Raw genomic sequence first — 72089 nt, forward strand, 5'->3', positions numbered from 1 at the left:
TTTCGTTTTTTCCGATTTAATTTCTGGAGGGTATCATACGGAAGTGTTCCACGTACTATATTGAGGTAAACTCCTCTTATTAATTTATTTTTTTATTTATATTTGTTTGGTTTGAAACGTAATAATATTTTGTTCATTATTTTTTTTCCTTAAATTGTTAATTATGCTAGTCCCTTGGGAACGGTTTTTTTTATGCTAGTTCCTTAGGAGGCAGGATTCGCTGTTCTCCAGTTTATTAGAGACGGGATTTTGAAATGCTTATATTAGCAGTTTGGGCTTCCTGGGAACGGGAACTGCTGGAATCTACCGTACATTGCATATCGTAATTGGCTTGTTTCTAATTTTTCAGTTTCATTTTCTGCCTACACCAAAGCTCGCAACAATTGTAAATCAGTTATTAATCAGTCCAAACTAGAGTTTGAACAGGCTAAGAGTAGAAAACTTGCTTCTTGCCCTAATGGTAGCCAAGCATTCTGGTCTCTTGCCAAAGCTATTGGCCGCAACTTTTACCCATCTCTGCTCCCACCTCTGTCCAAACCAGATGGTTCTGTTGTCACTTCAGCCAAGGATAAAGCTGACCTGCTAGCATCCCATATTTCTTCCAGATCATGTATTAACGATCTTGGTAAAACACCTCCCACTATTTCCAACACGCTCCATTCAATACCTCCTGGGGTCTTCCGTCAAAAGGATGTCAGAAGGATTTTGATAAGTTTTGATGCTAAGAAAGCTCCAGGTCCTCATGGTATTTCTCCACTCGTTCTCTAAACCTGTGCTACTGAACTAACTCCTGTTCTTTGCCGTCTTTTTTCACTTTCTTATTCCAAAGGTGTTTTTCCTTCTGCTTGGAAATTTGCTCGTATCCAGCCAGTTCCTAAAAAGGGTGACAAATCCCTTCCATCCAATTATTGTCCCATTGCAATGGAAGAAGGCTATTGTTACCCATTTATGGACTAATTCAATGGAAAGGTTCGGTGAATCACAAGCAGTTGCTCTTGACATCTCAAAGGCTTTTGATCGTGTTTGGCATAAAGGTCTTCTAAACAAGCTTCCATCTTATGTTTTGCCAACTGTTTTTTGTATTTGATTGTCCAGTTTTGTCTCTGATCGCTCACTAAGGGTAATGGCTCTCTGTCTTCTAACTTCTGCGCTAATGCTGGTGTTCACCAAGGTTCAGTTCTTTCTCCCACTCTTTTCCTCTTGTATATTAATAACTTTCTTCCATTGACTGAAACGTTATCTATATTTTTGCTGATGATAGCACATTGCATTCCACTTTCCATTTTGAGAAACCTTGTCCTGCTCAATCAGCTTCAACTTCTCGAAAATCTGCTACCAATTTCTTAAATGCCGATTTTCAGGTAATTCTCCAGTGGAGCAAAGCCAACTTAGTTGATTTCAATCCTTCTAAAACTCACTCTTGTCTTATATCTCGCAAAAAGGATTCTTCTGCTCCTATGCTTATGTTTGGTGACACTTCGATTTCTAGGCCAGTTGATATATCCCTTTTGGGGATTACCATTACTTCTAATCTCTCTTGGCACAAGCACATTAGAAATATTTCTTTCTCTGCATCTAAAAAACTTGGTTTTCTCTTTCGGTCTCAGCGTTACTGTTATTCCAAACAGCTGCTCACTCTGTATAAATCGCAAATCCGCCCTACCATGGAACATTGTTTCCACATCTGGGTTGGTGCCCCCAAAACCTCTCTCAGGCGTCTTGATTTCATTCAGAAGAGGGCAGTTAGGTTAATTAATGATTCATCTCTAAGAGAGACTCTCCACTTGCTCTCTCATAGACGTACTGTTTCTGCTGCACGCCTCTTCTACAGATACTTCCATGGGCACTGTTCTTCTGAATTGGCTTTTATAATTCCCGCTATCTCTTTCAAAACAGTTCGAACACGTCCAGCCAACATCCATTTAATGTCCAACTTCAAACCCACAGAACCAACTTTTCATCTTCCTCGTTCATTCATTCAACTGCCGTTTTCTGGAACAACCTTCCTTCATACGTATTCATTCATTATTTCTCCAACTGTCTTTGTAAATGAACCACCCGGTTCATTTACAAAGACAGTTGGAGAAATAATGAGTTTGATGAGACAAACGGTATGAGATGCAGCAGTAGGAAATACTCAGTAGGTGTCTTGTGGCCACGTGTGACGTTTTTTTTTTTTTTTTTTCAATTCGGCATATCATGCGCGCGCGACTTTTATACATTTCATATGTGCTGTTTCCCTCTTGCCAAATAAAACAAACATTTAATTGTATGATAATACTTTTATTATTGTTAACGTAATTTTTTTCTATTTGTTATCTTCAGTTGAAGAATATTCCTTCTCATCGGACTCGTTCCACTCCTCACTTTAAGGATTCTTTGGACTACTTCTGCGGATCTTAGCAGGCTTTCCATGGCGTTAGGTCGAGAGGTTGTATTTTGTCGCAATCGACCAATTTCCTGCAAAACAACAACAAAAAAATCACAATACATGAAAGAAGCGAAGGAAAAGAGCATCTGTGGGTCATTAAGTAGAAAAATCTTTGGCAGAAATAAACACTTAAACAAAGAAGCGCAGTGAATGAGAAAATATCGAATTTAAATTTATGGAGAGAATGTCATTTAGGTTCATATTGAAGAAAAATTGTGTCGCCTCTGATTTTCTTACTACGTGTCAAGTGATTGAAAAGCGCAAGGTGGGGGGTGTTTTGACTACACCAAAAAATGCTTTGGATTTCCACGTTAATCACTTAAGCCTGTGTGAGTTTCAAAAGCCTTCAATATTTCATTGGTGGATCATTTTTTGCCGTTGATTTGGCAATGCTGCTATGAACGTATATATATATATATATATATATTTTTTTTTTTTTTTTTTTGTATTCAATAAAGACTTCTGGGAAAGTTAACGGGGAATTTTGGTGACAACAGTAAAATGAATTGTCTGATTTGACTTTAAGATACAACCAATCGGAGTTAAACTCATTGCTGATTCTTGGATTTCAGTTGAAAACTTTGATAATTATGTTTTGTAGCGCGTTTATGGAGGTGACTTCAATACTAAAATTATTTCTCCACTTCCCATTGAAACCGAAGAACACTGAGTGGACAGAAATCATGGGATACCTACTTAATAACGGGATAACAGCAGTCACACGGCGAGGCATGGAGTCCGCTAGTTCAAGAAAGCGTCCCGCAGGTATTTCCATCCATGCTTGCTGCACCGCTGTCCATAATGACGTTGCATTCCTGGGTGGAGGATACAAAGCTCGAACAGACCTTTCCACAGCATCCCTAAGATGCTCCACAGGGTTCATGTCCGGTGAACGGGGAGGCTATGGTAAAATCTGCGGAGTGCTCTTCGAACCATGTTCTAGTCACCACTGCTCTGTGGGGAGGCGCATTGTCCTGCTGGAAGAGTCCATTGTCCTGTGGGTGCACGATGACCAATGAAGGGATGCAGATGGTGTGCAAGGATGGACACGTAACCCGAACCGTTCAGAGATGCATCTATACGTACCAGAGGTCCCAACGTGTGCCAGTTTAACACGCCCCAGACCGTTACCGACCGTCTGCCTGCCTGAAGAATTCCTTGTTTTGACATGACGGGTGCATAGCTTCGTGCGGTTTCCGTCAGATACGCACTCTCCCGTCCGCTAAAAATAACTGAAAATGGGACTCATCGGGCCCGTCTCTAATCATCCAAGGTCCAGTGCTGATGTTCTTTCGCCCAGTTGAGGCGTAGAGTCATGTGAGGTAGTGTTAGCAATGGGACTCTGGTGGGTCGGCAGCTCCTATTGAGGCTATTGCGGCTCCTACGGTATGTATAATGCATTTTGGAAGGATAGAGAAGATAGAAGGGATGGTGGGGTCATGCTTCTTATCAAAAGCAGCCTGAGCGCGACGAAAGCTTTCCCGGATTCAGATGTTTCGCATGCTAGTATAGAATCTGTATGGTGAGATAGTTGGAAACAAAGGTTGCGAAGATTATGATGAGAGCCTTTACATGCAAATGAATAGGCGAAATCACCCATAATAAGCATCAATGTCTTATTATGGGTGATTTTAATTTGCCTCTAATTGATTGGAGGAAATGGGAAGTAAACTCCACGTGGGGGACAATTTTTAAATCAACTAGATGATTGCCATTTTATGAGACATGTCAGGGAAAGTACTAGGGAAAATAATAGTCTAGACTGCATCATCCCCCATGAACCAGATGATATAATAGGGCTGACAGTACAGGAACCAATAGCAGGAATTCATCATGGAGTTCTACGGTGGACGATGAAGAGAGAGAAAGAGAGAGAGAGAGAGAGAGAGAGAGAGAGAGAGAGAGAGAGAGAGAGAGAGCAGTAGTTAAAGGCAAAGGAATGGGTTTTAATTTCAGAAAAGGAAATTACGATGCCTTAAGGTACTACATGGCCCCTATTAACTGGGTAGATATCTCACAGAGAGCGAATACAATTGAACTGTGGTACGCTTTTAAAACATTAATCGCAGATGCCTTGAATGCGTATATACCATTAAAAAAATACTTCATGAGGAGGGTTCCAAGTTGGATGAATAGTGAAGTTGCCACATTACTTGAGCAGAAAAAGGTGGCATGGAAAGGTTACAGAGCAATAAGAAGTACTGAAGCGTAGAACAGATACAAATTGATCTGAAATAATGGAGCCACAGAAAAGGTCAGGCTGGCAAAGGCAGATAATCAGAAATCGCTGGCAAAGAGATCAAAGAAGGGGATAAAGAATTCTTCACATATATACAAATGCAAAGAAGAGAACAAACCAAATCGGACCCTTATGTAATGGACTTGGGATAGAATTAGATATCCCAGCTGAAGTTGCAGATGAACTGAAGTTACTTTACATCGATATTTGCGGAATAAAAAACCTTTATATCAATGGGAAATTGTGGGAGTGAAGTTGAAAAAAAAATGTAATTAATGATGTTGAAATTTCACATGTTTGTTTAATGAAAAAACTTTCGAGAGTACAGACCAGTAAGGCTCCTGGAGTTGATGGAATATACCCTATAATCTTAAGGGAGGCAGCAAGTGAATGCATTGAACCATTGAGGCTAATTATGAGAGCATCACTGAAATCAGGAGTGAAACCGTTTGATTGGAAAAGTGCCAATGTGTCTCCAATTTCAAGAAAAGTGATTTCCTTTGGTTTTTTCCTGGTTCGTATGGATCTTATTTACTAACTGGACATGGGATCTTGAATAGGAAACTAGGATTGTCTGCTAATTGTATGTATTTGTGGGCTCGAGGAAGAAGTTGATCAGATTCTTGAGGATTGCCACCTATACAGCGATTTTAGAAATTAACTGCAGTTAACCACAGATGTCTTTTCTAATGATAATAAGGCACTGTTGATTTGAACCTTAGATGCTTTTAAGGCATTCAACTTATTCGCTATACGTACCTTCCAGAGAAGAATTGAACTGAGACCGTCTCTTACGGCTAATTAGCTAGTGATTGACACGTTGGATTCTGTCACTTAGAAGTGATTGATGGTTAGACGGAAATTTACTCGTTGTTATGCCACAGATCTCTGTTATGTCGTATCGTTAGGTAAACTTTATTTCTTGACGTTTTAAAATTTCACCCAAACTAAAAACTTGTTTGGATAAACTTTGTTGATTGACTTCTATTTTTGAATATAAACTGTATATAAGGTATTCATTTCTTTTTTTTTTTTTTTTTTTTTTTTATGTGAATCCCAAACACGAGAGATATTAGAACCTATAGTACCGTGCTTGGGTTGGAGATGAGAAAACGAAAGAAGATATTTGTTGACATTGGACTTGAACTTCTGTAGACTGTAATTTTCAGGAAATACGAATAAAGGAAGGTTATTCCAGAAAACGGCATTTGAATGAATAAATGAGGAAGATGAAAAGTTGGTTCGGCGAGTTTGAGGTTGGGCAGTTAAGGGATGTTGACTGGTACGTATTCGGACTGTTTTGGAAGAGAGGACGGAAAGTATAGAAGACAATTCAGAAGAAGAGTGCCCATGGAAGTATCTGTAGAAGAGGCATGCACCAGAAACAGTACGTCTATGAGAGAGCGAGTGGAGGGACTCAGTTAGAGATGAGTCATTAATTAACCTAATTGCCCTCTTCTGAATGGAATCAAGAAGCCTGAGAGAGGTTTTGGGGGCACCACCCCAGATGTGGGAACAATGTTCCATGGCAGGGCGGATTTGCGATTTATACAGAGTGAGCAGCTGTTTGGAAGAAAAGTAAAAGAGAGAAAACCAAGTTTTTTAGATGCAGAGGAAGCAATATTTGTAATGTGCTTGTGCCAAGAGGGATTAGAAGTCAGGGTAATCCCCAAAAGAGATATATCATTTTGCCTAGAAATCGGAGTGTCACTAAAGATAAGCATAGGAGCAGAGGAATCTTTTTTTGCGAGATATAAGACAAGACAGAGTTTTAGAAGGGTTGAAATCAACTAAGTTGTCTTTGCCCCATTGAAGAATTACCTGAAGATCGGCATTTAAGGAATGTAGCATACTTTCGAAAAATTGAAGCTGATTGAGCAGGACAAGGTTTCTCAAAATGGAAAGTGGAATGCAATGTGCTATCATCGGCAAAACTATGGATAGGATTTCCAGTCAATGGAAGAAGGTCATTGATATACAAGAGGAAAAGAGTGGGGGAAAGAACTGAACCTTGGGGGACACCGGCATTAGTGGAGAAGTTAGAAGACAGAGAGCCATCTACCATCACCCTCAGTGAGCAATCAGAGAGAAAACTGGATAACCAATTACTAAAAACAGTCGGCAAACCATAAGATGGAAGCTTGTTTAGAAGACCTTTATGCCAAACACGATCAAAAGCCTTTGAGATGTCAAGAGCAACTACTTGTGTTTCACTGAACCTTTCCACTGAATTAGTCCATAAATGGGTAATATAAGCCACAATATCACCAGTGGATCGACACTGACGGAATCCATACTGGCGGTCGATGATCAGACGGAAGGTTTCTAGGTAGTTTAACAGTTGGCGGTTAATTGATTTCTCCATTACTTTAGAAAGAGTAGAAGTAATTGCAATGGGACGATAATTGGATGGGAGGGATATGTCACCCTTTTTAGGAACTGGCTGGATATGAGCAAATTTCCAAGCAGAAGGAAAAACACCTTTGGAATAAGAAAGTGAAAAAAGGTGGCAAAGAATAGGAGTAAGTTCAGGAGCACAGGCTTTGAGAACAAGTGGAGAAATACCATCAGGACCTGGAGCTTTCTTAGTATCAAGATTCATCAAAATCCTTCTGATATCCTTTTGACGGAAGACCACAGGAGGCATTGAATGGAGTGTGTTGGGAATGGTGGGAGGTGTTTTGCCAAGATCATTAATGCATGAGCTGGAAGAAAAATGGGATGCTAACAGGTCACCTTTATCCTTGGCTGAAGTGACAACAGAACAATCTGGTTTGGACAGAGGTGTGAGCAGAGATGGACAAAAGTTGCGGCCAATAGCTTTGGCAAGAGGCCAGAATGCTCGGCTACCATTAAGGCAAGGAGCCTTTTCTACTCTTAGCCTGGTCAAATTCTAGTTTGGACTGATTAATAACTGCTTTATAATTGTTGCAAGCTTTGGTGTAAGCAGAAAATGAAACTGAAGGATTAGAAACAAGCCAATTACAATATGCAACATTCTTCTCTTGAATAGCCTTAGCAAATTTATTGGAAAACCAAGGTTTAGATAAAGGACGAGATTTTAAAGTGGAGTGTGGGTTAAAGGATTCCATTCCTGCAAGAATAATTTCACTGACACGATCTGAGCAAATGTTGACATCGGAAGTTTTGAAACAGTAATCCGACCATGGAAAAGAAGAAAAGAAGTCTCGCAGGTCATCCCATTTTGCATTCTTGTAATGCCAAACAACACGAGATTGGGAATAGCCATGAGATAAAGGTTCCATTGGAGAAGAGACAATCACCAAGTTGTGATCTGAAGTGCCTAAAGGACCTCTCACTTCAACCTTGTACTTAGAAGGGTTGTTTGTGAGAAAAAGATCAAGCGTATTGGCTGTATGATTAGGATTGTCCGGTATTCTTGTAGGTAAATGAACAATCTGTGCTAGGCCATTAGTAATTGCACAAGCCCCAGCATCACGACCTGCTGGGTCGGTGTGACTAGAAAACGGAAGCCAGCTGGAGTTGTGAACATTAAAATCACCAATGAAAATTACCTCACTGTTAGGAAAGTTGGACTGGAGAAAGTCAAGTTGCAAAGAGAGGAAGTCAAAGAGCTCCAAGTGATTAGTGGAGTTGGGAGAACGGTAGAGACAACAGGTGAATTTGACACAATGAGGCAGAGAGATTTTAAGCCAGAGGAGATCAAAGAGAGAAGATTCCAAATTGCCAAGTCTCTGACACGGAATATCAGAACGGACATGTGCACAAGTACCACCTTTGAGGCGAAAGAAATCATACAGCGAATAATTTGGGCATCTTATATGAGCAGTAGTTGAATCAACCGATAACTGAGATTCAGTCAGAAAAAGTACATGGGGTTTGGCAGATTGCAAGTGGAAATGGACATCGTTGAGTTTAGAATTGAGACCACGTATATTTGTGAAATGAATTAGGAAGTGATTGGATTAGAGTTAGGAATGAATTAGGAAAAATGAATTAGAAAATGAATTAGGAAGTGCCCTTGGATGTGAAGTTCCTAACTGTTGTCATCCTGGGATTTTATTGGTGAAGTAGCTCACTGGATGAAATCTGATGAACTGAATAACAAGTTTAATCTTGACGTTTGTGCGACACATCTTAAACTCAGTGCTGTGTCATTGTTGAACCTGCGACTGATGGATTCAGGACTAAACTCTACTCCGTATCATTGTTGGTTTCTTGAAGACCATCAACTTCCCACATGTATGAGTATATATGTGCTTTCTAATTACTTTGTATCAATGCACATGTATACCTTGGTGTATTGTCTGCCTCAGAACTATGTACATACTCATATTTGGATATTAATTGATCCACATATTTGGATCCATACATTTGGACATTAATTGATCCATAATATGTTTTAATACCACGTTTTAATTTATTTTAATGCATGGTTTAATTCTCATTTATTTGTAATACCTGTTTTTATATAACCCGATAACCTTGTCAAGCTCCTGACCGTGGCGGGCATATATTGTATCTTTACTGTACAATAAAGATTTCTTCTTCCTTTTGTATTTCTTCAAAAGTATGGACCAGGAAGAGGAAATTACCTTGCTAACTCTGGTCTCATGTGCTACATCAACCTTCTTCTTCATTCCCTCAAGAGGATGGAACCATGGAGATAACTTTAAGTTGCTGATCCTGACTGGAAGTGGTTGTGGGATGATTTTTTTCCACGATTGCGGCTTGCTGAAAAAGATTTTCGAATGCTGCTGTTCCTATGTCGGGATGGGATTTCTCAAGAAAAATTTCTCCTGAAAGATGTGTATTTTTCCTCCTATGTCTTCGATCTTTGTTCTTCCATAACTTCCGTTTCTTTGGCGGATCCATCTGTTGGATCCTCCATGTTAATACATGTTAATACCTGCTACATGTTAATACCTAACATGTTACTTTTGTTATATAATAAGTGCCTAGAGGAAGGACTGTTTCCATTGAAATGGAAGATTGCTTTATTGAGGCTAATTAGGAAGCCTGGGAAACCTTTAATTGAGCCTAAGTCGTACCGTCCAATTGCTTTGTTGGCTAATCTGGGGAAAGTGTTAGAGAGGTTAATGGCAATACGTTTACAAGAATTGTTAGAACGCCATGACATGATTACACCTAATCAGTATGGTTTTACACCGGGGAAATCGTGCGAGGATGCTCTTCTGGACTTTCATACATACATTTCAAACTCTGATTCAAAATATGAACTTGCTATATATATAGATTTTGAAGGTGCGTTTGACTCAGTATGGTGGGAGGCAGCTCTTTCTCAACTGTGTCGTGCTGAGTGTTCTAAGCAGTTATACAGTCTGTTCAGGAGTTATTTTTCTGAGAGATATGTGACTGTAAGGTCTAAACATTTTCTCCTTCAAAGACAAATCACGCGAGGTTGCCCTCAGGGCTCTGTATTAGGTCCTTCTATTTGGAATTTAGTGTTACAGAACTGGCTGGTTCGACCACAAGTAAATTGTCACGTGATAGCTTTTGCTGATGATGTCACATTAATTGTGGCAGGTCGATCACGACACGATTTGGAGCAAAATGCAAACCGTGTAATAAATGATATTAATACCTGGGCACAAGGATTTAAGCTTACCATTAGCCCCCAAAAGACCAAAATGATGCTTTTTAAAACCAAACTTGATTTGGGACGACCGCCGCAAATAAAATTAAATGGGAGACAGTTGACTATGGTTTCTGAAACTAAATACTTGGGGCTCATTATTGATCACAAGTTGTCTTATTATGCGCATATAACACATCTACATAGCAAGATTAGGAAATTTGCCGGCTATATTATAAGAGTATCAAGAGGAGATTGGGGTGTGTCCAATAAAACTTTATTTTTATATTATAAGGTGGTGTTTCTGCCTATGGTTACATATGCAGCGGGAGTTTGGTCTCACAGAGTGGCTCTTGTTAGATTTCAGGCTAAATTAAACTCACTACAAAGAACGATGCTTCTCAGTATATTAAGGGTATGTAGAACTGTAGCTACGACTGCACTTCAAGTGATGGCTGGGGCAGTCCCTTTGGATTTGTTCGTGGCTTATCGAGGGCTGTGCTATGGCATTAAGAAGAAAATATCTACTAGACTTGTTGGCATAGAAGTTGACATAAATTCTGACATTAAGAGGAAGAAGAGAAGATGTTTAAACGAGATTGTTAACTTGTGGCAAACAAGATGGGACACTGTATCTACTGGTCGAGTGACAAAGAAATTTATTCCGGATGTTACCTTTTTAAGTGACAGAACAGTTCGAAGTTGGTTTACGCCAAGTTTACAAACATCATTTTTACTAACAGGTCACGGCTCGATGAAAGCGAAATTATTTCAGTTGGGTCTTTCGGATACAGATCTCTGTTTTTGTGGTGAGAGTGAAAGTTGGCACCATATATTATATGTGTGTACAATTTACGATAATGTCAGGGAAATAATCAGGGAAATCATTGCTGAAAATGAGTTAGGTCGGGAAGAGGTGTTTGTATCTAATAGGAGTGTATTTCAATTATTCCAGGATTTTGCAAAGGGAGCCTTTGAACTGAGGAAACGCCTGTTAAACAGTTGAACCAGAATAGTGTGTTGAAAAGAATACTGAAGTGGGTCCAGAATGCCCAAGAGACTATTGGTGATGATGAGGAGGATTTTATTTATTTATTATTATTATTATTTTTTTTTTATTATTTTTTTAATTTATTTATTTATTTATTTATTTTTTTTTTTTTTTATTTATTTTTTATTTATTTTTTTATTATTATTTATTATTATTTTTTTTTTATTTTATTTATTTATTTTTTATTATTATTTTATATATATATATATATATATATACACGTGTGTTATTTATTATTATTATTATTATTTTTTTTTTTTTTTTTTTTTTTTTTAAGCTCTGGATTGGGCCCCCAGAGGGTTTTTTTTTTTTTTTTTTTGTTGTCTCATAACCTGAGACCTTATGCGTCCCATCTACTGGAACTGGCCCACCTTCCCGTGGTGTGGACGAGTATCTAGAAGCAGCCTTCCTGGTGATAGCTGCTTCTCGGTAGCTAAGAGGTCAGCATAACACAACAACATAACATGCATTAAACTACACGAACATTGCACTACTACACGCTGGCCTGTTTTGCAGAGTCTGTTCAACGTACAAAGAAACGAGGTGGATTTGAACGGACGTTCTAGGAGCCACCCTACCTATACACACACATGTCCACATGTCCACATGTGCTTTCTAATTACTTTGTATCAATGCACATGTATACCTTGGTGTATTGTCTGCCTCAGAACTATGTACATACTCATATTTGGATATTAATTGATCCACATATTTGGATCCATACATTTGGACATTAATTGATCCATAATATGTTTTAATACCACGTTTTAATTTATTTTAATGCATGGTTTAATTCTCATTTATTTGTAATACCTGTTTTTATATAACCCGATAACCTTGTCAAGCTCCTGACCGTGGCGGGCATATATTGTATCTTTACTGTACAATAAAGATTTCTTCTTCCTTTTGTATTTCTTCAAAAGTATGGACCAGGAAGAGGAAATTACCTTGCTAACTCTGGTCTCATGTGCTACATCAACCTTCTTCTTCATTCCCTCAAGAGGATGGAACCATGGAGATAACTTTAAGTTGCTGATCCTGACTGGAAGTGGTTGTGGGATGATTTTTTTCCACGATTGCGGCTTGCTGAAAAAGATTTTCGAATGCTGCTGTTCCTATGTCGGGATGGGATTTCTCAAGAAAAATTTCTCCTGAAAGATGTGTATTTTTCCTCCTATGTCTTCGATCTTTGTTCTTCCATAACTTCCGTTTCTTTGGCGGATCCATCTGTTGGATCCTCCGCTTTTCTATACTTTCCTTCCCCTACCATCCTATACTATTCCCACTGTATCCAATTTTCCTTCATTCAATAAATTTGATTTATGCTGGGGTTTTACCCTGGTATGGATCAGCAAGATGATAGTAGATCCTGGCCTCCTCCAAGTGGTGGGAATGGGGCTGGGACGTGGTGATTAGGTGTTGCCACTTTCCACCTGCTAAGAGCCAGGTACCAGCCGACAACATAACACATCATAACATTTACACACCCACACACTACATATAAATGGCCGGTTTTGGCGCAAGCTTCAACACAAGAAGTACAATAACGGCTAATGGGGGGAAACCCTGGTGTTCGCACAACAACACATGAATAATAACAATAACTACAATACATAAGGGAGGTTCTAAGAGTGAGGTGGGAATTTACCGGCTGGTTAGTCTAACTTCAGTAGTAGGGAAAATCATGGAAACAATGATCAAAGTTGGAATTCAGGATCATTTAGATAGAAATGGAATTCTAAAGAATACTCAGCATGGTTTTGTAAAGGGAAAATCATGTTTAACTAATCTGGTTAGCTATTTTGACAGGGTCACTCAAGGTCTGGACTTTAGAATAATTTCGACATTGTTTATTTGGTTACTTTATAAGTTAGAACAGGTTGGAATCACAGGGAAAATCCTCAGATGGATAGCAGGATGGCTTCAGGGCAGGAGGCAGAGGGTTGTGATAATTGGTTATTCCTTAGATGGGGTTAATGTAAGAAGCTAGGTTCCCCAATGATTATTAGGACCACTGTTATTTTTGATTTTCATAAATGACATCGATGAAGGGATAGAGGGCGTGATGTCTAAATTTGCAGATGATATAAAGATTGGTAGAGTACTTAATGATCACCGCCAAGGAGACCTTCTTCATTGTAACCTAAGTATACTTCAGGGATGGTCAGAAAATAGCAGCTATGCTTTAATCCAGCAAAGTGTAAAGTATTGTACCTGGAGAACAGTAACCCCAAAGTAACTTATACATTTGGAGGAGTTGAACTAAAGCCGGTAGTGGAGGAAAGGGACTTGGTTGTTACGATACGGTCAGATATGAAGTTCTCCCAGCATTGTTGCAAGGAGGGCCCATCTTGTCCTATCGATGATTTATCGAAAACAATCGCTAGTAGAGAACAATCGGTAATAGCCTTATATAATCCCATTATATAAGGCTATTGTTAGACCACACTTGGAATACTGTGTTCAAGTATGGAGACTGCACCTAAACAAAGACCTTGTTCTTCTTGAAAGGATCCAAAGACGGGTAACTCGCCTGGTGAGATAGGAAAAATTTCGTCCATATGACTTCAAATATTTGGGTTACACTGCTTGAAACAAGGTACCTTTTAAGGCTCTAAAGTATAAGGTATGTTCGTGTCAGACGGCACCTGGGATTTCTCCCATTTCCGCGTGTGTTTCGCTGTATCGAGGACAGTACACTGTCAAGCCAGGGACTTGAAAGTGTGTGGGTCGTGTCTGTGCAGTGTGATGTGTTGTGCCCATTGTTTGTCCGGCTTATTGGCCTCCAGGCCCCTAGTGGGGCCCGACGTTGCCCATACCTTGCCACGTGGAGGCTAGCCAGGTGTATCCAGTATCACAACAAATTGCTCTGGCAGGTCCTGCCACCTAGTTTCCTGGGATTTCAGTGGCTAGGACAAAAAAAAAATTTTTTTTTTTTGCGTTTGACATTAATGCTTAATGGGATTGCTGTTAGGAAATCTCTGGTTGGGGTTGAACGCTAAAGAGATGTGTTAAAGGCCTAATAGGTCGGGCAAAGGCTCTGAGAGGCATAAAGCATATGGAGGAAATTTTCACTGTTATAAATGATTCTAGAACTAGGGGCCATAATTTCAAGTTACGCCGGGGGAAATGTTTAGATTGGACTGCAGGAAGTTTTATTTTAGCCAGCCGGTTATAAATTATTGGAATAAGTTATCTACATGGGTGTTAGAGGCTGACAGTTTGGGGAAATTCAAAGGTCATCTGGATAGTACCTTCGGGTCAGGGATGATAGGTTTAATTTCCTTTTCTTTTATTAATCATTATTATTTATTTATTTATTATATTTTTTTATCATAGTTTTATTCGTTTTTTTTTTCTTTTTTTTTTTTTTTTTTGGCTGGTGCAGCATAAGCCATAGGCTTTCTTGCACCATGCGGCCATTACTAATACTAATAATAAGACATTCAAATAAGTTTCATTACTTAGGAATACAATATTTTTATTCTTCTCTATCGTTTTAATCTAAATATTATTCGCAATTCGGACGATTAATGTGATTTATGCCATATATTTTTGTAAGATCATTTATTTCATTTTAAGAAAAATAATTTGATGATTGCGCGTTATAGTTCAGTAAATAAAACCAGAACAGCGACATAGCGACTTTTACAATTCTGTAGTTTCTTTTGAGTAATCATTACTTGGGTTTAATGGGGGGGGGGTAAATAAATGATACTTACGAGTTTATTTTAAAGGGATTTTCGGGGACCTTCTTCAGTTCTGAAGTCCTGCAGATCATACCTGCTAACCCTCCAGAATTACGAATTGCGCTCCATTGTTCTGAAAGAGAAATCAAAAAAGACAATTAAAAAAAATTAATTTCTCGAATACCAAAAAGGATGTTTTATTTGGATGAACGAATGAGGAAAGCTGATGTTGGTGAAATTCTGGATTTCACTCCTGCATACAAAGAGCCTTTTTTTAAAATTTTGGCTTTGAACAGGCTTTGTGAAGTCCAGTAAAAATAACAAAATATTTCAAAATTAAGCGACCATCTTTAAAGATACAGCACCCAATGGGATCTTGCACATATGCTACGTGATTTGAAAAATTGAACTCAGGACGTGGCTAATTAGTCACAGACAAAATTCGGAAAATCCACATCAGTTGCAACCGGAACATGATTTTGGGGAACAGTCTGGGTCCTATTGGTTCATTGATGACTGGGAAATCAGGCACTGTCTTGGGACTCGGACAAAGAAAAGAAAATTTAAAGTAACTACACATGGTCAAAGACATTTTTAAAGAAACAAATTTCATTTGCTAAAATAGCTGGTGACCCTCGCAATCAAGGGAGCTGATGATTGGGCAACTCACCCTTAGGATAGCTGCCATCCTCGTGAGTGGGGAAGTGGCGATCGCAATCCTTCTTCCTCTTGAACTCCATAGCAGTGTAGTGAGCACATGTGGGACCCATGATGGACGGAGGTTCGCGTTCTTCGCAAAAGGTTCCGGTGAACGGGTCGATGTCTGATTCGCTCTTGCTAAAAGAAGAAGAAAGAGAAAGAGAATAAATCTTGCTTTTTTCTTAGAAACAGCGGCTTCAGACATTTAATTTGTGTCTAGAATAGTAATAATTCCTTTACTTCCTGCCTTTTCGGTGTCGGTCGAGGGTTGCATAGTTTTATCCCGCAAATAAGACAAACCTATCGGAGAATGTACGAAATTCGAGCAAACTATTGGATAGATAGAGAGCCTTAGTTGTTTTGACGCTTAACCAAACAAACAAGCAACCTTCCATCGAAGTTTTTCTTCAATGGCAACTGTTCCATCCCGTATTTTGTGCCGTTTATTCGAAAATTATGCGTTTAACCCCCTTCTTAAATCTAGTGAATGGGGATTTCGCTCTCGAATTTCGGGTCTCAGTCTGTAAAATATTTCATAAAAGAGTCCACATCTGGTGTCATTTGAGGTAGCGCACAAGCAGTCGTAAAACGAGCTTCAATACATTTTTTTGTAGAAAGAGAAGTTTACACATCCTGAATTAATAATAACGGGATCCAAGATATCAGTAGGGCCAAAAGTAAAATAAGTCAAGCCTAACCATAGAACAGTCCTCAGAAAAGTAGGGGACTAGTTTTCGTTCTCTCTGTCTGTGCTAGAAGATTTTTTGACTTAAGTCTAGTAGCAAGGAGTTCTGCAGATTCGTTCGGAAAATTTAAATCTCTTACCAGATCATTGAGTTCATGCTGTGAAAACAGTTGAAGGCTAGACTTAATGTTTCCAGGCATGTAGAGCCTTATTTTTCCCTTTTTCCAAATCTCAGTGCTTCAACACAAGTTCGCCAAACTTTATGTGGAGCCCATTGTTTATTTTGGTCACTGAGTTTCACTTCAGAATAAGCACATTTTTTACAAATTCTGTAATATGTTGAGGACTACATAACTTCCCAAAAATACAACAAAATGAGTTGGGACACTTGCGTGAAGATATTTTATTCACTTTTTAGCACAAGCGTGACACGATAATCTCAAAAGTAAACTGAGCTCGCACTGATAAACACTGCGGATCTCTCAACGTCAAGAAAAGGCAGTGTTGCCAAAATATGGATTTCGTTTACAAATTCCCAGCATTTACTCCAAACTTAATACATTCAATAATACCAACTTAGTGATTATGAAAAAACGAACAGAATTTTCCTAAATTGGCGTAAAAACTGAGTTAAAAACAGCTAGTTTACAAACATCGAAAGCCATGCAGAATGGTTTTATTGATAACAAGAAAATAAAACGAGGCAATCCAGGATCGAGATCGATCCATTCCATTACGTTGAAAAAAAAAAAAAAAAAAAAAAACTGCAAATTTCACTTTAAAGTCTTCCCCTTTCGCTGCTTTTCCCTTCCCCACGAAAATACCTCGAGATATACTTACTATATTTCCTTCAGCTTCTTAACGCAGCTGTTTCTTAACTTTGGCTTTTCCACAAAGAGGGGATTGATTTTTTGCAGTTGGTCCTTGAAACTGTGATAGGCCGGTACCCCGTGGTCTCGCGCCCTCTGAATGTTGAGGGCTGGAAGATCGAATCCACAAGACTGGTTCTGCATCACGAACAGAAGATTCTGCACTTCGGGCGTAATCTTCTCGTCGAACTTTTCGGCGTGTTTCTCGGAACATCCCAACGTCAACGCGTCTGCCCGGCATTCACGTATCGGTGTGGAGTCGAAGAAGAGCGGGTGCAGGAACTCCGAAGTCTGCGTCTTCCCAGACACAAAGAAAAGCTTTTGTGGGATTAGAGTGTGCAGTCGATAGCAGACAGTGCTGAACTCCGTGGAGCTGCGACCATCGCACGATGCGTTGTATTGCGACGACTGTTCCAGACCAAGGCCGTATTTCTCGATCAAGTCTTTGCCCAGCAATATCTCCATGAACGGGCCATAGACGATATTAATCCATAATCCGATGAGGATTTTCCTGCAAAACACAATTAACGCGATCAGTAATACAGAAGGACAAATGATACTGAAACTGAAGAATAGCGATGGTGTACTTATAAACAGCAGAGAAGGCATAATTCAAATAGCAGAAGACTACTATAGAGAATTATACAAGGAGCGAGGGAATGATACCAGCAGTGGGGAAGATGGATTGCAAAGTAGCAACACATACGACATACCCAATATTCTTCCTGATGAGGTAGAACATGCATTGAAGAAAATGAAGAATCGGAAAGCCCCGGGGGAAGATGAAGTTACTGTACAGTTGTTAAAATTGGGAGGAAGAGACATAACACAAAAACTGGCAAGGCTCTTCACAAAGTGCATTAGAAAAGGTGTGATGCCTAAGCAGTGGAGTAATGCAATCATAGTTTTGCTGCATAAGAAAGGAGATAAATCAGAAATTGGAAATTATAGACCAATTAGCTTGTTATCCCACATCTACAAGTTGTTCACAAGGGTCATTACTAACAGATTAGAAAGAATACTTGATGAGAATCAACCGAAAGAGCAAGCTGGCTTTAGGACAGGATTCTCAACTATGGATCACCTTCACGTAATATCACAGCTAAAAAGAGAGAAAGCAAATGAATATAAAACACCATTATGCCTGGCATTTGTGGATTTTGAAAAGGCATTTGACTCCATACAGCATAAGGCAATGTTTCGGGTACTGAAAAGACAAGGCATAGATACTCCATATATTATGATTTTGAAGAAAATATATGAGAGTGCTACATCCTTTATTAGACTAGACAAAGACAGTAGCAAATTTAAAATCGAGAAAGGAGTTCGACAAGGAGACACAATATCTCCGAAGCTGTTTACTGCTGCCCTTGAGGAAGCTTTCAGAAGATTAGACTGGTCGCAGAAAGGAGTCAATGTGAACGGAGAGTACCTAAACCATTTACGATTTGCAGATGACATTGTGGTCATAAGCCACGATCCCAAAGAATTAGAGGAAAATCTTAATCATTTATGCACAGTTAGTAAGGATTTTGGACTAAAGATGAATATGGCTAAAACAAAAGTAATGATGAACAAGTATGCCACGGAAAGGGAAATAATGATTGAAGGAGAAGTAATTGAAAAGGCGGAGTCATATACTTATCTGGGACAAGTTATTAGCTGTAATAATGATAAATGGCTGGAAGTCAAGAGAAGAATAAATTTTGGATGGATAGCATTCAGGAAATATAGTCACATACTGAAGAGCAATATCCCAGTTTGTCTGAAACGTAAAATAATGAATCAATGTATACTCCCCACCATGACTTATGGAAGTGAAACTTGGGCACTCACCAAAAGAATGGAAGAGAAGCTAAGAACTACACAGCGAAGAATGGAACGAATTATATTGGGAATCAGACTGTTAGATAAGAAGAGAAACACATGGATTAGGCAGCAAACTCAAGTAAAGGACATTCTTATCAAAACTAAAGAACTAAAATGGTCTTGGGCAGGACACATAGCTCGAAGACATGATGACAGATGGACTAAGAAAATAACAGAATGGTACCCAAGAGGAGCTAGAAGAAAACCTGGAAGACAAAGGCGGAGATGGATAGATGGAATTCATGAGTTTTTGAGTAGTAAATGGATGGCCAGTGCTCAAAACAGAAGGAACTGGAAAGTTGCTGGAGAGGCCTTCATCCTGCAGTGGATTGAAAATGGCTGATGATGATGATGATGATTAGTATTAGTATTAGTATTAGTAACGGCCGCATGGTGCAAGAAAGCCTATGGCTTATGCTGCACCAGCCAAAAAAAAAAAAAAAATGATGATGATGATGAGTTCGGAATTGTATCTCAAATCGGAATAAATTTGCGCAACTTTGTAAATGTACAGTCCCAATGGCGCTTCGTTCAGAATAAGAGAAGGAAGACGATTTTAAAATAAGTGGCGCTGATATTAAAAGGGTTCGGAGACACGAAATTGCCAAATACAAACAGAATGTTTTGTTAAAATTCCCGAATTGAATTGTTATGATCAATTTGTTTTACATATTGTACGGAGGGATTTCACTAACTAACTAACTCGGCTACGGCTTAAGAATTCTCAAAGAAGATAGATCCGTTTAAAAGAAAAAAGTTTTAATTTTCAGAAGGTCCTTACCTTGACTCAAAGAACACACAGTCCGCTGACCAGCAAGGGTTTAGTTTCTTCAAATGCCTAGCAAGCGTGTTGTGTTGTCTGAGAAACATGTTGTGTACTATGGTGAGAGAAGGCTGTTCGCTAACCCTTGGATCGCCTGAAAACAGAAAACGCAAACTCAGTTACTTTAATACATCATTCCAGGTATTAAAATCCGACCAAAGCAACGAACAGAGATGTACCAAAGTGGTCTCTTTTTACCATTCTCCAAAGGTGAAATTACCAAGAGTAGAGGGAGCGAATTTTTGTCAGTCTACAAAGCACACTTTCCAAAGCTATGACGAACCAGATCTATAAAGCTGTCGTTAATATAATTTGGGCACATGAGAAGCCACGAACAGACCGTTCGTTTCATCCTGCTGTGCTGGGTGCTGATCAGAAGGGTTTCTTTCCCGATTACTGATTATCCCTCTAAACTTAGCATTTATTTTTGGCCATAGCCAAAAGTAAATGCTAATAATTTCATGTTCAACGATTCCGTGAGAGAAAGAGAGACTTGGGTGCATCTTCCGAACTAATAGATACCATTACCAACCACACGACTGTAATCTGATTCCTCGCCACCGTATAATTCGAGCCTGCGTGCTACTCTCGTTGATAACGATGTCACTCTTACTGCTAAATGTGAAGATTTCCTTTTGGTTAAATAGATTTTATTTATTTGTGAAACAAAACGGAGTTGAACTAACGCTCTACGAGCCGCCCTGTCCTAAAATATACTTACTCCTCCCTGCCAAGGGAAGGGGAACCAGTCAAGAGAGTCCGGTTCAGATTGCCAATAGTGGCGTTGGGCAGCGTAGCTGCACTATCATTCATGGTCCAGTCCGGTATTTTGTCACGCTTGAGATGCAGGTCTACGTTTGGGATGTTGTCTTCTAGTCCAGTTCTTGTTCGTGACGTAGGTTTCTTCTTTTTAGTTCCTTTTATAGTCATTGGTGTGTGTGGTCATGTATGATGTTTTTGGTTCTGCGAGTTGGTGTTCGAAATTCACTAGTGGGTAACCAGTGGTTTGTTTTGTGTCTGTTTGCTTTTTTTCAGGGTTAAACAGTAGGCTCTACGGTGGTCACGGTAGGGTCCTTAGTCTGGTAAAGATCTATGGGGAAATTGTGAGAGAGCCCGGGTAATGGTCCTCCTCCAACAGTATGAGTTGCTCCCGATCCTTTGGGTTGAAGTGGATATTTGCGATGAGATGGCAACGGAGGTCTTCGTAGAGGGGGCAATTGTGCATTAAATGCTTCCACGTTTGCTCCTCACCGCATTGGCATAGTGGTGATTCTACAATACCAAAGGCAGCCAATTTTGCATTGAAAGATCCGTGCCTTGTGAGAACAAAAGTGGTGTAGAGGCCAGGTGAGAACCAAGGCGGTTGGCGTGGGTAGACTTCCATGATAATTTTATGGTCACGCTGCCCTTTGTTGAGTCCGCCCATCTGGACTGCCAGTTTTGTCCAAGGAAGGTTGTAAGGCGTTTCTTCTCTGTTACCTTATTATTTTTTTTAACAATGTTACTAATTCGAATCTTCTTTCGATTTTTAGACTACAAAAAACCAGATTTTTCAACTCTCGCCGCAGAATATTTTTGTTGTAAATGGGTCTTTCTTTAACTGAATTTTTCAGTCATTTGCTGCCCACTGGATCTTCTATTCTGACACACAATTCGCTTTAAATTCACTCACCTTCTTAGACGCTTTATCGAATTTATTCTTTTTAGAGCTGCATTCCCCTTTCGTTTTCCACTACTCATTGCATACTTTGAGATGGTTGCTTTCGATACACCAGCGATTTCTTTCGTTTTTTAAAAATAACTGGAATAACGAGCGTTTGCCCTTCTTCCCGTTCGAAATATATAGTCTTGTTATCACGGATGCTCTGTAACAAAGAAAACTTTGGTTTCTTTGGAGAATATCAAGAGGATTCACAAACGACAACTTTCTTCATAGCGTGTTGGATCTACAGGATGGTTTGTGTTCAGGCATGCCGCCTATTAAAGGCTTCACGAAAGGGTTTATTCTGCATGAGACCAGCTGCCTGTGTTCCCTTATCAAGACTCCCAAAAGGAGTTCTTGTAGGCAGGAGTCGGGATAAAGGAAACCCCTAACCTATCTCGTATAATTTGGATTCAGAGTCTGCAGTGTGCTTCTAGAGAGCTGAGTAGTGGAAGAATTCAGGATATTGCTTTCAGAATCGAAGTGTTCTTCCTTCACAGCTTGGAAAGGTAGAAATTTTCATCCACGTAGCTTGAAGTTCTGTCGAACCACAAGTTTAAATTCAACTCGGTATCCATTAAAATCATTACTTAGAATCGATGTCGACTCTGGTTTTATATCTGCTACCACTTCTCAACCCTTCTAGAAATCGTTATTAGTTTGATGCACACTGTGCTGCTACTTTAATAGGTACACCTATCTAGTAACGCGTGGAGCCTACTTTTAACAGCCTGAATTCCTATAGGCGTGGATTGAACAAGATGCTGAAAACCTTATGCAGGAATGGAGTACCATGGAGACATGAGTGTGTCACGCAGTTCCTTGAGATTCGACGGAGGTGTAGGCCTGCAGCGAACAGCCCTTTCAGCTCATCCCAAAGATGTTCAATAGGATTGAGTGGGCCACTGCAGCAAAGAAAAGTCATTGTCATGTTAATGGAACCATTCCATAGTGACTCGGGCTTTGTGCACCAGCGCATTATCCTGCTGGAAGTAACCAGCTGATTGAGGATAAACTGTCAACATGAACGGATGCACTTGGTCAGCAACGATGTTCATTTTTCTATGTGGCATTCAGACGTGAATCTATGGGTATCAATGGACCAAACGTGTGCGAAGAAAACATTCCCCACACCATAACACTTCCCCCACCACCTTGCACAGTAGTCGTGAGACATGACAGATCCACGGATTCATGTTGTTTTCGCCATATTCTGAGGCTTCCATCAACATGATGGAACACATCACAAGGAACTTCGACTCGTCAGACCAAGCAACTGTTTTCCAATCCTCGATAGTCCAGTGCTGGTGCTGATGTGCCCACAACAGGCGCTCTCTTATTCTTCATTGATAACAAAGGTACGCGATGTGGCCGTCGGCTGTTGTAGCCAATTCGCGACAAAGTGCGACTAGTGGTCCGTTGCAATATTTTGTTCTGCGCACCAAGGTTGTATTCTGACGTGATGTGCGACATTGTGGCTCATCTGTTTGCTTGCACAATTCTAGCCATCCTCCTCTGACCTCTCTCATCAACAAGTGATTTTCTTTCACAGGAGTGCCGTTGAAAGGATGTTTTCTGTTCGTTGCACCATTCTCGATACACCCTTGAAACTGTGGTGCGTGAAAAGTTCAGGAGAACTGACGTTTCAGAGATGCTTTGTCCAGCACGTCTTGCACCTCCTACCATGCCACGTTCGAAGTCCGTTAGATGAATCCTTTTCCCCATTATGGCTACGGTTTGTACGCTTAACTGATACTAGAAAGGTTGTTCTGCTGAATTTATATCCACAATTGTGGTCATGTGACTTGCAACGTTGTGGGACAAATCATTTGTGTGCACAGCAGGGGTGTGCATAATAAAGTGTCAGCACAATTTATCAACAAAAAATTACGAAAAAAAAACACTTGTAGTGAATTCGTTTGTGATTTCTCGTTGCTACGTAAAATCGTTCCTGTTTTCCGGTTACAGGAATCAGAAATGTAGTTTAATGCAGTCTGTTAATCAAGGCAGAATCTTTTTTTTCTTCTTTTTTTTGCTTTCGTGAGGATTTTCTTACTCGCAATGAACGTTCAAGTGGTCTTACCTGCTTTGAAGCACACTTCTCCTTTGTCCTGACACGGGTCGTTTGCTAAGTCGGTGTTGTCCGGGAGGATTTCACCACACTTGGTTTGGCTTGATCTCAGCGTACCTTTAAAATAAAGAAAGTGAACAAGATCTTAGATTTAGCCTCTTACTTAATAACTCTCACAGATACTTGATGATCTATTTTGTGCGTTGGAAAAAGCGAACTCACCATCCTCCTTATTCCGCAAGCTGTCGCTCTCTTCCGGGGAAACGCCGTACACTTGCGAAAGGTCTATAGGACTGCTCTGAATGTTTGGCTGAATGCGGCTACCTGGGGATGGGCATAAAAACATAGTTGCATTAGTAAAGAAATAAACGGCACATACATTTTTAAATGGCAAAATATCACCAAAAATATCGACTTGTTGAGAATGAAAAACTGATAAAACATTATTCTCAAAAATTAGTAGAGAATATTTATTAGAATTCAGTTTTGTACGAGCGGTTACTGCCTAAATTGGAACACACTCGGATCACAGGCACGATTCTATAATGGTAAGGAACCGAGGTATCCTATCAGAAATTTATCGAATATGTTCTGTGGAGATAAGGGTGTGATAATCCCCTGTACAAGACAATTGTGAGACCACACTTTGAAACTATGTCCAAGTATGGAGACTGCACATAAAAATAAGAAAGAAAAGGAGATAAAATAACAGAAATTATGCGTTTCCCTCCTCAGGTACTTAACTATCCAGTTCACCTTTCTTCAAACTGTCAGCCACAACTACCTGAGAAGGCAACCTGTTCCAGTAATCAACAACTCACTGGCAAAAAGAAAACGTCTTGCAATCTAGTCTAAACCTCTTCTCCTATGATTATAACGAATGACCCCTAGTTCTAGAATTCTTCGTGACAGTGAAAATTCCGCCTTCACTCATTTTACCAACTCCTCTCAGAGCCTCATAAACCTCAATCAGATCACCTCTGAGGTGCCTAGTCCACATAATCGAAATCTTTCCTCTTTTCTTTCACTCTTCTGCCGAACTCACCTTGCGAATTGCTCCTCTGTGGACTCATTCAAGAAGTCTCACTGTTTTTATGGATGAGGTCTCCATACTGGGACACAGTATTCCAAATGCGATCTTTAAATTGCCTTATACGGTGGGATTGCGACCTCCTTATGTCTACAGAACAACTTTCGACAAATCACTGATAGCACACCTTGGGCTTCGCTTTCCTGGCCGCCTGTTTACACTGCTCAGAAAACTTCATATCTTCCCGTATCGTAACTCTCACATCCCTTTCTTTCTCTACCGTTTTTAATTCAACCCCGCCAAGTGTATAATTAATTTATTTTCGGGTTGCCATTCCCCAATTTTAAGACCTTGCATTTTGCTGAATTCAAAGCTAGCTGCCACTTCTCTGACCATCTTGAAACGTGTTGAAGTCATTCTGAAGGAGTGTTGCTTGGCGCTAATCATTAACGACTCTCCCACTCTGTACGTCGTCTGCAGATTTTTACGTCACGCGCTTTGTACCTTCGTCGATGTCGTTTACGAAAATCAGAAACAAAAGTGGTCCAAGAACCGATCCTAGGAGGGACCTACTTCTGACGTAACACTAATCTGAAGAATATCTATAATCATAATATCTAATATGAAGAATATCTATTAATCACATCTTGCGATCCATCTTAAAATCTTTCCAGTAACCGAACGTATTTCAGCTTGTAGGGGAACCTCTCCTGAGGGACTGAGTCAAATGTCTAATATCCAAATAAAATCTATCGAAATTGTTCCCTACATCCAACTCACGAGTAAATTGTGTCAAAATTTCTAGTCAGGTTGAGTAAAACCTGATTTTCCCTTAATAAAAATTACTTAGTGGCCTTCAGGATTCCATTTCTATCTAAATGTCCCTGGACTGCACTCTTGATCACTGCCGCGAAGGTTTTTTCCTACTATTGAAGTCAGATTACCCGGTCTGTAGTCACCGACTCCACTCTTAGATCCACCTTTTTGTATTTGCACGTTGGCATTTCTCCAATGCAAAGATTTTTTTCTGGGTCCAATGGTGCCCTCATAATTAGCCTCAATGGTTTAACACTGTCTGGCGGCTTCGACAAATTACTCCAGGAGCCTTACTTGCCTTTAGACTTGAAAGTTTTTCTAATAAACAGTCACCTGTAATTTCGAAATCGCTAATTTCATATGGCCCAAGCTCACTTGTACTCCTCTTCTCAGCATGAAGGTTCAGTAAGACAGTTCTTTCGTCAGTAAAAGACCAATGCAAAGATCCTCTTGAAATACCTGCAGAGTACCAAAGTTACCTGGAAGAATTTAACTTCGCAGAAATACTTTAGGAATTTAAGGACTGTATTTTATAAAAATATTGTGTCGATTCATTTCTCAAAATTACCGAAATATGACTTAAAATTGCAGAAATTAAATTTAACCAATAATTTTGTGTATCAGAGGCTTGATTTTAATCCCTTCGGTTAATCTGCTGGAGCCAACTTTGCTCTCTTCGACTGCCCACAGCGGGATAGCGAGTGCTGTCAACAACGCGGCCGCGCTCAGATTTAGACAGAGAGCCCAATCCAGATCAAGTGAAGAGGTCTGAACACCCGTGATCATAGAATTTATTCGAGAACGATATGAGCTCTGTGGCTTAAGTTCAATCTGACACTCGTTGTATTTGCTGGGATTGGACCAGGAAGGGTCCGATATATGAATGAAACACGCAGTCTGTGGAGGATGTGGCTGAGGAGAGAGCACTTACCGATGTCGCAGGTGGGGCACGCAGCGGAGCGGACGAAATTAATGCAGGAGATGCCGCACTTCTCGAAAAAGAAATCGTCTTTGGACACCGGGATGGGGAAACACTGGTCCTTGTCTTTGTTGATTTCGGCGCAGCAGTTGAACGTCTTTCCATCTGCAAGCATAAACAAAGAGCACGTGGATTATTGCACTCAATTTGTATGTATGTATTTATGGTCGCCGGTGGCCCCTAGACCCTCGTCCAAATCCACCTTATTTGTTATCCATTCTACGTGGATAGGGACCAGCCAACACTCTGGCAACCGCTACCCAGCGCCCGACCCCTGGCACGCCGAGCCAGACCCGGGTTCACCAAACTGTGTGTGTGTGTGGTACTGCACCCTCCGGTAGAACTGCTAGAGCAGAGGGTGCCAGCAATCCCGCTCCCAAGTTGCTCGGGCCTGGGAGCCAACAAATAAAAACAACAAAAACAAAAATATAATAAAAAATAATTAATAAATAAAAAAATAACAAAAAAACCACAAAACACACCGCCCACCAGATAGTGGAAACCCAACAAATGGAGAGAGAAAAAAAAAAAAAAAAACTCCCAGTCAAGCCCGCAGGTGTATTTATCCCGTATTTGTCCTATTTTGCAGTGCCTAAAAAAAAAGAAAAATAATAAATAAAAAATAAATAATAAATAATAATAAAATATATCAAAAATATAACATAAAAAAGGTAATACTCCAGAGACCGGTACCGCTTACAAAATGGCGTTGAAAAGAAGAGGGGGGGGGGAGCAGTGACGTACGGTTGGTAACTCCGCCTACTCACTGCATTCCCCCTCTTCTTCTCGACGACTCCACGTGGCGGATGTGACGGCATGACAGCGTGTCAGAGCTGAAAAACGACAAAATTAGCAAAACTGTAATTTTTTCTGAGCAGCGAGTAACAGAAATGCAATTTATTCGGAGAACAGAAAATGTCACGCAACGTAACAACATCTCAGAGTTAAAACGAATCAAAATTAACACGAAACCAATTATTTTTTCGAAACAAGAAACAAACAGTAAAAGCACGTCCGGCCAACGACCGGTTTTTGCTCGAATCCCTCCCGAAGTCTTTTTCACTAAACACAATACGCCAGTAGAATTCTTTTTAAAGAACGTAGCAACTGACACAATACTAGGACACGAGGAGATGGGAAAAGAAAACTCACGAGCGGCTTCGTGGGTAAATTGTGAGGTAGCGGGTCGGGCCAAAAATGCATTGTTAGTTGCATTCCTTACCTGGTCCCACGATATTAGGGGTGAGGCTGATGTCGTGATCCAAAAACTGCCCGATCGCCATGGTCATGATGGTATGCTGATGATCCTTAATCGGCTCCTTCTCGCCGTGAATTATTCGGGAGACGTCTCTGGGACTGGGAAGGGGCCCTCCGTCTGCTCCTTTGATCCTCGGCTTGGTAATTCCTGCAAAAATTGAAAGCATTTCTTGTCAAAAGAATTCTGGACTCCCGCTTAACTTGGCCAATTTTAATTAAGGAGGTGAATCCAGTCACAACAAAAGAAAATGGGCGCACGACGGATTTATTTAACATTGTTTTTTACGCTATTAATAATACAATTTGCCTATTTAATAAAAAAAATCAATAGTATATTTTCTGGATGAAAAAATGAGTTTCTAGGGAGAAACCTTATCGTCGCCTGAGCCCCACTAACTCAGCAACGTTGTGAAAAAGTCATAAAAATTCCTAACGTTATCGACGGCATTCAAACTCATCTCTTCTCTAGCAGTGTAAAGAAGTGGGTCGTAGTAAGAGAGATTACTGCAATAAGGAACACAGAAAATGTTACACACACGAGGAGAAAAGTGAGGTGGTCGTTGTAGGGTTTTAGGAGCATCGGCGACTAAGCCATGTTGTTCCAGTATATTGCCTGTAATTTGCGTGTGTTCGGAGGTCGGTTTGGGGAGTACAATGTGTATAGAAAGAATAGACAGGACAGGACAGGAAGGGAGGAGGGGTTATGCTATTAGTTAAGAAACATAAAATCCAAGGAAGTGCGTCCAGTTGATTTTGGTGGACAATGCAATATTGAGTCAGTTTGGTGTGACATAAGCAATGGGAGATCAAAATTGAGAGTAGGAGTGTGCTATAGGCCTAATGACTCTGATAAGTATAATAAGGAACTGTACAGGGAAATACAGTGGGCCAGTAAATCAGAGAGTCTTATAATGGGGGATTTTAATTTCCCAGATATTGACTGGAATTTGGGGGCTGGTTACTCGCACACTGGCAGGGCTTTTGTGGATTTATTGGATGATTGTTTTCTACATCAGCATGTTCGAGAGGCAACTAGAGGGAGTAATACTCTTGATTTGATTATCAGCAGTGATTCTTCATGCATTAAGAATCTGCAGATAAATGAACCACTAGGTGGCAGTGATCACAGTGTGCTGAAGTGGGATTTACTCAAAGAGGTAACTACCATTAGGGGTAAAGGGAAGGGTTATTGCTTCCGTAAAGGCGACTACGATGGACTGAGACAGTATTTAAATTCTATACAGTGGGACCAACTGATGATGTTACCAACAGCAAATTCAAAATGGGAAGCATTCAAAGAACGTATCTTGGAAGCTACTAGGCTTTACATACCAACTAAGAAATATTGTTCAAGGTTTAGGCCTAAATGGATGTCAGATGAACTAATGAGACTGGTGACATTACAGAAGTCGATAGTAAATGCTCGAAAATATGTTCACATAACATCAATACGGCATGTGATCTTTCCAACGGCTAAACAAGAATAAAAGCGGTGGACCATGCTCGATATACGGTGTTTATAAGATTCTGTGGTAACAAATCCCATTCTTCCACCAGCGCAGTGCTTAGCTCACCATGCAATGCGACACCCAAGGGAGTCCGAATAACTATACTTGCACATATCCGATCGAATTTAAGCCTGGGGATCGTGCTGGCCACGGCAGTCGCTGGATATCTTCAGTTTCAAGATATTCCACCACTTCAGCTCTGTGTGCAGTGGCGTTGTGGTGCATGAATAGAAAATCTGGGATCTGTTCGAGGATCTGTTCTCGGTATCTCTGCACAGTTACACTACCTCTGTCAAAAACACGAGTAGGAGTGCGGCCGTTCATCATTATTCTGGCCCACACGAAAACACTGCCTCCATCGTGTTTCCTTCTCTGATGTTCGAGCAATGGTGTCGCATTCCTCGTTGTCTGTAATTCAGCCCAGACACCGTAGGATGGAGTTTTGTCAATCAGTTCTACCATGGAGAGACTGTCCAAGGCTCATCGGTAGAATTTTTTACAAGGACGGGATACACATCATACACTTAAACAGAAGGGATGCAAGAATATTTACTGTCCAGGCAGGGTTAAGTGGTTCGGAAGATTGTTAACCTGCGTAGGGGGAACACAGATTAATAGATTAACAGGGGCTACAGGCAGAAGTGAGAGTGATTCTTGCACTGCTTCTATTGGAACAAGCAGCAGCAGCAGCCTGGAAAGCAAGGTGCAGGTGATTTCAAGGACTGGTGGAATTCATCGTGGTACAAGTAATACATGGCATGTGTTCGGGTAACTAAGAGTAGAAACAGGTGCGTGTTTACTTGCAAGTACACCAATGTTAGGAGTATATTAAATAAATTTGAATTTGAAGTGCTGGTCAAGACATCAAAGGTGGATATTTTTCGGATATCAGAGACTAAATGTTTGTTCATCAAAACAAATGGTATGTGGAATTTGAATGTGGGGAGTACAAAGTTTTAGGTAAGGATAGGAATGGAGAGAGTTATGCTCCTTGTTAACAAGCACGCACGATGCACTCTAAGGCGGTTCACCCAATTATAGATGGCCAGTGCAAGCTGAGTCAGTTTGGTGTGATATAACCAAAAAAAAATGTGCTCATTTCACACAGGGAAAACAAAAATGACAGCTGGAGTGCGTTACACCCTAAATGATTGCGATGACCATAACTAATAACTATACTTGCACAACTTTAACTTTCCAGATATTCAATGGAACCTATGGGTGGGTCACTCAAACAATATCACGTTAAAGAGTAAACAAGGAACCATCAAAAAAAAAAAAAAAAGGAAAGCAATAGAGTTCTCTCCCGCCATTCACTTAGCCCTTCTTGGTTAGAGCGCTCTGTATTATTTGATACTCTCCTACAGTTGCCCTGTGTTTCCCAGACACACTGGAAAGAGTTATTCATTTGTAGGCGTCTCTCAGGCGTATTTAGCAAGGTTTTTCCTGTTTTTTTTGTCCAGCAAAACAGGCAAATTAACCAGAGAACACATCGTAATTTGTCTACACAAATACAGATTTATGTAATAGTAGTAGAAATGGAGGCATGAGATGCAAGAAAGTAAGCATATGCGCTTATGTGGCAACAGTTAAAAAAAAAAAAATTCACACATCCATTACCACTAAATGTTTGTTCAGTTCCTCCTTGAATTTATTTAAACTATCAACTTCCACAATAACAGATGGAAGTTTGTTCCAGCAATCAACTACCCACTGGCTACAGGCAAACTTCCGCACATCTAATCTACAGCTGTCTTTTCTTAATTTCCATTTATGCCCCTCAGGTTCTTAATCTCAGCAAGTGGAAGTATCTCGTCAGCATTGAGCCTGCTCAACCCATTCAAGGCCTTATACACCCACCTCAATCAGATCATCTCGCAGGTGTCTGGTTTCCAGCCACTGCAATTTGCAGAACTTAAGCCTCTCTCGGTAAGAGGATCCCTTCATTCCCCTCACCAATCTTGTTACTCCTCTCTGTACACGCTCAAACAAATCTGCATCCTTCCTAAAATGAGGCCTCCAGACCTGTACGCAGTACTCAAGGCGTGGCCCGACCATTGCCTTATACAAGGGGATAATCACCTCCGCTTTCCTGTAACAAAATTCCTGTATATCAAACAATACTCCATGACTTGCTCTGGCAGCCTGCCAGCATTGCTCATTAAACTTCAGATCTGACTGCACAATTGCCCCAGGTACATAATATTAAAATTATTTTCTGCATCCAGTTCCTTTGTGACTTACATCATAATATCTAATCAAATTGGTCAGAAAAGCCTCCCTTTAACAAACCCATGCTGTTTCTGAATTATTGCTGCAGTCTTGTCTAGATGATCCTGCAATGCATCCTTAACCAGTGACTCCATTAATTTCCACGGAGCAGCAGTTGAACTAACTGGTCTGTAATTATTCGTGTTGCCCTTTGATCCCCCTTTGTGTATCGGGGATACAGCTGTGGACATGTGTTTTTGTAAGGGCCGGCTCCTAGAACGTCTGTTCTCTCAGCCTGGTATCTCTGTGAAGAACAGTATCACTACAAATGGGCCAGTTATGTGTGTGTGACTGAGGTTTGTGTGTATTCTGTTGTTGTTGTTGTTGTGTTCTGGCCACTTGGCTGCCTAGAAGCATCAGTCACCTGGACCGATGATTCTGGGTACTTGTCCACACACCACAGGAAAGTGGGCCAGATTCCTCCGGTTGCCCATTCCAGAGGGGAAAGAAGTGAGAAAAAAATATAAATAAATAAATAAAAATAAACAAATAATAAAATAAATAAACAAACAAATAATAATAATAATAATAATAAATAACCTCTAAATTAATCCCTGGCTTGTAGCCGTAAAGGGTATTGGGTACAACATGTTCATTTTGTATGCAATAAAAAGTTCTTCGTCTTCTATAATTTAAAAAATAATAATAAATAAATAAAATATCCCGTGGTGTAATAAAAAAAAAAGAGAAAACAGCTACACTAGTGCAGAGAGGGAAAAAAAAGTACGCGAGTGCAGAGCGCGAAGAAAAAAAAAAAGAGAAAGAAGAAAGATAAATAAATAATGAAAAGTTTTAAAATTAAAATTTAAGCTGCTGTTTGGGGATCCCCATTCTTAGCCTGTGTTATTCTGTAGGAGGTTTTCCTGAGCGTGAATACTTGCGTTGAGAAGTTCCAGCAAGTTCTCTGGTGTCTGTAGCAGAATGTCCAGTTAGTTTTCAGTGACAGGGATGGTATTAGCTAGCTTGTTGTTGTTGATATGGGGGTTTCATGGCGCATAGACTACTTTGGCTATAATGGATTAGCTAGGTCTTGCCTCAGGTCCTCGTAGAGAGCGCACTCGAAGAGAATGTGAAACCAATTCTCCTTGGCACCGTAGTAGCAAACATCTATGGGTATCAGGCCTAGTTGGAAGAGTTTCTCGTTCAATGAGCCATGCCCGGTGACTAGGAATGATGTTTCAAGAGATAGAGAGAGGCACTTCTGTCGGAGATACATTTGCACATTTCCAGTCCATGGGGACCTACCCTGAGTCCAAGGATGCTCTCATAGTTATGACTAAGGGTCTGCTTAGTTCCTTTGCCACCTCCTTTAATATAACTGGATGTATCCAATCCACCCCAGGTGAATTTCTTATATTTAATTTGAACAATTTCACCTCCTCTTTGCTCTCCGTTAGTACAAAATCGTTTAGCTCCCTGTTAGAGTTTAGTAAACTTCTGTCCTCCCCTTCCTTACAGAATTCCTCATGTGTGAATGTAGATGCAAAATACGCATTGCTTGTCACCTATTTAAGCAGGATCATCAACAGTCGAACCATCGATATCAAGTGGACCAATTTGATTCATCCCCTTTCTTCTACAGTTTATATAAGAAGTCCTTGCTGTTTTTTATAGCATCCTTTGCCAAAGATTTCTCGTAATCTGCCTTAGCTTGCCTAACCTTGCCTTGATTGCAGACAAGCTTATGTCTGTCTGCCATATGCTTCTGTGTCTCCTGATAATTTATATGCATCCCATGCATTTTTCTTCTCTGCCACGTGTCTCATTAATTCCTTATTTAGGCCTAAACCTTGAACAGTATTTCTTAATTGGAATAAAAAGCCTAGTAGCTTCCAAGTTTAATTCTTTGAATGCTTCCCACTTAGAATTTTCTGTTGGTAACATCATCAGTTGGTCCCACTGTATAGAATTTAAAATATGTCTGAGACCACTATAGTCACCTTTACTGAAGCAAAAACCCCTTTCTTTACCCCTGATGGTAATTATATATTTAAATAAATCCCATATCAATACACTGTGATCACTGCCACCTAGTGGTTCCTTTATCTGTAAATTCTTAATACACGAATTATCACTGCTGATAACCAGATCAAGAGTATTACCCTCTCTGGTTGTCTTTCGAACATGCTGCTGCAGAAAACAATCATCCAATAACTCCACAAATGTATTGCTAGTGTGCGAGTGACCAACCCACAAGTTCCAGTCAATAATTGGAAAGTTAAAATTCCCCATTACAAGACATTCTGATTTAATGGCCCACTCTATTTCTCTGATCAGTTGTTCGCTGCGCTGTACTCATCAGAGTCATTAGGCCTATAACAAACTCCTACCCTCATTTTTGTTTTTTTAGTGCTTAATCTCACACCAAACTGCTCAACATTGCACTGTCCACCCGTGTTAACTGGATATATTTCCTTAGATTTCATGCTTTTCTTAATTAATAGCATAACCCCTCCTCCCTTTCTATCCTGTCTATCCTTCCTGTACACGTTGTACTCCCCAAATTCCAGTTCTGCACTGTTTATATCTGTGTGACACCACGCCTCTGATCTCCCAACAATATCCGCCTTTGATGTCTTGACCAACACTTCAAATTCATCGGATTTATTTACCAAACTCCAAGCATTGGCGTACATGCAAGTATACACGCACCTATTCTTATTCTTAGTTACCCTAACACAGCCCATATATTTATTTCTTTAATGATGACTCCCTCCATTCCCTGAAACCCTCAGCACCCCGCCCTCCAGGCCGCTGCTGATTCCAATAGAAGCAGCGCAAGAATCACTTTCACCTCTGCCAGTGGCTACTGTTAATCTATTAGTCCTTGTATCCCCCCCCCCAAGCTAGCAGTTTTCTGACCCACCTAACAGTGCCTAGATAGCATCAGCAAATATTCTTGCACCCTTTCTATTTAAGTGTATCCCATCCCTGTAGAAGCAGTTTCTCCTGTCAACAAGCACAGACCAGGCTGAAGAAAATTCTACCCCTTGAGCCTTGCACAATCTTTCCAGGGCGGAATTTATTGACAAGGATCTCATCATATACTCCATCCTATTAAAGAATTACGGGTGACCCTAATGCAATGATAATAAAGATAAATTAGTAGACGTGTAGGTGCCTAAAAGGACCCCTTGAGGCAAGAGCTGGCATTTGCAGTGTTTGCTTCAATGGGAGGTTCTTTGATTTAAATTGACTTTTAACCGATACATTACCGAACTAGGAATAATACAAAGCATTTGCAATTAGGACCAGAAGAAATTTTGAAAGCTGCTTCCTCCATATTAAGATAAATAATTTACATATTTGCGTTAATGTTTTGCAGCTGTTTTTGTATTGGCCCAAATTTCCCATGTCAACAGATGCAAAACGCTATGCTCGATCAGTGTTGAGGGCGAAAGGTAGGTGAAGGTGGTCACTTGCACCATTTCTCGCGTATTGCAAAATTATTAGCCTTCTCCATTGTCCGTCGTAGTGGTGTAATGGGAAAGCGAGTACCCACTCGAGGATTCTCATTAACTGAAGTATACTAAAGTGTTGTTTTCAAAACTTGATTGATTTCAGTTAAATCTTTTCAACTACTCTTAAAAAGTGGCCTCAGAGTGATTCAAGTGAAACAATCAGATTCTGGTGATCCGATAGCGATAATGTGATATTCGAATCTGATAATAACGCGAAGAAGGAGCAAAGCGATTGGAAAAACCATTCGTTGGACATTGGAAGAAGACGGAAAATTAGCGTTGTAAAAAATAATTCACATTAGTTCATTGTGGACTACCTCTCAATGTCCTTCTCTTAATACACTCTGGTAATATTATTAGAAAACGAAACGGATTAAATATGAAAGTAATGTTATCCTACCATCGTCGTAGGCATTGGAAATGAGCCTTAGAAAGCAGGTGTTGGCTGCTCCCAGAGCAGGTTTCGCCTTGTTGTTACCACTTCCATCGAAAGATCGATATTCCTTGGTACAATTGCCACAATTTATGGTATTTTCTGAATCTGACACATTTGCGAACTTCTGGCAGGCCTCTTTATCTGCTTGCAGCTCGTTGCAATCTTCGCTGAGCTTACTGCAGCAGTCTTGGAATTCTTTTGTCGACGGGTCTTGTCTGCAATAGAAAAGAAGAAACAATTGGTGAGTTGCCACAGCTTAAGTAAAATAAATGCTTGAACTTCAGAAGGATTTGTCTCAGCTAAGAATTTTTTTTGAAGACTACGTTTTTCTGTGTGATCGTCCGCGTTAAGCGCCAAAGAAACTAATGAGGAGGCAGTATTTGGCCTGTAAATTGCGTGTATTCTGGGATTTGCCTGCTTGCTAGAAAATAAACCGGAGATACAAGGAGATAAAACTATGCAGTCCTAGCCTGAGACAGAACTAACTTAACCGAAACTAACTTGCGAGAAATCCCATAAAACTTCTTCGCGTCATTGACAGGATTCGATCTCGATATGGGCAATCAGTCAGTAGCAAAACTGTACCCATTTCCTGGAATGAAGTAGGCACAGGATTGAGTTGGCGAGCGCCATTCCAGTTCTTTCTTCAGATGGAACTGTGATTCGGGCGGGTAAGCCAGGGCCAGCCAGTACTGAGAACACTGCTCGACAAAATTAACAGAACAAAATGTTTTTCATTTTGTTCTGTTAATTTTGAAGATTTTATTGTGAACAGCGTCGCCGAAGGCGAATTCATGCAAATTTCGAGTATCCAACAGAAATCGGTCTACCACCTTACAAAGTCGCACATTATGCAAATATTAAAGGAATGAAGTGATGTGGTCCCAACACGGGTTGGGACCACATCACTTCATTCCCGTTTTTGGCTTGCTCAGTGGAATAGCCTCATCTCCAGTACTCAGGATGGCAAGTCATCGTCGTTTAGATGATTCTTTTAGATGGCGGGCCATTGGACGACTTGAAGCTACGCAGTCTCAGGCGGAGGTGGAACGTTGGTTTAATGTGTCACGCAGTGTTCTCAGCACTATCGCAAGAAGAGCTAGCCAAGGTCGCCAGAGGGCTACGTCAAATAGACCACACCGCTATCCGGCTCCTACGATGTGCTGACGTCAATTGTCTATTGAGGTTGCTGCAGCCACAGGTGAAAACATTTCCAACCGGACTGAGTTAAGAAGGCTCAATTCAAGTGGACTCTACGCAAAGGTGTCAGTGGTTTGTATCCCACTAACACAAAACCACTGCAAAGCTCGTCGAAACTTGTGCCATGAACATGTGACTTGTACCCTTGACAAAGGGGGTAGAGTTCTGATCTGTGATGAGTCCCATTTTAGATTACAAACAGATTCTGGACGTTATTTCATCTAGAGACAAGGAGGAATGCGGTACCATCCCTTCAATATCAGAAAAAGGGATACTTACAGTGGAGTCAGTGTTCTCGTGTGGGGGGGAATAATGATCAACGGTTGCACCCTCTTCATGTTTTTCATAGGGGTTACGTAACTCACATCGGTCTAACTGGTGGTTTAACAACAACATCAAGGTAGTGTTTGCAAAAAAACAAAAGGCTTACAGAAAATGGCAGAAAACCAGAACCGCTGAAGACTACATCGCTTACAAAAAAGAACGGGCCTGTTTCTTAAAGCACAACTTTGCAATTTCTAAAAAGCTTAAAGAGTCTAAAAGAATCAATAGTAACTAGAATACCAACTTCACCATGGATGAAACTTTATTTAGGGAATGGGCAAACAGTACCTTTAGAACCTCTCCAGATCCTAATTTAAAGTATAACTCTCTCAGAGAAGACAATACCAGTTGGCTGGTAAATTATGAATAACATGACTCCATCCGGATCCAACCTTGATAATAGACTTCTCCTTACAGAAATCACAATAACCAAAGAAAAAATGTAATTCAGGCATTAATGGTCTCCCAAATAAATCTACTTCTGGCCCTACTTCTGATATGTTTCCCCCTCTTCATCATGAAAGTAAGCAAGTAGTCCATTTATCATTGAGGTCTTGCTACACATATTTAGAGAAACCCTACACACTGGAGTTAGCATTAGCATTAGTAGAGGCATTTGATGCAAGAAAGCAAGCTTATGCAGCATCAGCCAAAAAAAAAAAAAAAAAAAAAAAACCACTTCCACTTCACCCCTCTGTTCGTTCAAAATACCTGTCCAGTTGAGCCTTAAACTTATTTAGGCTATCAACCTCCACCACAAGGGATGGAAGTCTGTTCCACCAACCAACCACCCGCTGGCTAAAGGCAAATTTCCGCACGTCTATCCAACATCTGTCTTTCGTCAATTTGAATTTATGCCCTCTCAGGTGATTTTTCTGAGCTAGAGGAAGAATCCCATCAGCATTGAGCATGCTTAAACCATTCAAGGCTTTATACACCTCTATCAGATCACCACGCTGGTGCCTAGTCTCCAGACACTGTAATTTGCAAAACTTACGCCTTTCTTCGTAAGAGCACCCCTTTGTTCCATTCACTAATCTTGTTGCCCTTCTCTGTACTCGTTCCAGCAGCTCTACATCCTTCTTGAAATGAGGCCTCCAGACCTGTATACAGTACTCTAGGTGTGGCCTGACCATCGCCTTATACAATGGAATAATCACCTCCTTATTCCTGCTGGAAAAATTCCTGTATATCATTGACAATACTCCATGAGCTACCCTTGCAGCCCGTCTGCACTGCTCAGAGAACTTCATATCTGCCTGCACAACCACCCCCAAGTCCCTTTCATTCTCTACCACTGTCAGTGTAGTACCACAGAGTTGATACGTTGCTCTGGGGTTGCTGTTTCCCATGTGTAGTACTTTACATTTGTCAATGTTAAACTTCATTTGCCACCTCTCAGCCCATCTGTTCAACCTTTCCAGATCCTGTTGCAGCAGCATAGTGTCAGTAGTGTCCTTGACAACCCTGCCAACCTTTGTATCGTCTGCAAACTTGGACATTAAGCCCGATATACCATCATCAATATCATTTATAAATACAGAAAACAATAATGGACCCAACACTGAGCCCTGAGGGACTCCACTAATAACATCAGTCCACGATGAGCAGTGTCCATTGATTACCACTCTCTGTCTTCTCCCCCTCAACCACCCCTTTATCCATAGCAGCAATTTGCCTCCAATGTCACACTGCTCCAATTTGTGTAGCAGTCTTCCATGTGCAACAGTATCAAAAGCCTTTCTAAGATCCAAGTATATAATATCAAAGTTATTCCCTGCATCCAGTTCTTTTGTGACTGCATCATAGTATCCAATCAAGTTGGTCAGGCAAGACTTCCCCTTAACAAAACCATGCTGTGTCTGAGCTATAACTGAAGTCTTGTCTAAATGATCCTGCAGTGCTTCTTTAACCAGTGCCTCCATTAATTTTCCTGGAACAGAAGTTAAGCTCACCGGTCTATAATTACTTGTGTCAGCCTTTGATCCTCCTTTGTGAATTGGGGTCACATTTGCACATTTCCAGTCTATGGGTACCTCCCCTGAGTCCAAGGAAGCTCTCATAATTATGGCTAAGGGTTTGCTTACTTCCTTTGCTGCTTCCTTTAATATAACTGGATAGATCCCATCCACCCCGGGTGCCTTTCTTGTGTTTATCTTCAACAGTTTCTCCTCCACTTTACTCCCAGTTATTTCAAGATTCTGTAGCTTACTGCTAGAGTTGAATACACCTCTGGCATTCCCCTCGCTGAATAACTCCTCATGTGTGAATGTCGATGCAAAATATTCATTTAGTTTGTTAGCTACCTGAGCAGGATCATCAACACTTGACCCATCAATATCAAGTGGACCAATCTGATTCATCCCCTTCCTTCTAGAGTTTACATAAGTAAAGAACTCTTTGCTGTTTTTCTTTGCATCCCCTGCCAAAGATTTCTCGTAATCTGCCTTCGCCTGCCTAACCTCCTTTATAAATTGGTTACAGATCAACTTGTATCTATCATAGGCTTCTGTGTCATGTGTTAATTTGTAAGTATCCCATGCATTTTTCTTCTCTGCCATATGCCTCATTAGTTCATCTGACATCCATTTTGGCCTAAACCTTGAACAATATTTCTTAGTTGGTATGTAAAGTCTAGTAGCTTCCAAGATAAGTTCTTTGAATGCTTCCCATTTTGAATTTGCTGTTGGTAACATCATCAGTTGGTCCCACTGTATAGAATTTAAATACTGTCTCAGTCCATCGTAGTCGCCTTTACGGAAGCAATAACCCTTCCCTTTACCCCTAATGGTAGTTATCTCTTTGAGTAAATCCCACTTCAGCACACTGTGATCACTGCCACCTAGTGGTTCATTTATCTGCAGATTCTTAATGCATGAAGAATCACTGCTGATAATCAAATCAAGAGTATTGCTCCCTCTAGTTGCCTCCCGAACATGCTGATGTAGAAAACAATCATCCAATAAATCCACAAAAGTCCTGCTAGTGTGTGAGTAACCAGGCCCCAAATTCCAGTCAATATCTGGGAAATTAAAATCTCCCATTATAAGACTCTCTGATTTACTGGCCCACTGTATTTCCCTGCACAGTTCCTTATTATACTCATCAGAGTCATTAGGCCTATAGCACACTCCTACTCTCAATTTTGATCTCCCAATGCTTATGTCACACCAAACTGACTCCACACTGCACTGTACAGCGATGTCGACTGGCTTCACTTCCTTGGACTTTATGTGTTTCTTAACTAATAGCATAACCCCTCCCCCTTCCTATCCTGTCTATCCTTTCTGTAGACGTTGTACTCCCCAAATTGCAGTCCTGCATCCCTTATATCTGTGTGACACCACGTCTCTGATATCCCAACAATATCTGCCTTTGATGTTTTGAGCAATACCTCAAATTCATCAAATTTATTTACCAAACTCCTAGCATTGGTGTACACGCAAGTATACCTGCACCTGTTTCTATTCTTAGCTACTCTAACACAAGCCATGTGTTTACTTGTACCGCAATGGCTCCCAGCAGTCTCTGAAATACCATGCATCTTGTTTGTCAGGCTTCTGCTCATTCCAATAGAAGCAGTGCAAGAATCTCTTTCACCTCTGCCAGTGGCTACTGTCAATCTATTGGTCTTTGTCTCCCCCCAAGCTAGCAGTTTTCCGACCCACCTAACACTGCCTCGATAGCATCAGCAAATATTCTTGCACCCTTTCTATTTAAGTGTATCCCATCCCTGTAGAAGCAATCTCTCCTGTTAACAAGTACAGTCCAGGCTGAAAAAAATTCTTATTACTGAAATATGGACGAGTTATTACTGAAATATGGAAACATTACATTGTAAAACCCGTGCCCAAAGTCACACATCCAAAAGACAAGAAGGATTTTCGTCCCATCTTTATAAGCTGCAATTTATTAAAATTGTTCGAGAAGGCTCTGCTACCAATTCTTGTCATGCATTTTTTCCAGAAAAGACCTCTGTATTTACACACTGCGATTCCAAAGAGATCGACTGTGACGAATTTATTTCGGATCCAAACGACTCTGAATGCCAAAGAACAGACTGATGTAACCTTTTTAGAAATTAAAGCTCCTTTCTACAATGTCTCAATCAATGCTATGATGTATCAATCAATACTTGAAAGGCATTTCAGAATACAGGGAGGCTTATTAAAAGTCATGGTTTCCATTCTCAAACAAAGAGCATGGAAACCATTTGAGAGTTGAACACAGGACATTGCAATCGAACCACGTCATCTACAGAGGAGTCCCCCAAGGTGGCCTCCTTCTGCCTTATATTTTGCTGTCGCTTTGGGCCCCTTTCCCTCTACGCATCCTGATTGCAGCTGTTCCGCAGATGATATAAAATTCTTCATCTCGTCGAAACACGGTGACAAATCTGAAGCAATCAAAGCCCATGTCACAGTCCTAATAAAAGAACTTGACGTTTATCATGAGAATATTGGCCTATCCATAAGTCAGCACAAATGTCTTTCACCGACCTGAAGAATAAGATGAAGATAGACATCTACACCAATGGTATTAGGGTCCAAAAGGTCTCGCATCACAATGATCTAGGTCTTGCCTAAGATGAAGCCCTGACCTAGCAGCAGCAATTCGCCGACACCAAGGCAAAAACTTCAGCAATGTGGGCGATAAGACAGGATATTACTGGAGTAAACAACCACAAATTTGCCACTCACTACATACAAACATGTCTTGTTCCGATTCCAATGTATGCCTTGATGATCTGGTCCTCACTAACTTTCAAAAAATCATGGGTATCGAGTACAAGATTTTAAGGATGGTAAAACCGTGTTGATTGCCACCATCTGGAGATTAACATGTATGCAAACCTTGGCTGCACCCCTTGGAATCAGTTACTCGTTGTAGGAAATCTGCGCAACCTCTGTCAGCTCCTCACCGATCGTCTTGACACCCGAAATGTCCACAATCTTTGTACGCCCTAGACCTTCCCGCGTCCCTTGCAACGATGCGTTGATTCCCCTAAGAAGAAGCTTATTACAGAATTTAGCAATGCTTAGAAGATTTTTTCCGTCTAACATCCTCCAAACGCACAACACCCTGAAGATTGACCCCCACAAGTTCTGTGATGAGAAAGCATACAGATCTGAGAAGATACAGGACATATACCACCACATACAACTGTAGACGTTTCCAGATTATCTCCTTCAGGATGGAATCTTCCCATGAACTTTGCTGAAGAATTATTAATTTGTTTAAATTATAATTTGATTGTATTTATATGTATTAGTTGTATATTAGGACGCGTATGTGTTTATATGTCTCTACCTTTTGCTTGTGTCACTGTATATATTTGTATCTGCTTTATTTGCTCACTTTAGATGTTATTTGTTTTATTATTTTATAGAAAATAATGTTTGTGTATGCATATTTTATGTACAACTTGTGTGTTTACTGTCTAATCTAAAAATGTATAATCTAAAAATGTATAGAGGCAACCTCCTAGCTGAAGGCTGTTCGGGGGTGAAGCATTATTAATAAATTTAATAATAATAATAATAATAATAATAACTGCGCAGAGTGAAGGAGAACAGATCCTCGAACTCTTCGTGCCATTTTATGGGTCAGGTTGACCTGGATTTTCTTTTTATACACGACAACGCCAATACATACGGAGCTCAAGGACATGGAGCTTCATCTTGAAAACACCACCTTTAGATTTATTTGTAAATGATGATCAGCGCGTAGAGTCCATGAATAACTTATTTTTTACCTTTTAATTAATTTTACTTATTATCCCCGATTGTAACATTATGCCACTAAACTGAAGATATCCAGCGACTGCCGTGGCGAGCACGATCTGAAACTTAAGTCGGACTGATCATGTGTGGGACGCCCTTGCACCCGACAGCCAACTGCTCGTTGGTATGGCGAGCCAGGATCTGCACTGGTGGAAGAATTGACATTGTTGCCACAGAATCTTAGAGATTCCCTTATATCGAGAAGGGCTGTTTAACGGTTGGAGGGGATCATATGCCATACTGATGTCACGTGACCATATTTTCGAGTATCGATTTCTGTATGTGACCATTTTGTTAATTGGTATGGAACCCCTATAAATGTCCCTTATACCTGTCCGAAAGCTCTCGCTGTCTCCTCATTTCATCGTTATTCTACACCACCATAACAAACTATTATTTTTGTGAGGCCACCCGAATAATTAAATTCATCTGCCGTGCAATGTGCATTATGGCCGGAAATTCTGTGTGTCCTTTGGTCGATTTGATTGTTTTGCGGGAAGAAAAACCCGAGTTGCCGGGGGGGGGAACTTGTTATCTACGTCTGAGACCGACTAACTCAGCCATGGAGTGAAAAAAAACCGACCAAGTTCCTCGGATCATCGACGAGATTCGATCCCGGGCCTTTTCCACCCGGTGTGCGGAGGACGGTGACGATACCACCGCGCAGTACTCTATCATACCATGCGAATTGCCCGTCTCTGGACCCTATCAAGAAGTCATCGTCCCTACTTCTACACAGTATTCCAAATGCCATCTTACATTTGCCTAATAATTTTTATGATTTTCATTTCTGTACAGGATAATGTTCGACAAATCATCCATTGGATACCATAGACTTCCCTGGCGACATGTTTACACTGCTCAAGGAACTTCATATCTTCTGGTACTGTACTTTCAGGCTCATTTATTCCTCTACTGTTTTTAATTTAAACCCTCCAACTGCATAATATATTTTGGGGTTGATTTTTCCCAAGTGTAAGATCTTGGATTTGCCACATTCAAACATAGCTGCCACTTTTCTGGCCATTCTTGAAGCCTGTTCCTATGATCCTGGCACTGGTTATTAACCTTATACGACGTAAATATTGCTTATCGTTAGATAAATAAGCAATGTTTACGTCGTCTGCAAATTCTGACATCATGTATTCTGTCCCTTCGTCGATGTCGCCTATGAAAACTAGAAATAGCAGTGGTCCAAGCAGCGATCGCTGGAGACCCAATTCTGAAGTTACACCATTGTGAAGAATATCCGTTAATCACAACCCCTCTGCCTTCTGCCCTGTAGTTGCCCAGCAATCCATCTTAGAATCTTTACAGCAATCGCAAATTTAGCTGATAAAGTAACCTCTCATGAGGGACTGAATTTATACCGCTTTGTTAAAATTCAAATAAACTATTTCTAAATTGTTCTCTGCTTGCAGGTCATGAATAATTATCAAAATAGCTTAGTAGGTTAACACAAACATGTTGTGGGTTTTGAAGCACACGAAGTATGGTTCTGAAATTTTGTCTAAATGTGCTATCAATTTTTGTCTGCTCCTCTGCGGACTGTGCCACATGTGGATCCATTGAGCATACTAGAACCGACTGAACATTAAACTGTACTAAATGCACATCTGGTGCATTTCAAGGAGTGACCCCTTTGGAAAAGTGTAAAACAGCTACAGCGATACAAAACTGAACAGGATGTTATCTGCCAGGAGGCCAAAAATCCTTTCAACCCCGAATACTAACAAGCCAACTTATGCCCAAATAACCAGAAAACATACATCACACATCAATTACTACCCAAACGGGGGTAACTGTGCCACCAAGCAAATCACTAGCTTAATGGGCTAGGTCCGCTTGTCTATGGTACCAAAACACCAAACAAAGCAAAGCTTTGTTTACAGCCGATGTAAACAAAGTAAACAAAAGAAAACAGACTGTAAACAAAGCTTTCCTTTGTTTAGAACCTGTTTTCTTTTGTTTAGAACTACACTATTTACCACTTTTGTTTTCTTTTGTTTAAAATACTTACTATTTGCCACTCGTGATTCAAACCAAACAGACTACATGGACTTAGAAGATAGTTTAGAAGATGGATGAACAGAACTGTTCAACGACGAGGAGATGGATATAGGAAAACCTTATTTTCCAAAGGAGCGATATAAACCTACAGTCCCTCGAAAACAAATGGAGGATTCCACCAAACTCAAATAATGCTTACCATCTCACAGCGGAGCTGTAGATGCTATCGTAGTAATTTGACTAACATCGGAGATATCCTTTCCCGATATGACCTTATTGCCTTCTGTCTACAGGAAACCAATCTGACACCAAATACAATGGTGTGCAAAACTTGAGGACCAACACTATTTCTAAAGGTTACAACTACAAAATCTTTACTTAAGGTACTCTTTACTGATGAGAATAGATTCAGTCTCAGCAGCGATTCTGGACGTCAGCTAATCTGGCAAGAGGTTGGCACACGATATCACCCCGCAAACATCACTGAAAGGGATCGATATGGCGGTCGATGTGTTCTCGTCTGGGGAGGCGTTATCTTGGATGGACGCACACTACTTCAGATACGGGAAGGCGGTACTGTAACCGGTGCACGCTACTGTACTGAGGTAATCCTTCCCCATGTGCGTCTGTTCCGAGGTGCCATGGCCCCCAGTTTGTGTTTATGGATGATAACGCCACACCCCCATCGTAGTGCAGCTGTTGAAGGCGCCTCCGTAGCCAGGTGATCAGGAGCAGTAGTGCGTAGCACACGCTTCTTGATTAGACCGGGGGTTCGGCCCGTGACCACCAAATACGGAGGATGGGGAAAGGTCAAGGAATGACCACCGCATTTCCCCGGAGCAATATGGCCTTAATTGCACATTCAAACATAGCTGCCACTTTTCTGGCCATTCTTGAAGCCTGTTCCTGTGATCGTGGCACTGGTTATTAACGATGATATATATAGATATGTTTCTGGAAAGTGGGGACATTGTTCGTATGGATTGAACTGCCCGTTCCGCCAATCTAAATACCATCGAACACATATGGGACGCTCTGCCGAGACGACTAGCGGCACATCCACACCCACCAGAAAATGTTCGCCAGCTGAAGATGGCGCTAACAGAGGAATGAACAATGTTACCGCAAGAACTTATCAACAATATTGTTCTAAGTATGGACAGGCGGAGCATCGACATTAGGGGTGGCCATATCTCCTACTGAGGACCACCTCTTCCCTTTGTTCCATCTTTGGCAGTGATGCATCTGTATCATGGCAGCCAGTGCTATGTTGCCGTTGTTGAATAAAGTCCCTCTGTACCGTTTTGTTTCCTTCATCATTTCTGTATCTCAGAGGTTCCTTTGGTATTCTTTCTCGATATCCAAGCCACTCCTATGAGAAGTCCTTAAATTTTGCACCCCAGTGTATAGCTGTTTCCCTTCCGAACTACATAATACATAGGCAAGTTCGTGTTGCACACAATCCAAACAACCTTGCACATCGAGCAATAGCGCTGATAATCAACTCTCAGATATCCTAGAAACTAATTCCACTAAAAACAAACTTTGAGGCAGTTCCTGCACGAGTGTTTAACCATAGTCTCATTATACTTGGCCTCTAACCAAAATATAAGCAATCCTGACTTAGAAGAATTAGTGGCACAATTCCCCATCTTTATCCATCCTAGGGGACTTAAACAGTCCCCCATCCGTTATGGGGAAATCAAAATCTGAACGAGGGTGGACAAACTATTGAAAAATTACTTAATCAACAAAATGTGATAATTCTCAATAATGGAGCGCGCACACAACAACAGAACACACCCAGAATACACGGAAACCTCCATCACACACACATCTGGCCCATTTGCAGTGATTCTGTTCTTCACACAGATAGGAGGCGGAGTTGAACTAGCGTTCTAGGAGCCGCCCCTTACAAAAACACCTGTCCATATGAACGCGGTAGCGCAGTGGTATCGTCACCGTCCTCCACACACCGGTGGAAAAGGCTCCGGTTCGAATCCCGTCGATGACTCGAGGCCTTTTTCACTCTTTGGCTGATTAGTCGGTCTTAGGCGTAGATAGCAAGGTTTTCTCCTCCAGAAACGGGTTTTTTCATCCAGCAAAACAGACAAATCGACCATAGAACACACGCAGTTTACAGACACAAATTGGGTTTAAGTATTAAATTACGGCTAACCCTAATATAATACTTTGATTTTTTTTTGAACTCGGACAGAGCGCGGGACTGGCTCTTAGGGCAGCGGGGGAATCCTGCAGCTACAGGTGTCCCAAAATGAACGTGTCGCAATTGTGCCTGTAATCATCTTGGCTGTTGCTAGGAAGCGTTTGTCGTTGATTAAGGTTGTTAGCAGTAGAATCCCGAGAGAGAGAGAGAGTTGGCAAGCTGCGTGGTGCGAAGCAGAGCCCTCAACAAAACAGCTGAACTCTCCCAAAACATGGATTTCTCCTCTCGCACAAAAAAAAAAAAAAAAAAAAAGAAGAAAAAAAACTATTGGGAGAGGAAGCGTAAAACGTACATTTACACCCGAACTTCGACTTGGAATTAAATCGTACCAGTGGTCCCAAGTGTCCGCTTCACCAAAAACTCACATTCGTCGAACACAATATACAAGCGCTCCGGATTGTATTAATAAATCTTAAGAGTGTTATCAGGCACAACATGGGGCGTCGATCGTTACACCCTACTACATTTGTACCGTGCATAATACGGTCACGTCTAGACTATGGTTGTATAGTCTTTAGCTGTGCTAGACCAAGAGCTTTACGTTGGCTTGGTCCTGTGCACCTTCGTCTTGCACTAGGGCATACCTTACGTCACCGGTTTTCGGAGCCCATGAAACCTCTTTACATGTACAGATAAATGGCTTTATTAAATTATGCAGAAAAACTTAAAGGGCATCCAAACCACCCCACTTGGAACAAGCCTTTTCTCTCTTAAATGGGAAAACCTGGAGCAAAACTGCAAAACTGAGCGCTGTCCACACAGCCTTAAATCTCACACTCTCAACAACCATATTGCACAGTGTTAGACCATATTAGCGCTATCCAAGCTGTAAAACAGAACTACACGAAGAATGATAACCAATTACTTAGACATATCTGGAATACTCTAACTAAGTTGTTGTTGTTGTGTTTTTAGGAGCATTAGCAACTAAGGCCATATTGCTCCAGGGATATGCGGTGGTCATTCCCTGACCTTTCCGCATTCTCCGTATTTGGTGGGCACGGGCTCGAACCCCAGTCTAATCAAGAAGCGTGTGCTACGCACTGCTGCTCCTGCCCACCTGGCTACGGAGGCGCCTCTGACAAAGTTAAACCAAAAGAAACAACAAGTTCTCTTTTGTTGGATCCCTGGTCACGTTGGAAACGAACATTCCAACCGAGCTGCCAAAATTGCTACTGATCCTATAGACAAACCCTTTATACCAAGAAAGAAAGAAAGAATCTTTATTTGTCTTAGCAAATATAAATAAATTAGTACATTGGTAAGAGACGAAGTCCCTTCCCGGCAGAAAATGCCAGAGGATTAGCATAAAGTGAAATATAAAAGAGATGAAACAGAATAGCCAAAATATAAGAGAAAAGCTAAAATATAGAATGAAAGTGTGATCACTACGTTTCTGTGTAGAGTGCTGTCAGTTGTAGTTAAAAGTTCAGCTTAACATCACATCTACTGAAACAACCCATGCCAGATACACACTCGTTCAAATAATTACACGCAATCGCGCGCAGTTGTTGACACAGAACTGCTAGGCAATAGGAGCCACACCGCAGTTTGTCTTCTATAGTTCTCATCTTGTGCAAACTTATCAAAGTCAATTCCCATAAGCTGCGAATTGACTGCAACGCTCTCACTCGTAAGAACCTGTCGGCCGTCTTCAGTCTGTTGGCTATCATCCTCGGGGATTTGGTGCCTCTTCAGGCAGATGGTGGGATGGGCCACTCACATAGCTGCCAGAAGCAAGGTGAAGAGATCACCACTACCACCTGCATCTGACTACAGTTATATTATAAAGAGAAACGATGTCTTGAACAATGTCATCACATCTAGCAGAATCAAGCCAACAGGAAGGTACTCGGTGTAAAAAAAAGAACTCAAACCAGGGAAATACAGTATACGTGAGAACCGATATGAAGAAGTCAAATTAGCCCGATTAAAGATAGGCCTCACACACTTTATCTGCTTGGGCCACAGTGCACAAACTGCAACACCCATCTTATAGTCCCAGTGTATGCTCATTGATTGCCCCATCTACAACAGTGAGCGACAAACTCTCTTTGCTCCATTTTCATAAACGAACACTATGGATATAGCTAGTTTCCTACCAGATTTACCACAAATGGACCATAATCTGCCACGCTGGTCCAGTGCGGGTTGGCAGATCGACCGTATTCAGCAGTCAGGGGCTTGAACCCCGGTCTACTCAAAGAGCGTGTGCTACTGCACCCCGCTTCTGACCACTCGGCTACGAAGGCCGTTTAGTGACAGTAAACTACAATCGTACTGTAAACAAGACATCGATTTAATTGCATCTCATTTTGTGACCACCTTTACAACGAGTTAACATGTATTGCACTACCTGGAACAAGTAAAGCTTCACTAACAGAGAAGACTATTGTTACTTATTCTGAGGGGCACCACCACACCCAGACGGCACCGTTTTTTCAAGGCTTGTTGGCCTATCGTCGGTCGGGCTCATCGACGCAGGTGTACAGAATAATACTGTAAATGCACAAGGGATAATACAATATGGGCATGAAACAACTACATACTCTCGGTGTAACACCAATATTATATACTTGTTTATATATAAGTACACCTGTTGGCATCTCTCATATTGATTATTTTTTAAATTTAATTTTATTATAGCTTTTATTTATTTATTATTAATGGGACTCTTTTTTCAGTTGTCAACAACTATAAAGAATACTTACGGACAGTGTGGCTTGCACTCAAATTTGGTGAAGAATATGAAAGGCCTCTGCAGTTTTGAACCCTGCCTGCTGTGGTTATTGCCTGGCGTTATGGCGGCTACACGTCTGTGAATATTCCAGGATGACCCGTCGTTAAATCCTGAAACAAAGTAAAATGAACAAAGCGATTATACTTAGGAAGAGAAAGAATTTACGTGCACATACCAACTAACTGGAAGAACACAAAAATGCAGCGAGAAAGAGAAACAATATTTAAAATAGTACTGACACTTCTTTTTTCCTCAAATGGCTGACATTACTGCTGTCCAAAAAGAATCTGGACACCGCTGTTCTCGCAGTCCATCGCAGCTTTCCCAATAAGCACTGACCCAAACCGATATAAAAGGAAGGCATACGGGTCGCGCAAATTAGTTGGTCTTTGTACGGCAGGTACAGCCGAGCTGACTTATTTCGAGAGGGGGGGGTGAGTTTCGAATGTCACATTGCGGGCTTGACAATTCCCAACTGCTGCTGGTTTACACCATCCACAGGAAGCTATTGGTGATGGTGCGTGACAGTACTACTCGATCCAGAACGCACAGAACGACCTTGGAAGCTTACTCCAGGGTACTACTGGGAAGAGTATTACGACTATCTTTTCCACCGTTCCTACGAAACATCAGGTACAAACTCAAGCCATCAACAGGGTTGATGGCCTCATTGTTTGTATGACTGCACACAGCTTGCGGGATATCCACAGTTTCGGTTCCCACGGCAGAGCGGTGGCGTACATTTCAAATATCACCAACTGTAATCAGCCGTCTAGCCTTTCATGGTGCAACGACGCCATAATGGTTCATAGAATATTGGAATTGGAAATTGGTTCTAAGGACCAATTTCTAAAGTGAGAAATCTCACTGTAACTTAATCCGACCAAATAGATGGGTGTGGTGTGGAGGAAGCATGGAGAACATCTGAGGCCGGAGTGCATTGTGCCAACGATGAAGTTCATTGAAGGTGTGATTATGGAGGGCTGCTATTGAACAACGACGCCTACTTTAATATTTTGGACGATTTCATGTTCCTATGATGCGACAGTTTTTTAATAGAGACGTGTTTGAACAGAACAATCCTCATGCCATACCGCCGGTGCTGTTCAGATTTCGTCACGGACAGGATTGTACAAAAGGTGGAACGACTGGTGCAGAGCTTCAATTCGAATCCTACGGGATTCTTCCTGGAACTTGAGGTGAGTGACAGAGCAACGCGTCTCATATCGGTAACTGAAAATGACGTCTTCAATGTGAAACCAATGTGTTTCGGGATATTTAGTATGACGGTGCTGTAGCTCTGCACATTATTTTCCAATAAACCCTCCTCCACAGCTGTGAAGGTGAGTTTATTGGAAAATAAAATAATTACAAAAAAGAAAATAAATAAATAAACACAAAAGATATCGTTCGTATTCTTCAGTTTGACTTACGTCCCATGAAGATGCAGATGCTTGGGTTATGCAGTCAGTACGGAAGAGGGGGGATGCTAGTCAGCCCACTCTGCTCTGATACTTCATTTGATGAACAGTACGGCAAATAGTTCCTTTGAAAGGTTCCACGCATTGGTCTCTTGCTGTCGTCTCTCACAGCATTCACCTGCCATCGATCCGACAGACCATCCTGCCTCACAGCATTCACCCACCCTCGATTTCTCGCCGCAGATTCTTGAAATTAGTTGTTCCCTGCTCGACTGCCATTACTGGTACAATCGCATGACGGGAACAGCCAACTAGACGAAGTGTTTCATCGATGGACACATCTTTCCGATGTGCACACCAACAATCTTGTTTGGTTGGGCATCACCGCCTCTTGTCTTGCTGTCCGTTTTCTCTACATCACCGTGGATTGACCTGTTTTTAATGTCCGTTCAGAATATAAACAATTATCTACAGCGAAAAACTATTCCTCTGAATATGAATTGGAAGAGTCCGAAAAAGTTCAGCTTGGGAGTACTTCTCAGTGGCTTTTTTTTTTGCAAACAAGTCCGATATTCTATAATGATAGTGCGTTTGGATATTTATAAAGACAATTTCGTGTCGCTGCACTACTCAAATGGGAGGGGGGCTCTTTTTAGGAATACGGATTGCAAAATTTTTACCTACCGTTTTCTTCTATAGTGTCGAGAAAATTTTGGAATTCATTCAGCTTGTTTCTAAAGGGCAATGAAGTCTTCAGTGGCGTCGACACATCTGGGATGGAATAGGCACGCTGAAGGCACGAACACAGGACAATTACGCACCACACGGATCTGAAAAACACAATTCACACATCAGCCCATCTCTCGCGACGCTGCAGCCCACTGTTCTGGCAACACGAGCAAAGTTAACTGTAACGCCTAATTATTTGGACGCTGTGGAACGAACGAGTGGGGGAATAGGTGCAGTCCAGGATACGTAATCATCAGAGGAGAACACCACGCAGAACACCTACCAGCCCGAGTAGAATTATGGTTCTCTGAAGCTACCATAAGACTTCTGGTTGGTTAGTTGGTTGGCATAGCGCGTCAAAAACTTAGTCCATATTGCGCCGTATACAATATGTGTAAATTCCGTGTGTTATGTTATAGATTTGCTGTTTGCTGGACAAAAAAAATCAAAAATCATGTGTTTTCGGGAAGAAAACCACTCTAACTTCGTCTGAGACCGATTAATTCAGCCAAGTAGTGAAAAATTACTCCCGTCTTTGACGTGATTCGAACTTAAGTCTCATTCATCCGATGTAAGGAAGACGGCGATTATACCAATTGTGGTACTCACGAGGACCACAGGACCTTCTCGTTCCTTGAAAACAAAAGGCGCGAGAAGTTAATGAGAATTTAACGGAAGTAGCGGGACAGATTACCTAACGCCAACCTATTATAATTGGGTACATCTGTAGATTCGGGTGAAGGCCCAGCAGATTGCAGACATCTCTCTAATTTCGGAGGTGGCTCCAAGGGCGAAATAAGTAATTACAGATTAATTTTCATTTCTAGGAAAATTACGGAGTACATGATTAAGCATTTATTTAAGGATCGTGTGAACTGGAGTGGAATTATAACGAAAAAAACGACCTGGAGTTGTTAAAGGGAACCGTGTCTAAATACATAATTCGATGATCTATTATGACGCTGTCTTAGAAGAAGTGGATGCAAAGAATAATTTTCACTTTAGCATATCTCGCAGGAAGGCCTTCCGCATAAATTTAAACAAAGTTCCACTGGTGGGAAGGTATTGCTGTGGGTAAAAAATCGGTTTAGTGTAGGAGACAGAGGATGGTTGTAAATGACAATCTCTGTCGGTGGACCAGGGCCATGGGTGGAGTCCCGCATGGTTAATCAGAAATACAGAAAAGAAATTCTCAACTCCAATAATTCAACTGTTCTTCGAATCTGCTTTTGTCTGAGTGAGGACGAACTCTGTTTTTTATGTGGATGATAAGCCGGCTCAACACAATAGTTGAACTCTCGCTTTTTAAAATTTGTCGTTATTTATTATTTTTTTTTTCGTGATTTTTACCTTGTTTTTGCGACTGTTATTATTTTGTTTATTACGATTGCTCCAATGTCTGAGGCTGAAACCCTGGCCGTGAAGGGAAACCTTGCAATTTTGTCTCCTCTGTATTCTGAAATTACGTTGAAAATTCTCATTTTCAGAGTGTGTATCAAAAGTTATCACGTGATGTTCGTGCGATGGGTAGCCCTGACGCGGTGAGTGTTCAAGTTATTTTTAAGGCAGGGGGCATGGCAAATAATACGCAAATTCCTAAGAATGCTTCTAAGAATAAGACGGATATCAAATTGGAATTAAACTGAACCTTCCTGCTAACCAACAAAAAAAAAAAAAATCCCTCAAGTCTTGATCAAAGTTTTCCTTCTCGATTTATACCCAATACTTTTATTTACATATATTTTTTTCAGTTCAGTGGAGAGAGTGGGGCTTGGGGAATATGAGATGCAACCATGTCTAATTGGAGAAAATGGGGGTTGAATCATCTGCAGAGAGAGAGAGAGAGAGAGAGAGAGAGAGAGAAAAGATATGACGAAATTCGGTGATGACCGAAAGTTTAATTTATGAGTGAGGCCCAAACATCCGAAAAATAAACGTACTACCATTGACACATAATTCGAAATTTTATGAAAAATAAAAATTATTCGATTTTAATGAAATTTGCGGTGGCTCAAAAATATGTCTAAGAGAACCAAATTTAGAATTTAAAGAAGGTTCGTCCTCTGGGAGTCGATTTTCCACACGCGGACTGACAGAACTGTTAAAGACACATTGCTGCAGTCGAGCATTAGTTATGCATATTAAATGATGTACAATCGCATTTAGCGAACAAAAAGTAAATTGGATGCAGTGTTTTTCTGTGCCCTTAAGAAATCGGAAGCCATTAATTAAAGAAACTGTTCAACACACGCCTAATGACCGACATCGGCTGTGAGTTTTCTGACTTTGTTCTTACTGTATGCACACAGTGTTCCAGATTTTCCTTTTGGATAAACGGGTAAGAAAGTACAGAAACAATCAATACCGTCGTAAGATGCACTGATAATAACTGATGATTACTATAAAGATATTCAGAAACATACAAGAGTACAGCAAAGTTAAATATTGCAGACACAAAAAACAAACATGCGTAAAATAGTGAAGTACAATTCAGTGGCCAGAACAAATTTCAGAAGCGAAAAACTCCAAAATTGTCTCTTGAGATAGCATATATCTCTTTGACCTGCCTAATGTTTATCACAGACTGGACCGCTAAATCTACAGAAAGAATAAAATAGAAAATTACAATTCCAAAGTCTATCTGCAGTGTAGAGTTGCGATCAGTCCATCTCATGCCCTTGTATTTACAGGGGCATCAGAAGTATTCGAAGAGTGCTCTTCGAATAATCGAAATCATAAAAGAAACAACGTGAGAAATCTAAAAGAGCGTACCTCAATGTCGGTCGGTTCATCTTCTTCGTTCGTCTCATCTTGGCCCATTGTCCGGCCCTTATATTTATCTGAAAGTGCTCCCTCAACCAGTGTCAGGGTTTGCGTGCGTGACGTAATTGTATCTAGCTCACGAAGGCATCTGAGCCAACATGGGAGAATACATCCGCGGACCATTTCACAAATCTCTCTTGCAGAAGTTTCGTAAGTGGAGCCACAAGGCACGTGCAAGGCGAAACGGAAGTGGCACAAAGCGACAGGAAATTTGAAGAATGTGAGATGAAGTAACTTGTAATAATTCTTTAAAAATTGCTTGTTCTTCTCTTCAGAAGCGTGTGCCATTGAAATGATAGGTGTACTATGGGGTTAATGCCATCGACTCCGAGAGCCTAACTTGCCGTTATGGCTCGAAGTTTTTCTAAAAAACAACCATCTGTAATTTTTAAATCAAAATCTAATTGCCTATGGCTCAACATCACTCGCATAGCCGCTTCTCAGCATGAAAGGCCCTTTTCATCTCTCTTTCTTCGGTAAAGACAGATGCAGAGTAGCTGTTCAATTTATTCGCAACATCACCTGAGTTAGCTGAGACTTTCTCACACCCAGTGCACAAGGGCCGATCTAATTCCATGTTTCTTTGTTGTCGTGGCAAAAATGAACAGTTCTTGTCCCCATTCTTTGCTTTCTTAGCCAGTGCTTTGTCATACGCAGTGTTGGCCTCCCTAACCTTATTTGTGGTATTGTTACGGATCATCTTGTACCTGTTGTAGGTGTAAGTATACTTTTCATTGCTCTCTAACTGCCCCATGCTATCCTTTCTGCTCTATTTGGCCAGCCAGCTCCGCATTCATCCATTTCGGTACCTCCTCATCTTGAAATATTTTCTTCTATGAGTTTTGGTGCAATAGTTTTCCCTAATTCAACTCTATTTGTCCGTACTTTGCAATCCGCCCAGTTCACAGATGCCATATAGCGCCTTAAAGTGTCCAAGTCCCACTTGTGAAATTAAAACCCGTGCCTTCACTTTTACCTACCGCAACATCTCTGCCAATGGTTCCTGTATTTTAAGCCCTGTGATGTAATCTGATTTATGATTAATGATGAGATCAAGAGTATTCGCACCCCAAGTACTTTCTCCAACATGTTGGTGCAGATAATCATCATCTAGTTCATTTAGAAAAAAAATTTCTCCAAGGCGATTTTCCCTCTCACTTATTCCAATCAATCCCGGGGCAGATTGATACTCTAATTAAGACGTAATTTTAGACTCTGCAAATACTCTTTTCGCGATCAGGCTGCTTTTGATAAGGAGCATGACACCACCACCCCTCCCATCTTACCTATCTTTCTTAAATACCTTATGCATACCATAATGGAACTCGTCATCCCCCAATTCCAGGTGGCACCACGCTTCTGTCAGGCCCTCGTGGGCAGTACAGTTGGTAAAATTGCCGTCCTCCCCACACTGTGTGAAAAAGACCTGCGTTCGAATCCCGTCGAAGATGGGAGGAATTTTTATGGGTCTTTTTCACAATGTGGCTGAGTTGTTCGGTCTCAAGCGAGGCAGCATGGTTTTCCTCCCAGAAACTCTGGCTTTTCGTCCAGCAAACAGAAAATCGACTTCAAAACACTGAATTCAAAACACAAAAAACGCGCAATTTAGACACAGTATACTCGGAGCATCGTGGCCTTAGTCGCCGATGCTCCTAAATCCCAATAAGTTTTTGCTAGCACTATTACGTCAGAATAAGTTATCTTAACCAGGAGTTCAAATTAAATCATTTTATTGGCTAAACTCCTGACATTAATGTAGTCACAGTTCAGACTAAGAATTCTTCTATAGTTTACTGCCCTGACACACTACTATCTACAGTTTACTACCCTGAGGTTATTTAGGCTTCTTTCCCTGAGAATTGATGACAAAAGCGTGTCTATATTGCCCTTCTCCTGCCTAAGTAACAGTTTAAAGTATTTTCAATGACAAAAAATCAAACTATTACATTAGAGAGGTCATCCGGTAACTTATTACATATACTCGTGTGCATTTTGTTGTCTGTAAATTGCGTGTGTTCTCTGATCGATTTGCCTGTTTTACTGGACCAAGAAAAAAACCCAATTTCTGTGGGGGAAGACCTTGCTATCTACGCCTGAGATCGACTAACTCAGCCACGGATGAAAAAAGCCCATTAAAGTTCGTCGCGTCATCGACGGGGTTCGAACCCAGGCCTTTACCAACCGTTGTGGAGAGGACGGTGACGATACCAGGCTGTGCTACTCACACAGACTATCTTTAATGACAGGGTATATTCGGGGATATTCGTGTGTTGTTGTTGCGGACCTCAGGGTTCCCCCATCGGGCGCTATTGTACTTCTTGGGTTGAAGCTTACGCCAAAACCGGCCATTTCTCTGTATTGTGTTGGGTGTGTAACTGTTATGATTTGTTATGTTTTCGGCCGATACCTGGCTCTTAACAGGTGGGAAGCGGCAACACCTGGTCACTATGCCTCACTCCCTATCCTCGCCACGTGGAGGCGGACAGGATCTACTATCTCTTTCTGGGCAAGCCCAGGGCATAAGACCTGAGAGTGGCCGAATAAGAATGAAGTGGAAAAAGGAGGAATATAAAGGAAGACGTTTGGGAGCTGAGAAGGTAAAATGATAGAATAGAGGAAAATCAACAGAGGGACCCTCCAATAATTAGAAGTGAGAAGAAGTAAAGCAAGAATAAAGTAGGAAGAAGTGGAGAAGTGGACTAACTTCTCTAACCATGGGAACCTGTTCCATGGAAAATCCCATCCTAGGAACTGGGATCAGCAAAACTTCTTAATTTACAGTTTGCCTATAATCCCTTGTAGACAGAACTCCTTCACTTGTAGAAGAAATAATAAATCTTCTAACAAAAATGCAGCGAATGCTAATTTCACGCATTTTGAAAGCTCCACAGAAGAACGCTATGTGCAATATGTACAAAATTCTCTTCTTCAGGAACAGAACAGAACAGAACATACAATGTGTACAGATACAACCATTCCATTTAAATAAAGGTAATGCCAAAACCTGGCCCAATAAATAACAGGTTTCGGGGTTAAAGCAAAAGAAATCTACATGTCCAAGAGAAGTCTAAATCTTAGATGAGATCACATTAAGCAGGGGTCTAAACCATGAAGTTTTAAAATAGTTCTTGCCTAAATACGAGCTCTGAAAGAGTCAAAAAGTAGATTATCATCCAAGACACTTAATAACGGAGATATTAGGAAAGGTCTGTAATGTGAAATGTCACATGATATTCAATCACAAAGATCAATTAATTCCAAAATCTCTAAAACACTAAAGACCAATAGTATCTCGATGAGTAGAGAAATTTTCTTTATGCAGTAGATACTTATTCGGCTGAAAACAGTTCCACATCCAATACAAGTTTATTATAAAATCTTCGATGGAAACTGCAAAAATCCATGCACCGCTTTTGTTCAAACGATACCATCTCTGCAAAATAAATTCCTTCTTCTTACAAGTGCGGGCCACATTGGTGAAAATTTACTCCTGGAGCCTTGCAGATTGCCTCGAGTCTGAAGTAAAAGACAACGCTTTCAGCCTATCGAGTCAGAACTGCAGACACATTCAGATTCTGACCAAAGTCGAGGCATTTTTTTTAGCATACTCCTGTATTAATTTCGTCAATGACGCAAGCAACTGTTCTGGGCTTTTATCGTTCTGTGGCTGAGTTAGTCAGTCTCATGAATGGGCAGCAATTTTTTTTTTTTTTTCCTCACTGGGAACTGCAGGTTTTCGTCCAATAAACAGGAGAATGGACCACTCGCAATTTATGGCAATATTACACACGAGCGGATGAGTTAATCTCGGGTGGCATTAATATTACAGCGTTTTTTTTTTTTTTTTTTTGTCTTCCCGTGATGTGGTCGTCCGGAGTATAAACAGAAAAATTATTTGTGCATTAAACGTAACATTGTTCCGTCAATATCGTGAAAAATTACTGAACCGTGAGGTTTCCGTGTGTTCCAAGAAGAACGATTTCCATTCATAAAAACGCTAACATAAAAAAAAAAAAAAAAAAAAACTACTGGAAGTGTGGTCCAGTTCTTTCAATTCGGCGAGAAGGCATTCTAAAAAGAACGACTGCAAAAGAACTTGTGAAAACGTCTTTAAACTGTTTTAAGTTTTTCTCTTCACGTGTGTTAAATCGGTTTTGTAACATTTTCAGTAAAACCGCTTAATATTTACATCTGGTAAAATATTTATTATTTACGTGTGATGCGTGATTTAGGAACTAAAGCAACGAAGGCTATGAGGCATCAGTTTATCCAGTAAATTGCGTGAATTCCATGTACACTGAAAGGACAGAATTTATGAGATACCTGGAAGTTGTTGTTGTTTGGTTTTTAGGAGCATTAGCAACTAAGGCCATATTGCTCCAGAGATACCTGGTTCCTGGGCAAGACGACGCTGTTCCCCCAGTGGACGAACCCACTGCTTGGCAGTTATATAGGTACACTGCATCGCTGCATTCACGTAGACGGTAATTCGATGTCAGTATGGATAAACATCGCGATTTAACCGACTTTGAAAGAGGAGTGATAGTGAGTGCCCTACGCATGGACCACTCTATCGCGGAGGGGTGCAGAAATTGCACTATCCCCGTTCGACAGTATCAAGAGTGAATCGGGAAGACGCCATTTCCGGAATAACATCTCATCGTGGACAGCGTTGTGGGCGGAGATAGATGGTGGATGAAAGTGGCAGTGGACGTCTTCCTCGCATTGTTTCAGTCAACCCAAGAGCTGTTGCACAAATCACCACTAACTTCAACGAGGAAGGTTCCAGAAATGTCTCCACCAGCATCATCAGGCGATCATTAGCCACATTAGGTTATGAGACCCATCATAGTTCCATTGCTAACACCGCGACATTGGACTCTACACCTGAACTGGGCGAAAGAACATCGGCACTGGACCTTGGATGATTGGAGACGGATCTCCTGGTCCGATGAGTTCCGTTTTCAGTTATTTCGAACAGACGGGTGGGTGCGTATCTGGCGGAAACCGCACGAAGCTATGCACCCGTCATGTCAACAAGGAACTGTTCAGGCAGGTGGACGGTCGGTAATGGTCTAGGATGTGCTCAACTAGCGCATGTTGGGACCTATGGTATGTCTAGACGCATCTCTGAAGGGTCCATGTTACGTGTCCATCCTTACAGATCATCTGCATCCTTTCATGGTCATCGTGTACCCAGGGCAATGGACTCTTCCAGCAGCACAATGAGTCTCCCAAAGAGCCTGACTAGATCACGGTTTGAACAGCATTCCACAGATTTTACTACCATGTAATGGTCTCCCCGTTCACTGGACATGAACCCTGTGGAGCATCTTTGGGATGCTATGGAAAGGTCCGTTCGAGCTTTAGATCCTCCACCCAGGAATGCGACGGAATTATGGACAGCGGTGCAGCAAGCATGGATGGAATTAGGAACGCTTTCGTGAACTAGTGGACTCAATGCCTTGTCGTGTGACTGCCCTTATCTGGGCGAAAGGTGGGCCTGTCGTTACTTGGTAGGTATCCTATGATTTCTGTTCACTCACTGCACGTAAAGGTGATTTCCGAACTATGCTCAAATGCATCGAGGATCTTGGTAATGGTGGTGACTAGTTTTGTAGCGGCGGATCTTGACCGGGTAGCATAGTGGATTTGCGGTGGTTGTTGTGGCATTAATTGGACGGTTAACGTTGTGAGAATAGATTTCTCAAAGAGCTTTAATAGGCTTTGATGCAGAAGAAATAGAACGGAAGTGACTGGGCTGAGAAGCAGAGCGTATTTTCGGCAGTGGTCTTACTAGATAGACATGCCACATAGGAGAGAAGAATTTTTAATGAAGGATTTTGTTGAATAACGAACGAATGGGATCAACAATAAATAAACTGAGGAATCCTTTCTGCGCCGGATGTGGCCGTAGGTGCTAAACTATTTATTTCATCAATCAGCTGATATTTTGTGAGTTGAACTGAATTTAAGGGGTCTGTTGAAATCGGATTGGTTGGGAATTTCATTGTAGTCATAGTGGATTCTGGCTGAGCGGCGAACCAATGGTCGAGTCAACTGCTCAAAAAAAGAAAAAAAATATTATTTTTTAGGGTTGCCCGTAATTAAGTATATTAATCCTTATTTGTGTCTGTAAATTGCGTATGTTCTATGGTTGATTTGCCTGTTTTGCTGGACGAAAAAACCCCAGTTACTGGGGAGAAAAACCTTGCTATCTACGCCTGAGACCGACTAACTCAGCCACGGGAGTCAACTGCTCAGATTGAGTGAGTGAATGGCGTCCTCTGAGTGACTTTTATGGAAGGGCTTCCCCTTATTTAGATAGCCTCTAGGTGAAGTTTAATCGCCTCCCTCTTGTTCCTAATAAAAAGGGGCCTAGCACGGGAGAAGGCAGTTCTGTCCGATGGGGCGAGCCCGAGTTTTTCCGATTTTTTGTCCATGTTCTGTTTGACGTGGAAGTTTTCAGAGACTTTTGGATTCCACCAGGCCTTTCAGTGTACTCTTTCCGGTTTCTTCGTTTCCGCATAGAGAGAGACGGCGACTCTCCATCTTATCTTCAGGTCAATTCCGAGTTCAGGGTCGCATTCCTCAAGTACATCCCCTGGGATTGCTTGAGCCGCATAAACACACTTTTCAAGATTGAGGTATTTGGGGGCTGCAATTGTTTTCGTTGTGACTTTCCTTCTGCCACAATTGATGAGCATTTCTATTTGCCCAGAGAGAATGATAGGGTTATGATCAGACTGTACGTTGCTTATAGGGTTTTCATTAGCCACACAATTTGCTGACACGAGCGCGAGGTCTAATGTGCTTTTGCCTCTCGTGGGTGGTATACCTGGAAGATGACTAAATCTTCTCTTGAGGTTCGCCAGAATATTTGGGAGATTGAAATCCCCCACATACACACGACGAGTTTCCGTGATGGTTAAGCAGCCAATTGAGGAGTTCAACTATTTGTGCGTTTGGAACTGGTGCGGTATATACTGCGAAAATGTCGAGAGAATTGTTCTGGATGTTGTTGTTGTTGTTGTTAGGTTTTAGTGTAACTAGAACTGCCTCGAAAGAGTCAGACTGGCTCGATACTGAGAGGAGGATAGAAAATACCTGCTCATTGAAAAAATTGCAACTGCTCCTCCTCTGCGGTTTTCTTTAGACGGGACACCATCTGATATCTTGCAGGCCAGTGGACGAAAATATTTCTTCACCGGGGTTAAGCAATGTTTCTGTGAAACAAACCACTTCCGTTGAACTGGACAGCAAGAGCTCCTCAATTTCATTGAGTTTATTCCTCGTGGATCGCACATTTTGAAATAGGAGTTGGAAGGAAGCTGTTCTCTTTACCGTGACGAGGGATGTACGCGGTCTGATCCGTCTGTGATGCGTCGCTGGTCTTCGATATGTTGAAACCATGACAGGGATCGTGAAATTCGATCGAGGACGGACGTTTTGGGTAAAATTTTCAATATCATCATTTTCCATCACCGTTGGGAGTCCCCCTTCCGTGGCTATGTTAAAGGCGAAGCATGAAATTACTTTGTTTTTTCCCACGGCTATTCCCATGTAGAGCAGTTGGGTTGTTAGCGGGGAAATAGAGATTCATCGCCTAGTCAGAGTCTGGACTGTTGTGAACACATCTCAGGGGCATTTAAGGATATCACTTCTTTTCTCCTTCGTGCTTTATAAAATGGCCTACAGCATTCCTTTCCTTAATACAGCCCACTTCACATATGGAATCATCTCATGGGGTACGACCAGTCAAGATAACCTCGCGAGAATCAATTCAATTGTCAATCGATGTGTTCGTTCAATTTTGGGCCTTCCCTGGAATGCATCGGTGACTTCGAGATATGTATAAGGAAGCGAGACTGTTAAGCATCTACCAACTGATACAAAAAGCTGAGGCGGTCTTTGTCTACAATGCTTTGAAAACACCGAACTTTCCTCCTCTCTTCAGATCCTTTTTTATAACAATAGAAGAAGAAGGAATAATTTAAGAAATGAAGCGAACCTGAAGGTTCCGCTTTTCAGAAAAGCCATAGGCCAGAAAAATATAAAATACAGAGGCGCAAAAACCTGGAATAATCTTCCTGAAAACATCAAAAATGCCATTTCACTAAACAAGTTCAAGAAGCTCCTGACTGAACACATCACCAGGGAGGTCTGATCTAAATCACCTTCCACTCAACTCCTGAACTTTCCACAACGCATACCAGTTTGGAAATTGTGTAAACAAGTTGAAGGAATAGCTGTCAAAAAGCTTGTAACACTACGCAATTATTTCATATTTTTTTCTTTCATACTCGTTATTGTAAAAGTACTCACAATGTAATTATAAATACTGTTGTTAACCACGCGACATGTGTGGTTGGTTTACGTAGTCTCTGTAATGGAATGTAGAAACATGTCCGATTCATGTGTATCTGTTTTTATTGTTATCTTTTTCAAAGGGAACACCCCCTAAAAAGCCTCTGGCTTATGTGTTCTCCCTCCCTTCTTGCTCTTATCTCCCAACAATTGTAACACAAAATAGGGATAAATAAATTATCAAATTATCAATACCATAGGTATGTTCCTCGCCCTGGACATTGACTATGACCGATTTCATAAAGAAAAGAACTACCAGACTGAGATTGTGCATCTCATGTACATCATCCTGCCCAACAACTACCAGATCGAGATTGGTAAAAGAAAGGTCCAGACCAATTAATCATACATCTCAGGAATGCTGTGTTTGTTTTATTGTCCAGCCTATCATGAATAAAGGGCTGATTTATTTATTGATTATTCAATTTATTGCATATGCTTCACCCCTGAACAGCCTTCAGCTGGGGAGGGGGTGCCTCTATACATTTGTACATTATGACGTAGACAGCAAACATAGAAGTTGTACAAAAATTACGCATACACAAACATTACTTTCTATAAAATAATACAACAAATAACATCTAACGTGAGCAAATAAAGCAGATACAAATATAGAGAGTGACACAAGCAAAAGGTAGAGACATATAAACACATACGCGTCCTAATATACAGCTAATGCAAAACACATAATGATTTAAAACAAATTAATTCTTCAGCAAAGTAGAGTTGATGGGAGATTCCATCCTGAAGGAGATAATCAGGAAACGTCTACAGTTGTATGTGATGGTACATGTCCTGTATCTTCTCTGATCTGTACTCTTTCTCATCACCATTGTGGGGATCAATCTTCAGGGTGTTGTACATTTGGACATGTGGACATGTGTTTTTGTAAGGGGCGGCACCTGGAACGTTTGTTCAACTCCGCCTCGCGTCTCTGTGAAGAACAGTATCACTACAAATGGGCCAGATATGTGTGTGTGTGACGTACGTTTGTGTGTGTGTTCTGTTGTTATGTTCTGGCTGCTTGGCTACCCAGAAGCATCCGTCACCTGGACAGATGATTCTGGTTACTCGTCCACACCACGGGAAGGTGGGTTAGTCCCAGCAAAACACGTACTGTCTCAAGAGAGACTCTGACCCACATAGTGTTGCCAGAAGGTGGAACAGATTCCTCTGGGGGCCCATTCCAGAGGGAGGAGATAAAGAAAGAAGAACCAAAAAAAAAAAAAAAAAAAAACCACCCTTGGAGCAGTTAGGGAAAAAAAAATAAAGTAAAAAATTAAAAAAATAGTAAATTAATTAATAAAAAAATATATATATTAATTAATAATGATAAAAAATAATAATAATAAAATAAAGAAATAATAAAAAATAAAGAAATAATAATAAGAAAAAAACAATGAAATAAATTGGCTGCACTACGAGTGGGAACTCAAGGCAGAGCGCGTGGGAAAAAAAATAGAGAAATAAAAATAATAAAATAAAATAAATAAATAAATTGGCTGCACTAGAGTGGGAACTCGAAGCAGAGCGCGTGAAGAACAAATTAAATAAATAAGAAAAATAATAATTTAATAAAAATAAAAATAAAGAAAAGAAAATTTGATTTAAAAAATAAAGAAAAGAAAAATAAATAAAATAAAATAAATAAATAAACTGGCTGCACTAGAGTGGGAACTCCAGACAGCATGTGGGGAAAAAAAAAACAGAAGAAGATGGTGGCATGCGAATATAGAACTTTTTAAGTCACTGAAGAGGTATTATTAGGTGCAATAACAACGACGTAGCTCTGCTTCCTGCTCTCAAAGACTTGGGATGCATAGGATTGGAATGCCTTTAGATTGTCAGGTGTTTGGAGTAGAGGCTCTGGTTGCTGTTCCGAGATATCTGGCACAGCCTGCAGCAGGGTCCTTCTTAAGTCATCGTACAACCTGCATTCGAAAAGAAGATGTTTCCAATTCTCTGATCTGCTGCAGAAACAGCGATCTGTTGGTAGCAAACCCAGTAGATGTAACTTTTCGTTGAGGGACCCGTGTTTAGTAACCAAGTAGGAGGATTCCAAGGTGAGAGAAAGCCAGGTCTTTACCGTTTTCAGGGTTGTGAAAGTGACATCAGGGAGGAATTTTCTGTTAACGGAGCCTGTGTGTGAGGTGTTCCATCTAGACTGCCAAATGTTGACGAGTTCGTTATAACAGCGAGCTCTTTCTGCTTTGGGGTCAGCATTGAGATTTAATTCTAGGCCCTGTATTTTCGTTGGTATTTTCTTTTTAATTCTGAAGTTAAGCCCTCTGAAGGTAACAAATAGATCAGGCGGCAGAGTTCCAGCTATCACCTGGATGGCAGCTGTAGACATTGTTCGGCATAATCTGTGCGTGGCCAAGAGCATAGCACGTTGAATGGAGGTGACCTTGACTTTCATATGTACTCGTTGAACCCGGTGAAACCACGCTCCTGCTGCGTAGGTCACAATGGGGATGAAAACGGCTTTATAATACAGAGAGAGTGTTTTGCTGGAGAGTCACCAGGTGCTCTTGGAGATCCTTATGATTGCAGCTGAAAATCTTTTCGTTTTGACCCCTAGGTATTGTAGATGTGGAAGGAAGCTCAGCTTATGGTCAATGACCACCTTCAAAAGCTTTAGAAAGCATCCTTCAAAAGATTTAGAAAGCCAGCTGTGCAGGACAATGTTCCACACAAAGGGCCCCAAGACAGAATCTTGTGGACACCCCCGAGAGGTTGGTCAAGTTATCTGCAGAAGATTGGATTTAACCACGATAGTGCGCTCTGTGAAATAGTTCTGGAAGAGCTTGTAGAGATGGGAGGTACAGTTAGCTAGGCGGAGGCATGCCATTGCACTGTCCCACCAGACAGTAAAGTGTAAAGTGTGTTTAGGGTCTAACGGCACCAGGGGTTACCCCCATCTCCGTGTAGTCTACATTGTCACGTGTTACAGAACACTGTAAAGGCCAGAGATTTAAAAGTGTATGGATATTGTTGGATGTAGTGTCGTGTACCGTTGTTCATCTGGCTATTTAGCCGCTGGACCCCTACTGAGGCCCAACGTTGCCCACACTTAGCCCCGTGGAGGCAAGCCAGGTACACCAGTATTTTTAAATAATACTCTGGCAAGTCCTGCCACCTAATTTCCTGGGATTTCAGTGGCTAGGACCAAAAAAAAAAAAAAAAGGTGGGGGATGCGCTAGAGGTTGGGTCAGGCCAAGGAGTTTTAAGTTATACAGTGTGGAATTTAGAATTTTGGGTGTAGGGCTAGGATAATTTTGACATGGGATGAACGCTAGTTGGAAAGCTAGAGGGGGAGGGGAGACTAAAGGCTGGGGGGTGAGAGACAGAAGTATAGGGTCGATAGAGTACATGACCCCAAAATCAGTGAGGCAGGCCCATGCCACACCAGCAGGAAAGAGGGGGGTGGCGGGGAGGAGAGAAGGGGACCTTCACCTCCTCCCAGCCAGGACAGGGGAGAAACAGGGCCGTGCAAGGGAGCACGGCCCTGTTTCTCCACGCCACGTGGAGAAACAGGGCCGTGCCATTGGCATTGGCAGCAATGCTGCGTGAAGTCATAGTTGGCACAGTCCAGTCCGAGAAGGTAAGATTCGAGTAGTGCAGTCCTGGGACAGACAGATCCCGTCCAGGTGGTGAGGTCATTTCAGTAGTGAGCTGCATAAAGATATATTTGGTAGAGTCACAGAGAGGATCAAATCCGAGTAGTGTCAATCCTGGGACAAAGAAGTCCCGTCCAGATAGTGGAGTCATTTCAGTGGTGAGTCAACTTGATGGGAGGCGAAGCCGGAGCGGCAGTCATGGTAGATGAAGGTGATGTTGAGACTGCATTGTAAAGGCACAATTATTGTGCAGGTTGAAAGGCTTCACGGGGATTGCATTATGCTGAAGCAAGTAGTGGTCTTTACACATGTCCCACCAGACAGTGTCGAAGGCACCTTCAAAATCCACCAAGATAGCCAGGTCAAATTTAGATGTGGAGTTTTCAATATGGAGGACGAAGTCAAACATCGCCTCTTCTGTAGATCGCCCTGGTGTGAAGCCATACTGCGCTGGAGACAATAGGTTCTTTTCCTGAAACAGTTGTCTGATTCGGAGAGCCATGAGCCTTTCTAGAACTCTGCCTAGATTTGCCAAGAGTGCAATTGGTCTAAGGGAGCGCGGATCTCCTGGGGGTTTGCCAGGCTTCCTTATGTGTCGCAGCAAGGCCACTTTTGTACATTTGGAGGATGTTGGACGGAAAACATCTTCTAAGCATTGTTAAATTCTGTAATAAGCTTCTTAGGGGAATCCATACACTATTGCAAAGGACGCGGGAAAGCCTAGGGCCTACAACAAGTTTATGCACATTTGGAGCGTCAAAGTGATCTGTGAGAAGTTGACAGAAATTGGGCAGATTTCCTGCAATGAGGAACTGATTACAAGAAGTGCAACCAAGGTTAGCATACATGATTGATCTCGAAATGGTGAAAGGTTGGCCATTAACACGGTTCAACCACCTTAAAATCCAGTACTCGATACCCGTGAATTTTTTGATGTTAGTGAGGGAAGCAGAGCACCAGATCGTCGAGGCATACACTGGAATCGGAACAAGACATGTTTGTATGTAGTGAGTGGCAAGTTTTTGGTGGTTTACACCAGTAAGTTCCTGTCTTATGGCCCACATTGCTGACAGAATTTTAGCTTTAGCGTTTGCAGAGTGCTGTTGGAAGGTCAGGCCTTCATCCCAGGTGAGCCCTAGATCAGTGTGATGAGAGACCTTTTGGACCATAATACCATTGATGTAGATGTCTATGTTCATCTTCTTCAGGTTGGTGAAAGACATTTGTGCTGACTTGGTCGGATTTATGGATAGGCCAATATTCTCAAGATAATGGTCAAGTTCTTCTATTAGGGCAGTGGCATGGGCGTTGATTGCGTCAGATTTCTCACCGTGTTTTGACGAGATGAAGAGTTTTATATCATCTACGTAAGAGCTGCAGTCAGGATGCGTAGAGAGGAAGGGGTCCAAAGCGGCAGCAAAAAAATAGTGCAGAAAGGACGCCACCTTGGGGGACTCCTCTGTAGACGATGTGGTTCGAATGAAAGGTCCTGTGTTCAACCCTCAAATGTCTTTGTTTGAGAATGGAAACAATGACTTTTAATAAGCTTTCCTGTATTCTGAAATGGCTTTCAAATTTTGTCATCAAGGCATTGATTAAGACATGGTCGAAAGCTGATTTAATGTCTAAAAAGATTACATCAATCTGTTCTTTGGCGTTCAGAGTCGTTTGCATCCGAAATAGGGTGTCCATTAGATTCGTCACAGTCGATCTCTTTGGAATCACAGTGTGTAAATATGGTGGTCTTTTATGGAAAAAATGCATGACAAGAATTGGCAGCAGAATCTTCTCGAACAATTTTAATAAATTTCAGTTTATAGAGATGGGACGTAAGTCCTTCTTGTCTTTCGGATGTTTGACTTTAGGAACGGGTTTTACAATGTAATGTTTCCATATTTCAGGGATAATTCCAGTGTGTAGGGTTTCTCTAAATATGTGTAGCAAGACCTCGATGATGAATGGACTGCTTACTTTCATGACGAAGAGGGGGAACGTATCGGGGCCAGAAGTGGATTTATTTGGGAGACCATTTAATGCCTGAATTAGATTTTTCTTTGGATATGGTGATTTCTGTTAGTAAAGATCTGATATCAAGATTCGATCCGGATGGAGTCATGTTGTTCATGTAATTTACCAGCCAACTGGTATTGTTGGATGGTAAATCTCTCTCGCACCAGAGAGAGTTCTACTTTAAATTAGAATCTGGAGAGATTCCGAAGGTACTGTTCGCCCATTCCCTAAATAAGGTTTCGTCCATGATGAAGTTGGTATTATTGTTGTTATTGATTCTTTTAGACTGTTTAAGCTTTTTAGAAATTGCAAAGTTGTACTCTTGGCGTTTGTGCTTTAAGAAACAGGCTCGTTCTTTTTTGCAAGCGATGTAGTCTTCAGGGGTTCTGGTTTTCTGCCATTTTCTGGAAGCCTTTTGTTTTCTTACAAACACAACCTTCATATTGTTGTCAAACCACCAGTTAGATTAATGTCTGATCCGAATCTGCTTAGACGCACCAACACAAGCTATTTGAAATAATTCTTCAGCCAGGATGGAAGCGGCTTTAGGCCCTGACTTTTCTAAAAGACAGTTCCATTTATACATAGTGAGGCGATGGAGGATTATTTCTTGCTTAATGAACTTGTTTGAAAAGACTCTTCTCGTATGCAGCAGGGACATCCTTCAACCGAGGTATTAGAGAAGTCGGAGTGGGCATAAAATTCACAATCTAACGGTTGATGATCTGATTTGAAGAAGAAGGTTCGTTTGATAAGTTTTGATAAGTTCTGCATGTTTCATTTTTCACAGCATAAGGTATGTTGTGAAAAATGAAGTCGAGCTGCTGATTTCCTCGAGTTGGGGGAGTTTGATGAGGATGAAGGTCGAGCATATGTAACATGTTTTCCGGAGAAGACCGAGCCGTCGAGTACCTTGGCAGGGGCATGTTGAAGTTCCCTACGAGAATAGTAGGGACGTTGGGTTGGAGATTGGTAGTAATCCAGGCCGCTAATTCCATTCTAATATGTGTTCTGGAGGGAGGTAGATAGTGCAAACCTGTATTCCAATTTCATCGAGGTCAAGGATTACAGAGCTGGCTTCAGAGTTTTCGGAACTGCTTGAGCTGGTCCTATGTCGAGAAAAGGAATTTTTATTGATGATTACAACTCCACCACCGCGGCGAATGGCCCGTCCATTAGCTTGAGCAGCATAGTTCAAAGGGAGGCAAAGAGTGTAAATACATCTACTGTGGTTCAGCCAGGTCTCCATTAAACAAATTATATCGTACTCTGCAGTAAGGAGAATAGACTGAAGTGTATGGAGTTTGCAACTTATGTTATGAATGTAGCATCTGATTGTTACAGATGCAGGTGTGGATGGGACACTCTGTAATTGCTATACCTAAGTATTATTATGTCCCTTCTGGATCACGATAGCTTTGCTGTCTTTAAAAGGTTTGATTAGTGTATTTTGTGGCCATGGGTCCAAGCTTATTAGCGGTTGGCAGGGGTCGGCTGGCTTCGAGACAATGAAAGAGGCATAAGATGCGTGCCATGTACGTAGTTGTGTAACATCTACTTCGATGGAGTATTCCTTCCAATACCATTCGTTGACTGCCTGTATAGTGGTTTTTGGATTTAATCTTGATACAAAGATTTGGTCCCGAGTCAGTACAGCCGTTACATTGTAGTTATATGCTGGGCAAGTCGTTCGTTGGTTGATTGGGTTTCGGATTATGTCTTATGATACCCTTTTCATTAATGTTTGTTAGAGATGGAGGGAAATACGACACAGCGCGGGGATTAAGAGGTTTGTTCTGTTCATGGGTGTCGTTTTGGTTGTCTCTATCCTTGAGTCGGACGCTAGTTGGGCTGATAGCGGTAACGTCGGCATAAGACCGCCAAAACGATTGTTTTTGTTGTGGCGGGTTAGTATTTTTTTTTAGTATTAGTAACGGCAGCATGGTGCAAGAAAGCCTATGGCTTATGCTGCACCAGCCAAAAAAAAAAAAAAAAAAATCCGAACAAAACAATGATAAAAACAAGGGTTTAAGCAGTAGCCGACAACCTCATTGACTGTGTCCACTGAATTAGTACCAGCAAGTGTTACAACCCTTATCTTCTGAGTATCCTTTTTCAATGTATCCTCTCTGTTGTCATTTTTACTGTGTGAATTTCAGATGAGGGGTTTTTATACGTTGCGATGCAGCTCTGAGAGGAAACGGTTGTACTGTTATGCGGATGCTTATCGATTTTTTCCTGTTCGAAGGTGACAAAACATTCTTCAGTTTGTGGTATGTGTCCACTTGTTGCTCAGATCATCACTGGGAACTGTTTGCTACACATGGATACTGGTACTCTCTCTGGCTCTAGTGTGACACTGCTATCAGTGACCCGTTGTCGGGTTTCTGTTGAGATCCCGTCTGAATCATGATATTCATTATCCCGTTGTTTGTACTTGCCATATGCTGTACTTTCAGGTCTCAGTGTATGTTCTGATAAATGGAGATTCATGATGAATTGCTTGAGGGTGAATAGCTCTTGAGGGATTTCTGTATTTTGCGCTCGAAGTATTTGGTTTTCGTCTATCAAAACCGCTAGATTTTCTTGAACGTTCTTCAGATTCAGAGCTATACTTTCTATTGCTGCTGAGAGTTGTTCAGGGGCTTTTCTTGTGTTCTGAAAATCCATACTTGCCATTAGCAGTGCATGACTACTCTCAGCACTGCTTAAAGTTTCAGTTTTCTTGCTTTTATTCAGAGAACTGATTTCCTGATTGTCAGAGGCCGGATAGGACTCTAGATCTAAGTAATCTTGAGTGCTCAGAGGAAATTGTGTAAAATTATCATCATCCAGCGATTCATTTGTTTCTTCATTCATTTTTGAAGCTATTTCTAGCGTGTGGTCACTCTCAGGAGTGTCGGCATCGACATCCGTTAGAGTTTGAGGGTGTTTATTTTGTGGTTCTTGAATGAGAGCTTCATCTCGCGCCTTACAGGAAGTTATTTGTTTCGTGTTTTCTGATTGCAAATAAATAGCCGTCTTTTAGCTTTGGGCAATTTAGTAAGGTTTGTCTTGGTACAAGATTTATAGATCAGCCCGAGGCATTTAGTGCATTTAATAATCGTTTCTTCATTATTCCCACAAATTTTACATTTTAATAGACCCGGAATGATTTCTTGCTGATCCATAATGTGGACTTAATATGCAATTCTGTATAGTTCTGAAATTGTAGTGCACTTTTAAGCTTTCTAGTACTTTCAGTGATTAAGAGATTATTGTGCCATCTGTGGGTGATATACATTGTTTGACCCTTATTGCTTGCGGCATTGTCTTAAGATTATTTGGAGCACTCGTCTTACTTCTTAGTTGACTTCCTACGTAGGCAGCAT

General features: G+C 41.1%; 1 protein-coding gene across 1 annotated transcript; it reads right to left on the reverse strand.

Annotated features, from left to right (window-relative positions):
• Positions 1-2354: 2354 nt before the first annotated feature.
• Positions 2355-54692, reverse strand: LOC150089096 (salivary peroxidase/catechol oxidase-like). Its single transcript, XM_090369814.1, has 13 exons — positions 54671-54692; positions 51854-51999; positions 49720-49858; positions 35429-35679; positions 27754-27936; positions 26484-26636; positions 23929-24030; positions 23719-23823; positions 19892-20027; positions 17213-17752; positions 15659-15825; positions 15022-15121; positions 2355-2460 (listed from the first exon to the last, which is right to left on the reverse strand). The coding sequence occupies exons 1-13, from the start codon at positions 54688-54690 to the stop codon at positions 2400-2402; spliced, it is 2103 nt and encodes a 700-aa protein (XP_090225940.1). The 5' UTR covers positions 54691-54692; the 3' UTR covers positions 2355-2399.
• Positions 54693-72089: the final 17397 nt, after the last annotated feature.

This window comes from Mastigoproctus giganteus, chromosome 3 (genome assembly GCF_048544385.1).
Source record: "Mastigoproctus giganteus isolate SK-2022 chromosome 3, ASM4854438v1, whole genome shotgun sequence".
Classification (NCBI taxonomy): domain Eukaryota; kingdom Metazoa; phylum Arthropoda; class Arachnida; order Uropygi; family Thelyphonidae; genus Mastigoproctus; species Mastigoproctus giganteus.

Bases quoted from the DNA above. Each gene is read 5' to 3' on its own strand.
- LOC150089096 (XM_090369814.1), bottom strand. From the start codon at position 54,690: ATGAACCGACCGACATTGAG. The intron at 20,028-23,718 runs GTAAGACCACTT...TTCTGTTTTCAG, and splicing joins AGAAGTGTGCTTCAAAGCAG to GCGATCCAAGGGTTAGCGAA. The intron at 15,122-15,658 runs GTGAGTTGCCCA...TTTCTCTTTCAG, and splicing joins GGATGGCAGCTATCCTAAGG to AACAATGGAGCGCAATTCGT.